The sequence below is a fragment of the Acomys minous genome (assembly GCF_964271855.1).
Source record: "Acomys minous genome assembly, chromosome: 9".
Classification (NCBI taxonomy): Eukaryota; Metazoa; Chordata; class Mammalia; order Rodentia; family Muridae; genus Acomys; species Acomys minous.
Genome location: NC_140490.1, coordinates 85,311,855 through 85,374,352, shown reverse-complemented (window position 1 = coordinate 85,374,352; position 62,498 = coordinate 85,311,855). Strand labels below are relative to the sequence as shown.

The 62,498-nt window shown below is 40.0% G+C and overlaps 1 protein-coding gene across 1 annotated transcript; it reads right to left on the bottom strand.

Annotated features, from left to right (window-relative positions):
• Positions 1-10,797: 10,797 nt before the first annotated feature.
• Positions 10,798-34,134, bottom strand: LOC311605915 (vomeronasal type-2 receptor 116-like; the record flags this gene model as incomplete). The annotated part of the gene is made up of 7 exons (XM_084796752.1): positions 10,798-11,702; positions 15,492-15,615; positions 19,814-20,038; positions 29,605-30,411; positions 30,811-31,087; positions 31,771-31,859; positions 34,072-34,134. The coding sequence occupies 7 exons, from the start codon at positions 34,132-34,134 to the stop codon at positions 10,798-10,800; spliced, it is 2,490 nt and encodes an 829-aa protein (XP_084652878.1).
• Between the last annotated feature and the right edge of the window lie 28,364 nt (positions 34,135-62,498).

Here is a 62,498-nt window from a genome sequence, read left to right as displayed (position 1 = left end):
AGGGTCCTTTATTTTACTTTTAAATGTGTATATTTATGTATCTGTAAGAGTATGATATGGTCTTCAGAGTCGAGGGTGTCTGAAAGCTCAGAGCTGAGGATACAGATGGTTGTGAAGCCACCTAATATAGGTTCAGAGAATCAAACTCTGGCCTGTGATACTTGTGTTTAACTACTGAACCATCTCTTCAGTCACCTCCTTATTTTTTTAAGCAATTCTCTCATTGAACCTGTAACTTACTGATTAGGTGGACTGACTGAACTGAGCACATGATGGTCCTGTCTCTGTTAGTGTCTGGAACACGCTGGAGAAAAAATTCCAGATGCAAGGAGTATGTAAAAAAAAAGAGCACTTATTCTGTAGGATCCAACACGTTGGGGGTCACCATTCAGACATGATGGCGACTCCCATTGAGCTTGTAGTGGCTTTTTAAAGGCTTTTAGGGAATTCATCAGTGAGGGGGCTAGGTAATCATTAGCATGTTTGGATCACTCTCAGACAGGATGGGAACCCAAGGTGAGCTTGGAAAACACACAGGCTCTTTTTATGGGCTGTTAAAGTCCAAAGGAGGTTACTTAATCAATTAAACTGGAAAGCCTGGACCAATTAAGTAAATACATGGGGCTACTCTGGCCAGGTCATGAGTTCGTCGTGAGGCAAAAGATTTCCAGACCAGCAGTCTATCTTTCTTATCCAGTTATACCAGCAGTAAAAACAATTTCTTAGTTTTTCTTTTTCTGAGAAGGTGATGGCTGTCTCTGGTTGGCTGTTTACTCTTTGTAGCAATTCCAGTGCTACCAAACTCACCTCTGAAGAATGGAGGACCAGGCTTGCTCTAAATCAACAGAAACTGAAGCCTATTGCTAGACTTATTTAATCAGGCCTCTCATCTCCACCTTCCACCTCACCCCAGCACTAGGACTATGCCTGCATACCTCTACATGCTCTTCTTTGTACATGGAAGCTTGGCACTCCCAGGGTACCTATTCTTGCACAGCAGGTGTTTTCCCATGGCAGGTGTTTTGCCAAGTGAGCCATTTACCTGGTGTTTTCTTTGATAAGGAATCATCCTATTCTCTAAGCTGATGGTGCTATTTTTATCATTATTAGAGTATTCAAACTTGTCATCAAGAGACCATTTGACCCAGTGTACTGTTTTCCTGTAGTAAGTCTCTGTTTCCAACAATGGTGATGTAAATTACTTTTCCTGTGAAAATAAACATCTAGGGGGACTTTTTGCCTTTGCAGATTATGCAAGAGTTGAAAAGTCACAAAGTAAGCTATTGCAATTGGCCTCAAACACCTGAACCTCATCAAAAGAGGCAGGATGCCACTCTCTGGTTTTCACTGGTTGGAGTCCTCCGGTTGGTTGGTTCATTGGTTGGTAGGTTTGTTTGTTTCTTTATTTTGTTTGTTTTCTTTTAAATCTGACACCCTTACAAGACTGTCAAAAACACTGGAGCAAAAAACACAAATATTTTATGACTTTCTCTTTCTCTGGTACCCACAATGTAAAGATGTTTTTTATTATTCTAAAGATCATTTGCATTTTTAATTTTAAAAAAAGTTGCATTTGAATAGATTTTTTCCAGCCTGTTTATTTTGTAAGTGTTTGAGAGATGGTTGTTATTTATGGTTGTTATTTGTTGTAGGATAGGCTGTCTTAAAGCTCACTATGTATCCAAGGATGATTTTAAACTTATGATCCTACAGTCACTACATCCACAGTGCTAGGATGACAGGCATGTGCCACATGCCCAGTTTTTGTGGTGCTGGGATGAAAACCAGAGCTTTGTGTATGATACTCTACCTGTTTATAGACTATAGCTGTCACTGCTACACTGGCAATTGAGTCAGTCTGTACTGCAAAACCAAATTTTGACTAATGTCTACCCCAGATCCCTGCTTCTCTCACTGCAATGAGCATACAGGTCACTGAGAGATTTATTCAAAAGCAAATTCGGGGCCAGGTATGGTGGTACAAGCCTGTATTTTCAATACCACATGGATTGAGGAAGGAGGATATGAAGTTCAAAGTCATGTTTGGATACAGAGCAAGTTGGTCCATACATGTATATGCATATACATGTGAAAATGAAAAGATAGCCTAAATTGTCATTCCTTCAGCACCTCCCACTTTTATTTGAGACAGGTCTGGAACTGGGACCCATAGGTTAAGTTGTCTGGCCAGTGAGCTCCTGTCTCCATTTCCCATCTCCCTGTTGCAGCAAGGACCAACACATTAGCTCTTCACAGGAGCTGTGAGGATTCAAATTCAGGTCCTCACGTTCATGAGACAAGCTCTTTTCTTCACCACTCCACAGATTAGAAAGCAAATTCTGAGTAAGCAACTGTGGAGGGTTTCCTGAGTGATGGTGATATGGCAGCCTGAGAACTACAATGTGAGAGAGGAGAAAATAGATGAGGGCTGAGGAGATGGCTCAGTAGGTAAAGGGCTTACTACCCAAGCGTGAAGCATGAAGACCTGAGTTCTGATCCCAGCAGCAGGTAAATACTGGATAAGTGTAGCATCCTGCCTGTCATCCTGACTCCTGGTAAGTGGAGACAAGGACTTCAAGAGCTAGCTGTATAGATTGATTGAATCAGAGAACTGTAAATTCGAGTAAGAAAGCTAGTTCCAGATATAAGGTGCAGAATGATCAAGGAATACATCAGACTTCAACCTCTAGCATTTGCAGAGGCACACAAGGAGACACACTACACAAACACATACACTCTTACACGTGAAACAACATACACATGTGAAAATTTCACATGTGTTACACCAGGGTGTGTCTGAGAAATCTTATAGTCAAAATTGAGGGGTGTGGCAATATCTTCATAGTTAGCCCTGGAGGCTATCAGCTGATGCAGGTAGAAATTCTCTATGTTGTATTGGTTGAGCGTATATAAACTGGATACATCTGAAGCAAAAAGGAAATTTTATTCATAAGTCCCTGAAAATTTCTTGTGGAATAGAAGTAAAGTAATACACATTCACATGATATCCTAAAATTATTCCCTAAAGGTATCATGAAACTGACACTACACCAAGAGTTACCTGGGTACCTCAATGTGTTCATCCACATATCTTGAAAAGGGTCTGAACATAGATAGGAGTTTCTTCTTTCCACAAACTCTAAGTCTAGTTGACCCTCTTGCAAGTTTTTTTGTGGCACCATAAAAGGAATGCAAAAAGATAATTGTTATGAACGTATATCTGGTGAATGAGTAGTTTCTATTCAGTTCTAGAGACATTATATGTAAACAGAATTGTTAAAAAGAAAAAAGTACAAGGAAAGCCATGATGAAAGGAAGTCAATTTGAATAAGAGCACAGGTCCTCCAAACAGAGACTCAGGAAATGAAAGACTTTTCTACACAGGAAGGACAAAAAACAAGAGGTAACATTTGGACGTTAAGTGAGTTTAAACTGTGCTAGCTGGTGCATGGCTAGACTAACAAACCAGACAGCCCTGCTTGAGCTATGTATATAACGAGTGAGGTTTGGTTCTTATACTATCTAAAATACTTTGTGTGTACTTGGTAGAGGAGGAAACAAAGTCTTCCAAGAATACTCCAAGCAGAATGTGGGAAAAAAATGGAGCACCATTTCCAGGGTACAGTCAGGTTAGTACATTCTTGAAGTCCACAAGGAGGATGCCTCATAGGTACTGCAACACTTGAATTTTCCATTCCCCTTTGTATATGGGGAAATCAGGTGGTCGAGTGTTGTTGTCTTATACAAAGACCTCTACGCTCCCTCAGGAAACAGGTTAAAGAAAAGAAGGATCGGGCATATATGTCCAATAAACCTTGCTTCCAACTTCAGGATCATAAGCAGACTCATCCATGCCAAAATCCACTTGACACACAAGCCTGTTGCATAGCCAGCGTGCAGCATCATGCTACTGTGAGAAAACACAGACAGAGCCTCTACTCCATATTAATAGAGGATCAGGTCCATTCCAATCTCCAATTAAAGGGTCCTTCCATGTCACTCTAGCAAAGGATGGCTGAGTATTAGTATATCTGAACTCAGCAGCAGCAGAATCCCCTTGGCATCAAGCAATAAAACATTCAGAATAGGGAGCTGGAGAGGTGGCACAGAGGTTAAGAGCACTGCCTGCTCTTCCAAAGGTCCTGAGATCAATTCCCAGCTGACAACCATCTATAACATGATCTGGTGAGAACAGAGTGCTGTATAAAATAAATAAGTCTTTAAAATTTTTCAGAATAAAGAGAACATGACTCAAAGCATTTTTAGGTGATTGGGGATACAGCTCCCCATTCTTTATTTTTTCTGAGTAGGTTTTTATGGTAGAGTGAGCTCGCTCCACCATTCCTTGTCCTTGAGGATTATAAGGAATACCTGTAATATGCTTTATAGGAAAAGAATCACAAAATTTTTGAAAAGGTTGTCTAACATACCCTGAAACATTATCCATCTAATTAGCCTTAAGCACACTGATGTGAGAAAATGCAGACAAACAATGAGAAATGATATATTTTGTAGCTTCTCCCGACTGGACAGAAGCAAGTACATACAAACAGAATAAGTATATTTGGAAACATCATAATTTATTAAGAATCAAAACCTTAGGATTTATTCCATATTGAGGAATAGGATGAAATTGTAGACAAGTAAAACATTGTTTAACAATTTGCCTCTCAAGTAATATAAAACTGCTTTCTTCAACTTTGACTATTAGGTTGAAGCAAAGCAGGAGATTTTTAGCAAGTTCATCCTGAGTAAAATGTACTTGCCTAATAGCTTGATCTGCCAGGCCACTTCCTTTTGCTAAAGGACAGGGAATCCAGAATGAGATCAGTTACAGTAATATTTGGCGTATGTGAGAATGTGCTCGTCAGGGCAGAAATTTGATCTTGGTAACAAGTAAGCAGCATCAGGCTTCATATTACTTGACCAAACCCAACATTAACATATATAATGAAGAAAAATTATAACATTATCATACTCAACAACAATTTAAATGAGGATAAATTAAAAGCTAAACTCTAAATGAGAAACAAAGGTTTGTCCACTTTCTCAATACCTAGATAAAGTAGTAAAATAATTGAAACATATCTAGTGGATAAAATTAGAAAAGAAAAATTCAAAGTATCTTTATTTGAAAAAATGACTAAGAATCTTATTGGGGGAACTCCTACAACTGATAAACATTTTCAGAAAAGTAGCTACATACAAAATGAATACAAAATTATGTAACAGTTTTATATACAAATGACAAATGGACTGAGAAATAAGTCAGGAAAGCAAGAACATTTTAAATACCCATAAATACTAAAAAATATCGTGCAGTTAATTCAATTAAACAACACAAAGTTTTTTATGATAAAAATTCATGTCTGGCACTCTGTTCCTCCCTCTTCTAGAGATCGTTGCATCTTATATAGTGCAAATCTTGTCCAGGAAACACAGACTGAAGGTCATAGTGAATGAATTTGTCCTTTTGTGCACCTGGTCACCATGATGTTTTAGTTAATTTACTGGTATGAAATAATAATGTTTATTACTTGGTCTAAGCTAATTATTGCAGCAGTATTTCCTAACCTGCTAGCAATCAATCAAGACACAGACACCAGTTATATTTTAAAATAGCCTTAACCTGTGGCAGGGCACATAATAATCCCCTAAACTACTTCCCATAGTGGGGCAGGTATACCACACCTGCCCCAATCCCATGCCATCTGCTTCAATAATTTCTATCAAGCTACATCCCATTCACCATCCCAAATACTTGCTAATGTGCTTTATCAGGACAAAATCTCCATCCGTGCCACCCATGTGCTTCTCCTACACCTAAACCATTACAGCACACCCTTCTTCTCCTCCCCTCTCCCCCTGATTCTCTCCCAAAATTCTCTCTGTCTCCACCAGCAATGGAACTTTATCTATGCCTATCCCATTTGTCCTGCCCAGGTGTGATGGCATTTAATTTGTCAAAGAGGGTAGGCTCTTAGGCAAGGTGGGTCACAGAGACAGCAAGCAGTAATTAGCATCAAAATACATCAAGCCAACCTCCAACACAGGGTTTCCTTAAACTCTAGCAATGTGAGTATTTTTTGCCATTAATGGCCCTTTCATTGATTCTACGACATGGTTTACGTGTCTCAGTATGACTTGACCAAAGTCAAGTTCAATACCACTGTCATAAACGAGAATGTGAAATTTGTCTTTAACAGGAGGACACCACCATCTTTTTTGAGTGAGATTTAACCAACATTAAATTGGATGAGACTAATGCTGAATAGGTTATGGAGTCTACAGTTGTTTTCAGCATCAAGGGGGAAGCTGAGTCTCATTTGAAGGTTGGACCAAAAGTGTCATCATATGTGTCACTTCTGCTACTGTTCCTATCTTTAAGATGGGCATAAGCCATAATAACTATACAACTCACTCTAAATGAAATCAATGCTCTCTGAACCATCAAGTACTTGGCACCCTTGTCCACTGTCCCTCACGACAACTTTGATACTATGGAAGGACTCGTAACCATTGACCATGCCACAACTGCCATACAGAAGACTGTAAATTGCCCTCTGTGAATCTGCGGCATGATAGTCACGGTAATTTCCAGAACATCATTCCTACATAGAAGGTACTGTCATGGATGTCAATAAGGTCATCCCAGAGCCAAACAGGAACCTCCCCAGCCATACCGTTTGTGTCGTCCTCCCAATTTGTACAGCTTGTATGTCACATAATACCTGGTGAAAGTTGTCAAGTATGATGACATTATGAATATGGCGAATCAGATATCAGAGATCACACTAAAGGGCATTCTGAGATACATTCAGTCTCAGGTTGTATCCTGGGGCTTTACAGTAAATCTTACTCTTTCATCCATGATGCTAAGGGTAGCATTGCTTATAGTAACAACTTTGTAAAGTTACTTTTCTTGTATGAAAATGTGGATTGGTACAGCAACTTGATGGAACACAGCATGGCCTACATATACTCATAGAGATAAGGAGCCCTGAACCATCACCCAAACAATAATGAGAGAACAAAAGAAGCGCTTAGCTTCTGAGAATCATCTGTTCCAATCCCCCCACCCACATCCCCGCCAAAAAAGATGAAAATCTCCCTTCACAGTTTTCATCCCAAACCCCCAGAAGGAAAATGGCTTAGGGAGCCTTCCTCTCCTCAGTATGATTAATGAAGTTCATTGCTCCCAAGAAAGTATTTCACATCTTTGAAGAAAGAAATAGAAGAGTCTGGAAAATCGAAAGCTCTCCTATGCTTGTTAATTAGTAGAACTGATACAGTAAAATGGTCAAAATCAATCTACACAGTCTATGAACTCTTCCACCAGAATCCATCATGGTACTTAAAAGGAAAATTATCAGCTTCATATGGAAACACATAAAACTCAGGATAGGTAAAACCATCCTGAACAATAAAGCAACTGCTCAATGTCTCACCATTCCTGAATTCAAATTGAGCAAAAGATCTGTACAAATAAAAATAAATTATTGGCATATAAACAAATAAATATTTCAATAGAATAAAAGTGGATGTAAAATACACACACACCTATATAAACATATATATATATGATTTTTTATTTTTTTTAAATGCCAGAAATATACATTTGAAAAAAGAGAATCTTCTAAATGTGTTGCTGTTCAAATCCACGTCTGAATGTGGAAAAATTAAAAACAGATCCAGAGGAATGGAATTGAGAATGTGCCAGAAGAGGGTGTGAAGGAGGAGGAAAGAAAAAATGTTATCACATTATCTTGTACAATATTTTTAAAAGAGGTCACTCTACTACTTTGCAATTTTATTTTCTGTTAATATAAATATTTCTTTATCCTGAAATAGATTTTATGTGAGTTGCCACAAACACTGTTTCTGAGTTTCTTTCACAAAATGTATGGCTGCCATGTCTCTCACATGTGAGAGGGGCATTCTAATTCTACAGGATACGTGCAGGCTTAAACATAATTTTTATAACACCCAGTTTTGTCCATAGGCATTGAAAAACCATTCCAAGAGTAAGCATTTGTTTTCCTGCCAGAGGAAAAACAGGGTGGGCATCTTTATGAGGCTGTTTGTGCTCAATTCTGTAGCTTCCATCGAATGTCATTCATCTGATTAAAGAACTTCAGTTGTAATTCCAGTCATGTCCAATTCATGTCTGGACCCCTGTCCATAAAGCAGCAGGGGTCAGTATCCAGGTTCATGACTCATGTTATCACTAGAGACCATGGGGACATCGCTGGCCTAGACAGCTGCCTAGGATCACATGGATATCCAGGAGCTGTGCAGAACTGGCCCTGCCCCTCACAGGCTTCCATATTCTGGACAGCTGGCCCAACCTCTTACCTGTGGCAGCACTCAGGAGACCAGGCCATGCACATTCTCAGAGCAGCACAGTGATGGCCCTGGTGGCTGGGGCTCAAGTGAGCCAGCCCAGTGGGTATGAATTTCGGCTTACCATGAAGAGTGGGTACATGGGTGATATCCTAACCCTCTCACTTTTCATCACCTGTGGCAGCTAAGATGCCCTTACATCTCCTGGGAACCACAGTGAAGCTGACCCTGATGGAGGGGACTCAGCTGAGCCAGCTCAGTGATATGAGAACAGGATAATTGGCCCTATCATGTGAAAGCTCAGGGGTGGCATGAACATGGGTGTGGCACTCTTCTCCCATGCAAACACTACCTATGATAGTTAGGAGAGCTGGCATTGTCCACGGCAGGCAGAAGAGTGGACCCTGTACCTTGCCTGGGTACCACAGTGGAGTTGGCCTTGGTGGCAAAGTCATGAGTGAGCCAGCCCCTAGAGTGTGAGAGCAGGAGAGCTGTTCAAGCCCCTCAGCAGCTGCACACATTGAGAGTGGGGCCTAAGCCTTGACTGGGTGGGACAATCCTCAAGAGCTTGCCCTGATGGTGCTAATAAAATAGAGCCAGTATGCTGACCAGCTCATCTAACTCCCAGGCACAAATCCAGGGCTTTGGGTTGCTCACTCCCAAATTTACATCATCTGTGGATTGTTGAAGTACATACAAGGGCTGGTCCCTCTAACTTAAAGCTATAGGATCTCTATGACACAGGGAAATGACAGGATAATCAGAAGAACTCCTGATGAGGAGTCAATATTCATAACGTCACAGCACCCAGAGAGACTGAACCAGGCCAGTGACTCACTGCAATAAATATTTACAAGTGTTGATGTGTGGACAGAGGGCCAAATTCTGTGAAAACACCTGCCACAATATATAATTTCCATGCTTTGGTGGTGGTGGTGGTGGTTGTGGGGATGGTGGTGTGTGTGTGTGTGCATGCACGTGCGTGCGTGCATGTGTGTTATTTTGAAGGGCAGTGGGCAAATGTGTGAGGACAGGAAGATGACTGAAACTCTGATGTAGAATGTAAAACACAGAAGCAACTATTTAGTAATTTCATGATACAAGTCTTAGAGAGACTTAAGGTATGGGGAGCAAATCTCAATATAATATATGTTACATATAGCAAATCTAAAGCCAATACTGTCCCAAATTGAAAAAATCTCAAAGCAATCCTAGTAAATCAGATAGAGACTATCTATTCTCCTCGTTACTTTTCACCACAGTACTCAAAGTACTAGTGCAGCAAAAAGAAAAGAAAATGAAAATAAATAGAATAAAAAAATTAAATATCTTCATATATGATATATTCATTAGAGATTCCACAAATTTCAACAAAACCAATTAGCACATCCATTAACCACAAACACCCTGGGATTGAGATCATGATTATTGCCCTTTGTATAATAGTATTTTTTTAATGGAAGAATTGAATGATCTCTACAATGCAAACTTCACACCTCAGAAGAAACAGGGACAGGAAGACAGTAAATGACTGAAAAGCATCCCATACGCATGAATTGTCAGATGTAATATTGTGAAAACAACCATCCAACCAAAAAGTATTTACAAATTTGATAAACTCTCAATCGATTTTCCACATTTTCCAAAGAAACAATCATAAAATTCATATCAACCTATGAAATACCCAGATAACAAACTAATAAAAAAAAAATGCCAGAAAGCCTTATTTGTTTGTTTATACCATTATCTGATACTTTTAAAAGGATATAAGAAATGCTTTCTTTTTTATTTTCTAGGTTAATTTAAGTACTATAGTTGTTCATTACTTTTCAGTGTTCTGCCATAAAATTTTCTAGTGGTTCAATTTGGTTCTGGGCTGTTATTTCTGTGAAACTAGACAACTGCATCAACTTAATTTCTGCTTATACATCTTTTTGAATATTTACTTCATCTTGGTTTACTTTATTCTAACAAATGCATCTAGAAATTTACCAGTTTCTTTGAAAAGTTCCATCTTTCTCACACTTTATATACAGTTACTGTATTTATATACCTTTTATTTCTTGTCCCCAACTCTTCTAGTGACACCAATATTTTTCAAAATTAATGACTGTTAATAAAACCCTCACATACCTAATTTTCAGAAAATATAGAAGAAGGATGAATGATCTTGAGAGCCAAAAACTGAGGGAGCTGGCTGTGATAATATTTCTTCTAGGAATAGTAGATGATATACCATAACTTCTCACCCACATGAACCAAAAAAAATGTGACATAATCAAAGAAGCTACCAACTAACTTGGTAAAGCAGACAGGAGAACCTGTGACAGCCTCAAGCTTCTATAAAGAACCACAGGCACCTGATTAAATCTGAAAATGGAAAAGATGCTCTTCCCCAGGGAAAGGAACAAAAATATTGTAAGTATAATCTAAAATGTAAAAAACTACCAAATTTCAATTAAGGGATTTTTCCCTATACTTTTGACAAGAATATGAATCTGGTCTTATCAAAATAACATAACACTTGGGGAAAAAGATGCACCCTAAGAGCCCTGCACTGGAAGCCAAGATGGAGAAGACCTCCACAGCCACCATGACCTTCCCCTTAGTGCTATGGTAGACAGGAAGAAAGGTGACCCAGACACTGCAGAACACCAGCATGCTGAAGGTCAGGAATTTGGCTTCATTGAACCTGTCAGGCAGATTTCTGGCCATGAAAGCCACAGTGAAGCTACTCAGAGCCAAGAAGCCCAAGTATCCCAGGACAAGGTGGAATGCAATGGCTGAGCCTTTGTTGCACACAATGATGATCAGCCCATGTTCAGAGTGTGTATCTGTTTCAATGAAGGGTGGTGACATCACCATCCAGATTCCACAGAGAACAAGTTGGACAAAGGTACAGATGGGAATGACAAAGTTAGGTGCCCCTGATACCAGCATCCATCTCATTCTTCTTCCTGGAGTAGTCAGCTTGAAGGCCAGGATCACAGTAATTGTCTTGGCCAACACAGTGGACAAGGCCACTGTGAAAAAGACTCCAAATGTGATTTGCTCTAGGATACAGGTGCCCATGTTGGGATGCCCAATGAAGAGCAAGGAGCAGAGGAAACAGAATGTGATAGAGATCAATAGGATGTAGCTTAGAATGCAGTTATTGGCTTTCACAATGGGCATGTCATTATGTTTCACAAAAGTACCAAGTACAAGGGATGTGAGGATAGAGAAACACAGGGACATGCAGGCCAGAGCCATCCCCAGTGGGTCCTCAAAAGCCAGAAAGGACACATGTCTTTGCAGGCAGTGTGTGTGCTCTGTGTTGGCATACTGGTCATCTGGACAGCTCACGCACTGCTCCACATCTGCAGAGATCATTAACAACAAACCATAATAAATTTTCATCATTATATACATAATAATTTAGTATCTGCATTAATCAGAGGAATCCACAGTAAACAATTTGTTGTTAAGCAACAGTTTTTATCTTGTCTATTAGAGGAAGCAGGGACATCAGGATGCTCTACAGCAATGCATCCCTGCGGGTGGAACATACCACCTTCATGATAAAGGGAGAAGAAAAGTTACTTATTGTTATGTATAACTTTCACATTATTTAACGTTTATAAAAATAAGAAAAATACTTTGTCAGTGCCTTACACATAGTAATATAAAATATCTAATATTAATTAATTACTCAAAACTTAAATTTACTATGTACAAATCTATGGACTCTGTTTGTGGCAGTTTGAGTGAAAATGGCCGAGTATATCAGAGATCTGACTGCTCGGTTACGAGGGAGCAGCACTATTTGAAATGATTAGGTTATGTGTTCTTGCTGGAGTTAGTTTGACCCAGTTGGAGTAGGTATGTTGAGCTAGAGAAACTATGTCTGATGGTGGGCTTAGGGATTTTAAAAGCTCCAGCACCCCCAGTGTCTCTCTCTTCCTCTTGTCTGAGGATCTGTATGGAGGATACTCCATCACTTTTCTGGAACCATGCATGACTTCACACTGCAGTACTCCCTCACACTATGATATGAGACAGTGTCTGAAAATGTATTCAAGCCCCATTAAATGCTTTCTATCATAATGGCTGTCATAGTCAATATATTGCTATGACAAGCCTGACCCTGCTGCTTGTTGGGAAAATGTGAATTTTGGAACTTTAGATTAGGAAAACAGTTGAATGTTTTAAGGGAGAATTAATAGGCAATACTAAGGGAAGCATAGAAGATCATACTTAGGAATATTTTAACTATGTAGGCCAAACTCAAAAAGTTTTAGAGGGGAAAATATTAGTGGATGGCCTAGAGACTTTTAATATTTTGATTTTTACCCTTTCTATAAAAAATCTGCCTGCGTTTAAATTGAATAGTTTTTGATGAAATGTTTTGCCTGAGAAAATGCTAAGATAGTCTAGTTTTGACTATCTCATAAGGTTGTTAGTGATCACTCATATAGAACAATAGAGAAAAGGAGCTAGGACAGCAAGGAAAAATTCAAAATCTACAGTTTAAGGAGAAAAAGAGCACTCGGTGTGTAGAGGAGCAAATTCCAGAGCGCAAGGCAATGAAAAGTTTAAAGAAAATCCTGAGCTAAGTGAAATCAATGGACTGGCAAGCTCAGAGCAAGACCCACTGAGCTAAGCTTCCAGTGTGTGAAAGGAATGGGATGAGAAACTTAACCCATGGAAGATGTCATCCAAAATAGAAAGTTGTTGAAAATGTCTTTAAACAATGGACCAAGTTTTATTTCCAATCAACAGAAAGCCTTGGAAGCTTTAGCCACATGGTTCTGGCTTTAGAATAAGAGATAGAAGTAAGGGATTGTGAAATCTCCCTCCATAACTATGGAAAGCCACTAAACCAGGTATTTGTCAGATATCTCAGTGTGTACAGGCTACCAGGTAAAGCTATGGATGTAAATATTGGGTTTTATTAGAGTTCCCAGAATTTTTGGAAATTTCAGAGTCATGAGTGACCTGCCAAGGAAAGCTGAAGACAGGGCTTCAAACTAGCCCAAGACAGAAGTTTGTTGCAGTCAACAAAAATGGAAGAAGTAGGGGATGTGAAGAGTGCCTTGACATCCCACATGGAGATGCAGAATTTGGAGTTCTCTCGGCTGAATTTGGGTCTGTCTTTGGATTCCACAATTTGTCTTGACTTTGCTTTGGCTCATCCTTTTTGAAATGGTAGTAATGTGTTCATTGTCCTAGTATCTTGGCAGTATGGAAGTAATAATATGCTTTATTATTTTGCTTTACAAGGGGTTACAGTTAAGAGATTGCCATGAGTCTCAAAAAAGACTGTAAACTTTTGAAATTTAAGCAGTGTTGAAAGTGTGAGAGATCATGAGTAGTTTTGAAGTTGGACTAACTGTTTCTGTGTTAAGATGTGGCTTCAGGCTTGTGGGACCAAAAAGGTGGTATATGGTGATTTGAAAAATTATAGCTCTTGTTGGCTTAAGATTTCTCTGCTTGATCAATAGTGAGTAGCACTATTGGAAATGATTACTAGATGTTGCCTTGTGGTAGTAGATGCAGCCTTGTTTCAGATAGTGTGTCACTGAGAGTGGGGCTTTTTGATGTTAAGATCTCAAGCAGGCCCAGTGCCTGGCCCTCTGTTCCTGCTGTCTAAGTATCTGGTTATAGAACGTTCTCCAGAACCATATCTGCCTGTGTGCGGCCATGTTCCCTGCTATCATAATAATAGACTAAGCATCTGAAAGTGTAAGCAAGCCCCAATTCAATGCTTTCTTTTAAAGGAATTATCATGTTCATTGTGTCTCTTCACAGCAATAAATCACTGACTAAGGAAGACACCATGTCTAGATTAAAAAGCCAGCCAATACAACGCATTGTGCACATTGCCTCATACCCTTGGCCTGTATCTCCATATAGCAAAAGGATATATAATGTCTAATGCACATACCGTTTGCATAAAGCAATATTTCCAATAAAGAAGCCTTACATCTCATGTAACAAAGTCCACTTCGGCTTAAGTTCATCACTTCAACAATTAACATACGGATTTGGAAAACCGACATTTGCTTTTCAAACCAATATCTATTCCTATGATGTCTGATATATGGACTTCTCTATGTTAATATATACTTTTGTTCTTGTCACTACTCATATATTAGGAGCAAAAATCCAAACTACTCATTTATTTTGTATATCACAGCATAAAAATATAAATTGTTATTAAACATTTTATTTAACATTGCTGCATATCTGTCTATATAATGTATCTTGCTTTACTCTACCTCTCTAGGACATTTGCTACCAACTCGCGGATAGAGGGGATATATAGTATTGATTCAAGTGATGGTATTGGGAGGTGCTGAAGGATGAAATTGAAGGGGAAGTAATAATCTTTCAATTAAAAGATATTTAAATAGGATAAAATCATGTGTGTATGAGGTACACATAAATGTGTATCCATGGTTGCGTGTGTAATTTTTGCATGTCAATCAGAGAACACATGTCTCTTTGCATGTATTTGCTGTTCAGAAGACAGTCATCATCCATGTTTCTTTACTGTCTATTCACTGTGGTAAAGTCCTTTTTATTCCCAACTATACGTTCCAAGCTAAATATCATGCAATGTTATGCATATTTTGGATCCTTCCTTCATTTCTCAGCAGCACTGATTACTGAGGAAATCTACCACATCTTTGTGTGCATCTGGGAATGTGCCCTCCTGTCCTAATTCTTGCAAAGCAACTGCTTCATCCTATGAGCTGTGCCCTAAGATCTTAAATACATTTTATTGCACAACAACAAGATTATGAGCTGGGTGCTAGGACAACAAGACGACATGGACCAGTCATGTAAATTTAATTCATACAAAAAAATCAAAGACTATTAGACATATGCAAAGCAGTACTGTGTGCAAATTTTTCTGGTAGAATACTAGTTACAAACCTTTTATTAAACACTTTCTGGAAAATATATAAGACATGTAGCCATCATAATGTGTGGTTTAAGGAAGGCAGTTCATGCTCATTCCATGATGCATAACATGCTTGATATCAGTACAATGATAACACATATTTTATGTCTTCAGTTTCCTTTCATGCCCTGTCAAAGTCTTAGTTTGGATAAAAGAAGATATTCAATTTCAGCAATTTCTTCTGCACACAATTACATACCTGTCTCATTAGACACTTCATTCTCTAGGCACTGGACACAATCAAAGCAGCATTCCACTGTTTGTTCCTGATGTAATTTCCTGAATCCAGGAGTGCATGTCACACTGCATGTAGAAGTGGGAACCTAAGGCAGATGGGATAAGAATTGGTAACAGAGGTGGGTTATATATATATTCTCCTGTTATCCTGTATTATCTTACTCAAGCATTTGAGCATGTCGTCTAAGCCTCTAATGAAATTGAAGGCCATAAAATAGGCCATTAGGTAGCATTCTATGTGTCAATGTATGGGTAAGAAATTAAGATTTCTTTCTTCCAAAATGTAGGAAAGAGCCTAGGTCTCATTGGCACAGGAGACAACATACTGAATGGAAAGCCAACAGACCAGGCTCTAAGATCAAAAATTAATAAATGGGACATAATGAAACGGAAAAGTTTATGTAAGGCAAAGATACTGTGAGCAGAACAAAGTGACAGACCACATATTAGGAAAAGATCTTTACCAATCCTGCAACCAACAAAGGGCCAATATATAAAATATATAAAGAACTCAAGAAAGCAAACACCACCAAGCCAAATAATCCAAGTAAAAATGGGGGAGAGAACTAAACAGAGAAGGCCCAACAGAAGAATATCGAATGGCTGAGAAACATTTAAAGACATGCTTAATGTTCCTAGTCATCAGGGAAATGCAAATCAAAACGACTTGGAAATTCCATCTTACACCTGTCTGAAGGTGAAGATCAATAACTCAAGTGACAACACATGCTGGTTAAGATGTGGAGAAAGTGGAACACTCCTCCACTGATGATGTGAGTGCAAACTTGTGCAGCGACTCTGGAAATGAATATTGTGCTTTCTCAGAAAATTGCGAATAGTTCTACTCCAAGATCCAGCTATACCATTGCTGGGCATATACACCAAATGATGCTCCACCATACAACAAGGACATTTGCTCAACTATGTTCATAGCAGCTTTATTTGTAATAGCAAGAATCTAGAAACAACCTAGGTGTCACTCAACTGAAGAATGGATAAAGAAACTGTGGTTCATCTACACAATGGAATACTACTCATCTTAAAAACATGGACATCTTGAAGTTTGCAAGCAAAATGATGGAACTAGAAATGATCATCCTAAATGAGATAACTGAGACCCGAAAAGACACTATATATAATCCTCTGAGAGACTCCACCAGGTGGAAGATAGGGACAGTTACTAAGAATTGAAGTTGGACACTGGGCAGAGTGCTGAGAGTGTAGCTAAGAGTGGGGGGATGTAAAGCCTTGGAGGGAGCAACAGCTCCAAAGGGAGACCAACCAGCCTGTGCATGGAGGCACAGGGGGTTCTCCACAAACTGATGATCCAGTCAGTGACAACATATGCAAAGAACCAAGAACCCTTTTTCAAATGTAGCCAATAAGATCCTTCACATGGGAAGATGGGGAAACTGCTGCTAAACCTCTCCTATACACTCAGTGGCCCACTACTTTGCCTCTGCCCCTTAGCAAGATTTCATAGTGGGCACACAGTGGAAGGGGATGCAGATTACTCTCATGATACGCTCTAGTCCCCAGAGGTCTAGAACAGGAGAATGAGCAGAAGATGGAGGTAGAGTGCCAGTGGGAAGACAAGAAGGAGAGGATAACAAGTGGGAGGTATAATGAATAAATTATAATAAATAAAATATACACTTAAAATCTGAACAGAGAAGATGGTTACTGCAGAGACAGAGAAACAAATCAAGAACCATGAATGGTGAGGATCTACACACTCTGCTCAATTGTAGTACATAGACAGCACAGTCTCCTTCTGGGTCCCACAATATGGGTATTATGAAACACCTCTGATATGGACTGGGACCTTGTAATGCTGGTCACTTCTGCCCTGACAGCATGGCCTTGGCAAGCCACAGAGGAAAATGTTACGTGTTAGCACAGGGAACACTGGATAAACTGAGTTCCGACTTTAGGAGAAGGGAGCTCCTCTTTCTAAGGACTAGGAGAGGGATGGTAAGCGGGACAGGATTGGGAAGCGTTAAGGGAGGGGGCTGCAATCTGGATGTAAAGGATTCAAAGGAATTCAAACTTCTAATCCCACTACATGGGAATAGCTCTGAGACTGGCTGAGATATGAATGCAAATGCATAGACAAGGCTTCATGTTGGTCACAGATCCTCTGAGACATTTTACTAGAGGCCACTCTTTGTAGACCATGAAGGAAGATTGTCAGATGTCTTACTTCTGCTCATACAATGAGCAGAGAATCAGCCTTAATAGATCTGTGCATCCTACACACCTCATACTATTACAGTGTTAGAACTGTGTAATGCCTGTGATAAATTATGTTTTCAGAAAAAAAGTACCGGACACTGATACTGGATCAAACCTGACAAAATTCATGTCTCATAGCAGGCTGCATGCTGACATCCTGCATGCCCCTTGTTCCAGCCCCAGGCGCCTCAGTTGCTGTTACCCATCAGAACTGGACAGTGAGTTAGAACACTTCTGAAGCCAATTCATCCAGCATTTCAGTCTGTCCCTTACAGGATTTCTACTAAGCCTGGAATCTCTCAACATTTAGAAACTGGACCACAAATGCAATCCCTGGCTTGCTTAACTATTTTCACTGATTTTTTTTATGCCGCTTCTAAGGTATTATTTGCCCCAAATCAGCCTGAAGAAACCGTAAGAGAATGACATCTCATTTCCTCACCGGGGGGGGGGGGTGCGGGGTGGGGTAGGTTTCTGTTTGTCCTTTTGGTCTTCAAACGCTTATTTTCATTGGGGTTTGGTTATAAGTTATTATTGGTCTTATACGGAAAGAAAACTATTTTGGATTTAGGGAGATCTCTCCTTTCTTCTTTCTTTCACAGGTAAAGAGATAGGAGCTGAAGAGAAAGAAAGGGGGTATAGAACTAGAGAGGGAGGATAGAAGGAAAGGTAGATGATTGAACCTACTCCTTACCTCAAGGCCTTAATTGTTACTCACAAAGAAGGTTATTTTTAATTCACAAATATAGAATTTTGTATATTGATGCAAATCATAACTGTGTCAAATACTAACCTAATTTTATCACACAAATATATATCCTAGTGCTAACAGATAGATATGATTCTATAGATATATTTTAAAATGGTTAAAGAAGGTCTTCAAAAGTCTCAATGACCTACAGAATATGACATTAGTTTTTTGTTTTTTTTTTTTGTTGTTGTTTTTTGGGGGTCTTTTTTTTTCTTTTTTGTTTTCCAGACTGGGTGTTTCGGTGTAGCCTTGGCTGCCCTGGACTCACTTTGTAGACTACATTGGCCTCAAACTCACAGCAATCCACCTGCATCTGCTTCCCAAGTGCTGAGATTAAAGGCATGTGCAACCATGCCTGGTCAGAATATGGCATTTAAAGATGTTTTTATTCTTCTAAAGATTCTTTGACAAGACAAATTAACTCATGACAACACCAACCTGAATTCAAAGAAGATGATCAACACCAAAGATTCTCTTTATGGAGTTTGCTTCAAAGGCAGCAAACAAGCCTCTGGGCAAAATGCCCTTGTTTTTGTCACAGACAGAATTCAGCCAAAAAAATGGGCAAGCTTAGATGCAGGCAGATTAGAGGACTGAACTGTGCCATAACAGGTAAGCAAGTCCTCAATAGTTTCTGCTTTGCAAAGATGTCTGGCAGAAATATTGAGCTAGAAGGCCAAAGATGATGCTCCAATGTTATAAAGAGGGTTGAGTGATTGTTCAGGCAGTAAATTGTCTCATTCACTTTTTCATTTTGGATGTTGCTAACATGTACTTTTGGTTCTCTCAGACATTTAAATTTTATTCCTTCTCAAGCATGACGGAGCAGTGAAAAGTTATAGGATGAACACGAGCACAGCACATTGTTAGAGCACCCTCATAGACCTGAAAGTTTTTAAACCTATAATGAAATGATACAGTACAGAGAAATGTTTCTGTAAATAGTTACATGACAGTGTTGATTACGCTATAAGAGCGTACATGTATAATCACAAAACTTCATGGTTTATACCTCATCACATAATTTTAACGGTTTAAATATTTCTCATTCTTCTAATTTTGTATATATGTTTCTACAGTATAGGTGAAGTGGAATGTCATATTAGGTGTCCACGGAAACCAGAGGCAAATGGCCCCATGACCCGCATTTATAGAAAATTGTGAGTCATCAACTTGGATGTTGAAACTGTGCTTGAGTCCTATGCAAGAAGAGCAATTGTGCTTAACTCGGCCATCATTCCAATGACACAATACTTTATAACATAAAAGTATGGATAAGTAAAGGTATGTGTACATACCAGTGTTCTTCCCATGGACCACTCCAAGTCTTCAGATATATGCAACTGTTGGCTTTGTGGGAAATAAGGGGAATAGTCTCCTATTTTCACTTTTAATCCAAACCCTTGTGGAAAATTCCAAATGTTGAAAATGTCATAATCTGTGCACAGTTTTTTTCTCCAATTCATGTTCACTAGCTCTCCAACAGGGTTAGTAAATACAATGTTCTTCAGAAAAGAAGCTACCTAAAGGAGATGCATCATTAAGTAGTTACATATACCTACCCAGGAAGGCCAAGTGACGTTGTGAATATTCAGCAATTTCCAATATAGGCCAGAAAAGACATTTATGTTGATGGTTACCTATCCAGTGAAAAGCAAGATATCTCATAGGTAATTACATTATATTATACTTCATTTCTATGTTTTATGGTGCAAAATGTCAGAAAAATGCTTACCAAATATTGAGTAACATAGTACAAGAGATCTTTACATTCATTACTTGTGTGAAAACTGTCAACACACCAACTAACTAAGTCTGGATGTTAAGTATGTGTGTGTGTGTGTGTGTTGTGTTACTGTGTGTCTGTGTGTGTGTGGAGCAAAACATTTTAAAGTAGAAGCCAAAAAAACCCTGAGAGACTAAGAGGCCTGAAATCTGTTGAATGGAAGACAGGTAGCGTGTAAATCATGTAAATATTGTATACATATATAAAATACAAATAAATTTAATAAAAATTTGTAGTCATTATATGTCTACATAAGTAATTGATGTTTTATAAAAATAATTATCCATGGCATTGGTCGATACATGTTTTTTCTTGAGAAATAAATTATGTTCTAATTGTCATTTGTCTACTTTATGATAGATATTTTAGTTATTATTTCTCATATCAAACTCATTTGGTGAAATGTTCAGATGCATTCTCACAAAACTGACTATCTTCATACAAAAATGTTGTCATCCATTTAATGTTAATCTTGTGTTGGGGGGATGGTCTAATGTATTTTGTTGCTAATTACTACTTGCTGTCTCTGTGACCCACATTTTGATGAATAAAAAGCCATCCCACCTGGGCAAGGCAGAGGAGATGAAGGTGTGGCTAAGATTCCTGGGCTTAGGAGAGATACAGGAATCCTGGGAAGAAGAAGAGAGAGAGACCCGAAGAGGGTCCCAGGAAAGGGAGAAAAAGGCTGCCATGGGTTAGATGGAAGAGAAACACATGACCGGTGTGGAGGGAGACTTGTCCTAGATGCAGAACATTAACCAGTATTTGGGATAATGGATAGGAGGTAGCTTGATAGAAATATTTAGAAGCAGATGGCATGGTAGTGGGGCAGGTATGTGATATCTGCCCCACTCCCTGTTTCCCCTATGGGAAATAGTTTAGAGAATTGATGTCTGCCCTGCCCCAGGATAACTAAGGCTATTTTAAAATATAACAAGTATCCATGTCTTAATTGATTGCTAGCCAGGCATACTAATATTACAGATAATTTAATAACAACAAACTTGTGTAGTATATTTATTCACTTAAAATTTTTAGGAGCCGGGTGGACCTTGTTTAGAAACCGGAGTAATCGAGTAAGAGATTTGGACAATTTTCTTAACCAGAAACACCAAGCTTCTGACTCCATCACAGCGGGAGAATTCCAATGTTCAACAGAAGTAAACTACAGAAATCCTGTACACCCCGGAATGCTCGGTGAGCATGGACCAACTGGCAAGGAGCCGCTGCAGTAGCCGCAGCCGCACAAACAGGTAGCCGGGGATACAGGCAAGATCCTGCCTGCAGAGGGGTTTGGCGCAGTGTCTGGAAGACCTGGACAGTAACAGGTCCGTGGGATCAGAGAGCATGGTTCTGGTGGTCCACAGTGAGACCCTAAACATGCACAGAGCACGGACCCCCTCCCTAGAGAGCAGCCTCTGTGCCTGCAGATACTCAAACAGGTAGCTCAGATCGCTGGCAAGGCCCCGCCTACTGAGGCAATTGCCAGGTAGTTCTGAAGAGCTGCACAGAAATAGGTCTAGGGGGAACAGAGAGCGTGCTTCGTGGGGTCCACAGTGAGACCCTAACCCGCCCGGAGCACAGATCCCCTAGAGAACAGCCGCCGTGCTTGCAGACACTCAAACAGGTAGTGCAGGTCGCTGGCAAGGCCCTGCCTAATGAGGTGATTACCAGGGATTTTGGAAGACCTGGACAGAAATAGGTTCAGGGGGAACAGAGAGAGAACTTCTGAGGGTCCACGGTGAGACCTTGAACCCGCTCAGAGCACAGACCCCCCTAAAGAACAGCCTCCTTGTCTGCAGATACTCAAACAGGCAGGGAAAATCGCTGGCAAGGCCCGGCCTACTGAGGCGATTACCGGGGATTCCGGAAGATCTGGACAGAAATAGGTCTAGGGGGGAACAGCGAGCGTGCTTCCAGGGGTCCACAGTGAGACCCTAACCCGCGTGGAGCACAGATCCCCTAGAGAGCAGCCGCCGAGCCTGCAGACACTCAAATGTGTAACAGATTGCTGGCAAGGCCCTGCCTTCTGAGGGGCTTACCTCGGAGTCCTGAAGATCTGGACAGTAACAGATCCAGGGGTAACAAAGAGTGTGCTTCTGGGGGTCCACTGTGAGACCCAGAACCAGCAAGCAGCTGCTGCGGCTGCAGACTCTCAAGTGGGTAGCCTGGAGCAGGCAAGGTCCTGCTGGCTGAGGTGATTGGCATGGTGCCTGGAAATCTGGACAACACTAGGCCCAGTGGGAACAGAGCGTTTTTCTGGGAACCCACAGAAAGTTTCAGAGCCCATGCAGAGAGCACAGACCGCCCTCAAGAGCAGCCACCAGGCCTGCAGCCATCCAAGTGGGTAAACAGAAGCAAAGACAAGGCCCCACCTACTGAGGTGATTAGCGTGGTGATCCACCTGCAGGTGTGATTGGCACGGTGTCTGGAAGATCTGGACCATACTAAGTCCAGGGGGATTAGAGAGAGTGTTTCTGGGCTCACCAGTCTGCAAAGAGTCCCAGAGCTCGACAGGAGAGCAGGCAGGTGGGGATACACCTGCCAGCTGCAGTGCTAAAGCTGTGCCTACAGCTTGTCTATTCTGTGCTAAGAATTTAGAGGAAGGGTGAACTCTTCCCAGCAGTGAGACAGGTGCCTGCCATCGTTAACCTCGAGCTTTGTATCTGAGACTGAACTGTGGGCGGTGTATCTCCAGGCTGGAACTACTGGCCCAGGAAAAGCATAAGACAACGGATGGCTCTGACACCAGACTTACCCGCCAGTCCGGAGAAAGCCCCAGAGGCCAGGGGCCAGGTGAGCAGGAGTGCAAAACCTAACACCAGAGCCGAGGGTATTAGCCTCACCTGCACCCCCTGTCTTCCTCTCAGACCATTCGTGGGCCTGTTGCCTCAGAGGGAACAGGGAACGTGGATCTGAGCCTACCAGTCCACAGAGAAACCCAAGGCCATCACAGGGGACCAAGAAGCTATGGATACCCCCCCCCAGACACAGAGCTAAAATGGTACACCCAGATGGTCTAATCTAAGAACCTGGAGGAACGGTGCACACTGGCCAACAAGCTCAACAGGTTCCCGCCAGTGATAACCAGGAACTTGGTATCTGAGACTGAACTGTGGGCAGTGTAACTCCAGATTGGAGTTACTAGCCCAGGAAAAACACAGGAAAACAGTTGGTTCTAATCTTGGAAAAACCTGCAAGTCCTGAGAAAGCCTCAGGGTCTGGAAACCACTGCAATGCGAGCACAAAACCAAACTCTGAGCCAAGGGTGTTTGCATCAACTGTGCCCCTTGTCTTCCTTCCTGACCACCTGCAGGCACGCTGCCCCAGGAGGAATGGAGAGTGTATATCAAGCACACCAACCCTTAGAGAGACCCAGGGCCCACACAAGGTCTCAGGCAGCTGCAGTCACACCACCAGCCACAGCTTTAAGGCTTACCACTGATGAGCAGACATGCTTGAGGGCATGTCACACCTGCCCACCCTCTGTCTCCCTCTCTGGATGCTTGGTGGGCCTGTTGGCCCAGGCAGAACAGAGAGGGTGGATCAGGGCCCCAACTTCAGAGACAGCAAAATGACTAGAGGTCAATGCAAAATCTTAAACAACAAAAGCCAGAAAAATATGGCATCTCCAGATCCCAATTATCCCAATGAAAACAACCCTAAGAACTCAAACACAATTGAAATACAAGAAAATGACCTCCATTCCATTGTAATGAAGATGATAACTGAGCAAACAAATAATAACCAAAAACAAATGCAAGAAGACGCAGCCAAACAAATCGAAGACATTAAAAAAGACCTATAGAGAGGAACTGGAAAAAATCCAGGAAAAAGCAAACAGCCAGATGATTGAAGTTAATAAAACAATTCAAGAGTTGAAGACCCATAGAAAGTCACTGGAAGAAACTAAAAAAAACCAAAAAAACAAAACAAAACAAAAAAAACCCAAAAAACCAAAAAACCACAAACAGCCAGATGAAGGAAATTAATAAAATGCTTCAAGATCTGAAGATGAAAATGGAAACAATGATAAAAACACAGACAGAAGAAAGACAGGAACAAACGAACTCAGAGAAGAATGCAGGTAATACAGACCTAAGTTTCTCTAGCAGAATTCAAGAGATGGAGGAACAAATCTCGGCAGTATAAGAATCTATGGTAGAACTTGAAACAAGCATTAAAGAAAATGCTAAATCTGAAAAGTTCCCAACTCAAAACATCCAAGAAATAAAGGACACCATGAAAAGACAAAATCTGAGGATAATAGGAGTTGAGGAAAGAGAAGATGCTGGGCACCAAGGACCTGAAAATATCTTCAACAAAATCATAGAAGAAAATTTTCCCAATCTAAGGAAGGAGGTGAAGATAAATGTACAAGAGGCCTATAGAACACCAAATAGAATAGACCAGAAAAGAAAACCTCCTGCCACATAGTAATCAAGACACAAAATGTACAGAATAAAGAAAAATATTAAAAGCAGCAAGGGAAAAGAGCCAATTAACATTTAATGGCAAACCTATCAGAATTACACCCAACTTCTCAACAGAGACCATAAAAGACAGAAGGGCCTGTACAGAGGTCCTGCAAACCCTAAGAGACCATAGGTTCCAGGCAAGACTACTCTACCCAGCAAAACTCTCAATAAATATTGATGGAGAAAACAAGATTTTCCATGATAAAAACAAATTCAAACAGTTTCTGTTCTTACAGAAGTTAATAGAAGGAAAACTCCAAACCAAGGTGACAAACTACAACCTAAACTATAGGGATTTAGATAACTATACTGTTGCAAAAACAACCACATAAGTACTCTACTGCAACCAACGTCAAAATCATGGGACGTAACAGTCACTGGTCACTAATATCTCTCAACATTAATGGTCTCAATTCTCCAATAAAAAGACACAGACTAATCAAATGGATGCGTAAGCAAGATCCAACATTCTTCTGCATCCAAGAAACACATCTTGCCCATAATGATAGACATTATCTCAGGGTAAAAGGCTGGGAAAAAGTGTTCTAAGTAAATAGACACAAGAAACAAGCTGGTGTAGCCATTTTAATATATAATAAATTAGACTTTACAAAAAATAAATCAAAAGAGATGAGGAAGGACACTTTATACTCATCAAAGGTAAAGTCAACCAAGATGACATCACAATTCTGAACATCTATGCCCCAATACAAGGGCACCCACATTTGTAAAAGATGTATTAACAAAGCTCAAACCACACATCGATCCCCACACACTAATACTGGGAGACTTCAGTACCCCACTTTCACTGAAGGATAGGTCATTGAAACAAAAACTAAACCAAGAAGTAATATCATTAACCAATGTCATGAATCAAATGGATCTAACAGATATCTACAGAAATTTTCACCCAACCACAAAGGATTATACCTTCTTCTCAGCACCCCGTGGAACCTTCTCCAAAATTGACCTCATTATAGGTCACAAAGCAAGCCTCAACAGATTCAAGAAGATTGAAATAATACCTTTTATCCTATCAGATCACCATGGTCTGAGACTGGACTTCAACAACAACAGAAACAATAAAAAGCCTACACACCTAAATAACTCTCTACTTGATGACACCTGGGTCAGGGAAACAATAAAGAAAGAAATAGAAGACTTCCTGCAATTCAATGAAAATGAAGGAACAACATATCCAAATTTGTGGGACACATTGAAGGCAGTGCTAAGAGGAAAATTCATAGCACTAAGTGCCTTTAAGAAGAAAGTGGAAACATCCCACATACGCAACTTAACAACACAGCTAGATGCACTAGGAAAAAAGAAGCAGAAAAACCAAAGAGGAGTAGACATCTGGAAATAATCAAACTCAGGGCTGGAATCAATAAATTAGAAACAAAGAGAGCAATTCAAAGAATCAACAAAAACAGGCGCTGGTTTTTTGAGAAAATCAACAAAATAGACAAACCATTAGCCAAACTAACTAAAAGGCAGAGAGACACTATCCAAATCAACAAAATCAGAAATGAAAAGGGAGACATAACAACAGACACTGAGGAAACAAAAATAATCATAAGATCCTATTTTCAAAGCATACGTGCCACAAAATTTGAAAATCTATAGGAAATGGACAATTTCTTGATTGCTTTCACTTGCCAAAACTGAACCAAGAACGGATAAACCAATTAAACAGTCCTATCTCTCCTTATAGAAATAGAAGCAATTATTGATAGTCTCCCACCACCCCCTCAAAAAAGCCCAGGGCCAGATGGTTTCAGCACAGAATTCTACCACACCTTCAAAGAACAGCTAATACCAATACTCTTCAAGCTACTCCAAAAGATAGAAATGGATGGAACTCTACCTAATTCATTCTATGAGGCCACAGTCACGTTGATACCTAAGCCCAGCAAAGATCCAACAAAAAAGAGAACTTCAGACCAATTTCTCTTATGAACATTGATGCAAAAATACTCAATAAAATACTCCCAAAAGGAATACAACAACATATCAAAGATTTCATTCACCATGACCAGGTAGGCTTCATTCCTGGCATGCAGGGTTGGTTTAATGTTCAAATATCCATCAATGTAATCTACCATATAACAAACTGAAAGAAAAAAAACCCACATGATCATCTCCTTAGATGCAGAAAAAGCATTTGACAAAATCCAACACCCTTTCATGTTTAAAGTTTTGTAGAAATTGGGAATACAAGGCACATGTCTAAACATAATAAAGGCTATATACAGCAAGCCAATAGCCAACTCAAGGAAATTCCTCTAAAATCGGGGACCAGACAAGGCTGCCCACTTTCTCCATATCTCTTCAATATATTTCTTGAGGTTCTAGCCAGAGCAATAAGACAACAAAAGGAGATCAAGGATATGGGAAAGGAGGAAGTCAAACTATCCCTATTTGCTTATGATATGATAGTGTACATACGTCACCCCCGAAATTCCACCGGAGAACTCCTACAACTGAAAAACACCTTCAGCAAATTGGCTGGATACAAAATTAACTCAAAAAAGTCAGTAGCCTTTCTATATACAAAAGACAAACATGCAGAGGAAGAAATTAAGAAAGCTACACCCTTCACGATAGCCACAAGCAATATAAAATATCTAGGAGTAATTCTAACCAAGCAAGTGAAGGACTTATTTGAAAAAAAAACTTTAAGTCTCTGAAAGAAGTGATTGAAAATGACATCAGGAGATGGAAGGATGTCCCTTGTTCATGGATCGGGAGAATTAATATAGTAAAAATGGCCATCTTACCAAAAGCAATTTACAGATTCTATGCAATCTCTATAAAAATACTTACACAATATTTTAAAGACATTGAAAGGTCAATTCTCAACTTCATATGGAAAAACAAAAAACCCAGAATAGCAAAAACAATCCTATGCAATAAGAGATCTCCTGGAGGAATCTCCATTCCTGATCTCAAGCTGTACTATAGAGCAACAGTAATTAAAACAGGATGGTACTGGCACAGCAATAGGCCGGTGGATCAATGGAATCAAATTGAAGACCCAGAAATGAATCCACACACATATGGTCACTTGATTTATGACAAAGAAGCCAAATCTATACAATGGAAAAAGGATAGCATCTTCAACAAATGGTGCTGGTCTAACTGGATGTCCACATGTAGAAAAATACAGTTGGACACATATTTGTCATCATGTACAAAATTCAAGTCCAAGTAGATTAAAGACCTCAACATAAAACCAGAGACACTAAATCAGGTGGAAGAAAAAGTGGGGAAGAGCCTAGAACACAATGGCACAGGAAACAACTTCCTGAACAGAACACCAACAGCCCAGGCCTTAATGTCAACAATTAATAAATGGGACCTCATGAGGCTGAGAAGATTCTGTAAGGCAGGAGACACTGTCAAGAGAACAAAGCAACAGCCTACAGACTGGGGAAGATCTTCATCAACCCTACATCTGATGAAGGTCTGATATCCTAAATATGTAAAGAACTCAGGAATTAAACACCACCAAACCAAATAACTCAATTGAGAAATGGGGCTTGGAACTAAACAAAGAATTCCTCAACAGAGGAATATCAAATGGCTGAGAAACACTTAAAGAAATGCTCAACCTCCTTAATCATCAGGGAAATGCAAATCAAAACAACTCTGAGATTCCATCTTACTCCCATCAGAATGGCCAAGATCAAAAGTTCAAGTGATACTACACGCTGGCGAGGATGTGGAGAAAGAAGAACACTACTTCATTGCTGGTGGGAATGCAGTCCAGTGCAACCACTTTGGAAAGCTATCTGGCACTATCACAGAAAACTGGAAATAGGGCTTCCTCAAGACTCAGCTATTCCTCTCCTTGGAATATACCCAGAAGATGCTCCAACATACACTAGGGACATATGCTCAATCATATTCATAGCAGTCTTATTCATAATAGCCAGAACATGGAAACAGCCTAAATGTCCCTCAGTAGAAGAATGGATAAAGAAACTGTGGTACATTTACACTATGGAATACTACTCAGCTATTAAAAACAAGGAATTCCCAAAATTTGTGGACAAATGGATTGAACTAGAAATGATCATAATGAGTTAGCTAACCCAGAAGCAGAGAGACTCAAATAATATATACTCACTTATATCTGAACACTAGGCCAAGGGGCATGTCTCATGAAAGTCTTCACTTACCAGAAAAATGAGATAGTGGTAAGGACATCATAAGGTAGGAGAAATGTGGGAGATAGGGAAGTAGATGGATCCAGAGCGTCCTAGAAACCTACAAGAAAAACACTATGATTGGCAGATTTGGGCCCAGGGGTTCTGCTCAATCTATGAAGGACAATATGTGCAGTAAACTTCAAACCCCTACCCAGACCTAGCCAAGGGACAAAATATTCTCCACAGTTAAGTGGAGACTAGGGACTGACTTTCACACGAACTGGTGCCCCTTATTTGGCCATATCCCCTTGATGGGGAGGCCTGATGGCACTCGAAGGAAGGATAGCAGACTATGAAGAAGAAATTTGATAAACTAGCATCATATTCAAGGGGAGGAGGTCCCAAGAGTCACAAACATAAGGAAGGGGAATGGGGTGAAAGTGAGGGTGAGGGAGGAATGGGAGGATGCATGGGATGGAATAGCAATTGAGATGTAATGTGAATGATTTTATTTTTCAATAAAAAAATATTTGGGACAACAGGCAAAAAAAAAGTTAATATTAAAGTGTTTTGAAGTCCAGAAATCCTTCTATTCAGAGAATAATTCATATGATCGTTTGTGGGGTATTTTAAAATATCATAACAAGCATAATCTATGTACAATAATTTACCTGATGACAGTCATTGAATATTCCTATGAGTTCTGCTATTTGCTGAGACTCTACTTGTTGAAGAATGACTTCATGGTAGGTGTGGGCCACAGCATAAACAGCATTGTATAAATTGTAACCTTCTTCACTCAAAGCCATCATAAATTTATGCTGCGATAACCATTCCAAAGAAGTGTTGAATGAACAATGATTCATTGTGCTGTAGTTGGTACAGGAAATTGAACAGTTAAAATGATTCCACTTTTGTCTCATCTGTGAAATGTCTACTGGGTATTTGGAAGTGTTCATTGATTCCATAAAATTTCTAAATTTAGAAATATCACCATGGTGATGTGCAAAAGTGACAGCCCCATGGAAGGGGTCAAGGCAGAAGTCTTCCTTATATGTGATGACATCCCATTGTGAGGTGGTGACCCAAATTCTCCGTACACCTAAATATACCCATCTTCTGAAGCTGGCTTCTAGGGTAGAGTTCATTTCACCATAAATGATAACAACCTTTGCTGTGGATGTCAGGATTTGTTTCTCATATATTACACCCCTTGTCACATATAACTGCATATTATCTGGGATCACATTCTCAAAAGCTAAACAGACTCCATTAATTTGCATCTCTTCTTTCAAATCTGAGAGAAACTGAATACCCTTGCCATCCTCCATGATTACCAAACCTATCCAGGACCATGAAAAATAAAGCATCAAAGAGACCATGGCATTGGTCAAACAGGTATCCTTGTGTGCTATCTGGTAGACATGGGGAAACTGGACATTGTCATTCAGAATAGAAAGAAATGGTCCAATGAAAATCTGAAGGATGAAGAACAGAAGAAGCTATGTGAGAAATATGCTTGGTTGGAAGTTCTTTCTTAGATATGTTGTGTTACTCACTATCCAAAACTCCTATAAAGGACAATAAGATCACTTTCTAAAGGCCCTATATTATTCCAATAGAATTCTTTAATGTTTCTGACATGCTTGTATGTTCAGCCAAAGTTTTGTGTTTGTCCATTTCAATCATTCTTTGTAATACAAGGTAATATTAGTGAAATATTTAATTCTAGAGATACTTTAAAGTATCTAGAGATACTTTAATTCTTTAGAATATACAGATCAGCACATACAAACCCATGCTGCCATTATTCTCTGTCATAATTTAGGGTTAGCACAGATAAACTTTACCTCTCCTCTTTAATCACACAGCCTCACCTTTGGACTTCTAGAAAAAATTGCCAGTTTTAAAGATGTAGTCCATGATGGTCCTGTAAGTTCTATATAACATACAGTTATTCCACAGATATAATTAGGAATTAATTCAGTATTTTTTTGTAGTAAAATTTCATCAATTATTTCCAATGTTTTTAAACACATGTCATCAATAAAGGAAAATACCAAAGACATGTTGGGTAAAATGTAGGAGTTCTTGTTGATCTCATCAGTAGCAAAAAGCAGTACAAGAAAGAACTCATATTTCCATGTTGGTATTCTAAGAGGAGACAGAAGATCATTATGGAGTATGTTATAAAAATGAAAATTTCAAATCAATTTAAGTCAATCTTTTAATATACTCACTCTAAATTTCTGTATAAAGTATATCTTACCAAATATAAGGGAATGGAAAAAGAAATCTTTAAAGACTAAAACATTTTTAGACTTCATCAAAATAGATCATTCTTATATGAGACTATCTGGGCAAAATACATAAAGAGTTGACTTTTTTATATCTGAATCCCACCATGAACTAGAACATGGACCTGGACATTTAATCTGCTATATATTTGTCTTGGAATTCTCAATCTAGAGAAACATTAAAAAAATCATGACTTCAACAATATATCTAAACCATGGCACCTTATCCTGTAATGATTAAAATATATATAAAAAGGCATTACCGAAGATAGACTTGTGCATTTTGGGCCATGTCTTGGGATCAGGAGATCACAGGCTGCCAAACCATCTATAGGGAAGGAGGTGGGGGAAAATTGGAACCAACCCTGCCCCACTGTCCATCATGGCTGATGTCCCGCTAGTTTGGGAGTCAAAAGCTGTGGGAACCCTGCATTCTTCCAAATACTTGAGTAGACAGCAGGCCCTCTGTGGAACAGAGGATCTGTGCAGTGAAACTGAGTTTGAAGAGCTGAGTCCAACACAAACCACAAACCACATTACCTGCTATCTGAATAAGACCTGTGGGACATGTAAGAAGCTCTCAGCTTGGGTCTGTTTCCACCAACACAATGCTTATTGGTGTGGCCAACCTGGGACACAGAAAACTAACAAGAAAATGTGAGGTGGGCACTGGCCACAACCCACATTAGCAGCCAGCTCAAGATGGTCTGTGAGTCACCCAAGCATCTTTGGGCTTGGACTTCTCTCTGCCCACCCAATAATTACCAGCCTGGCCCATCACACAAAGTAAACCAACAAAGGTGAGTTGGGCTTCAGACACACCACACAGTATCCACTATACCATAGTAGCCTGAGGGGTAACAGAGTGGATATCAGCTTGAAGCTCTCTCAACCTGCTCCTCTTCTGCCTGGGCCAGCTGAGACAAAGACAGGGAACCCAGTAGAGCTGAGGTGCATACAGGCTCCAACATTCATTGTCCCCCATCCTGAGAAGACATCAGGGGAGCTCTAGAAATTAGCCTTCAGCTTAGGATTCTCTCTACACACTCCTAACCTGCCTGGTCAATGTAGGGCACACATATAGGGTGACCCCATTGGAGTACCCTCCAGTCCCACTCACAACAGAGATAACCAGATGACTAGAGAACAGGAGAAAAAGAAAAGAATCCCCACCTAATCAATTAAACCAATAGAAATGTGAATTAGAACTAAACAGAGAATTCTCAACAGAGGAATATCGATTGGCTGAGAAACACTTAAAGCAATGCTCAACATCCATAGTCATCAGAGAAGTGCAAATCAAAATGACTCTGAGATTCCATCTTACACCCATCAGAATGGCTAACTTCAAAAACTCAATTGACAGCACATGCTGGCGAGGCTGTGGAGAAAGGGGCACACTCCTTCTATGCTGATGGGAATGGAAACTGTACAATCACTTTGGAATTCCATCTGGCACTTTATCAGAAAACTCAGAATAGAGCTACCTCAAGACCCAGCTATTCCACTCCTTGGAATATACCCAGAAGATGTTCCACCACAAAACCAGGACCTATGTTCAACCATGTTCATAGCAGCTTACTTGTAATAGGCAGAACCTGTTACTCAGTCAAGAATGTATAAACAAACTGTGGTACATTTATAGTATTGAATATTACTCATCTATTAAAAAAAAAGGAAATCCTGATATTTGTGGACGAATGGATGGAACTAGAAATGATCATCCTGAGTGAGTTAACTGAGACCCAGAAGACTCACATGGTATATACACACTTATAATTGGATACTAGCCCCATAGGGATGTCCCATGAAAGTCTTCACTTACCAGGAGATTGGGATAGATGTGTGAACTTGCTTGGGACTCTAGGTGAGAGAAGTATGGGAGAATAGGGAAATAGAAGGATCCAGAGGGTCCTAGAAACCTACAAGAACAACATCTTGATGGACAGATCTGGACTCAGGAGTGCCTGCTCAAACTACTGCATAAATCAAGGACAATACATGCAGTAAACATTGAACCACTCAGATCTAGTCAATGGACAGGACATTCTCCACAGTTGTGTGGGGAGCAGGGACTGACTCTGGCATGAATCTGGTACCCATATTTGAACATTTCTGCTTGGTGAGGAGGCCTGGTGGTGCTCAGAGAAAGGATAAGCAGGCTACCAAGATAAGATTTGACAGGATGTGACCATACAGTGGGGGAGAATGTCCCCTTCTGTCACAGACCTAGGGGAGGGGAATAGGAAGAAAGAGGACAGGAGAGAAGAATGGGAGGATAGAAGTGAGGGGATAACAATTGAGTTGTAGTCTGTATAAATTAATTAAATAAAAAAGCATTAAAAAAGAAATTGGAGAGTTCCCATACTGTCCAATTTAAAAGCACACCTGAAAGCTCTAGAACAAAGAGAGGCCAACACAGCCAATAGGAGTAGAAAACTGGAAATCATCAAACTCAGGCCTGGAATCAAAAGATTAGAAGCAAAGAGGACACTACAAAGCATCAATGAAATCAAGAGCTGTTGGAGACAATAGGCCATATGGCCAATGTTCAGCCATCTTGTCCAAGTCTTCACCTTTAAGCCTCTGTTTTTCCCAGAGCTTTCCTTTCACCAGACACTAGCTGACCCTGTTGTGAGTCAGCAGTTAGACTAAAGCTAGATGAGGACAGAGCAAGATACCCTGTGTGGCAGGACATTATGAGCCTGCCTGGAATTCCATGTGTTTTGAGAAAAGCCTGCAGCTGGGTTGCTATAGCAATATCCTTCTTTGCTGTCTGACTTATAAAAGATGCTGCCTGACTAATAAAGTTTGAGATCTTGATCAATCAGACTTGCTCACCTTCTTTGTGTCTTTCATTTTGAACAGCTGAACTTCCTCCTGACTTTTAGTCCAACCCTGCATGCTGGGGCAAAGAGCTGGTTCTCTGAGAAAATCAACAGATAGACAAACCCTTGGCGGTCTAAGTATACCACAGAGAGACCATATCTAAATTAACAAAATCAGAAACGAAAAGGGGACATAACAAGAGACACTGTGGAAATCCAAAGAATCTGTAGGTCTTACATCAAAAGCTTATATACCACAGAACTAGAAGGAAATGCACAATTTTCTTCATAGATTTCACTTACCAAAGTTATAACAAGGTCAGGAAAAGTTTAAAAAGTCCAATATTCCCCAAAGTATGTAGAAGCAGGCATCAAAAGCCTCTAAACCACAAAAGCCCCAGGGCCAAATGATTTTAGAACAGAATTCTACCAGACATTCAAAGAATATCTAAAACCAATACTCCTCAAGCATTTCAGCAAAATAGGAACAGAAGAAACTTTTCCCACTCATTCTGTAAAGCCACAGTCACCCAGACCTGATGTATAAACGATACAAAGACTCAACAAAGAAAGAAAGCCTGAAACCAATTTCACTCATGAATATTAATGCAGAATATTCTCAACATCATATGCTGGGGGAAAGCCTAAATTAGCTTAAGCGATCCTACCTAAAAGATAGTCTGGAGATATCTCCATCCATGACTTCAGCTAAACTAAAGAGCTATAGTAATAGAAACTGCATGGTATTGACACAGAAACAGACTGCTTGATCAACTGAATTGAATCAAAGACCCAGAAATAAGCCCACACACCTATGGACACTTGATTTTTATTACAAAGAAACCAAACCATACAGTGAAAAAAGGAAAGCATTTTCAACAAATGGTACTGGCCTAATAGGAGTTTACATGTATAAAAATGCAAATAGATCTTTATTTGTCACCCTTCACAAAACTCAAGTGCAATGGGATCAACAACCTCAACATAAAACCAGGAAGACTAAATCTACTAGTAAGAAAGTTAGAACCAACCTTGAACTCATTGACACAGGAGATAATTTTCTGAACAAGACACCAAAACACCAGGTTCTAAGACCAACACTTCAACATCAACAGTCTCAAATCTTCAATAAAGAGACACAGACTAAGAGAACAGATGAATAAACAGCACCCAACATGCTGCTGCATACAAGAAGCACACCTCAGCCACAAAATAGATATTACCTGAGAGTAAAGGGATAGAAGAAAGTCTTCCAAGCAAACAAACACAAGAAGCAAGCTGGAGTACCCATTTTAATATCTAATGAAATAGACTTTAAACCATAATTAAATAAAAGAGATAAGGAAGGACACTTCATACTCATCAAAGGGAAATTCAATCATGATAACATCACACTTCTGAACATCTATGCCCCGACCAAGGGCACTCTTGTTTGTATAAGAAACTTTAATAAAGTTTAAACCCCACATTGATTCCCCACACATTAATAATGGGAGACTTCAAGAACCTGCACTCAACAAAGGATATGTCAAGGAAACAGAAGTTGAAGTGAGAAATAATGACACTAACTGAAGTCATAAGTAAAATGAACCTAACAGATATCTATTCAACGTTTCAACCAAACACAAAAGATTTTACCTTCTTTTCAACACTTCATGGAACCTTATCCTAAATTGATCTTCTAATGGGTCACAAAGCAAGCCTCAACAGATGCACGAAGATTAAAATAATACCTTGAATCGTATCATACCACCATGGAATGACACACTTGGAAACTGAAAAATCTCTACCCAGTGATGACTGGGTCAGAAAACATAGCACTAAGAGCCTTCAAGAAGAGATTGTAAACATCTCATACAAGCAACGTAATGGCACATCTGGAAGCCCTAGGAATAAAGAAACATTGGTCTGGGTTAGGTCCTCTGCAACATTCTGTGGTTAACTTGGAATGTTTATAGGATTCCTGCAAGTAGGAGCAGGGGTATCTCTGCTTACTCTTGACAACCTTTTTCTTATACTTGGATGCCTCATCCACCCTTGGTGTCAAGGTTTGCACCTAGTTTTGTTGCATCTTGTTCTGCCATGTTCAGTTGATATCGCTGGGAGGTCTGTTCTTTTCTAAAGGAAATAGAGGAGCAGTGGATCTATGGGGAAATGGGAGGTGGAGGAAAGCTGGTAGGAATTGAGGAGGGAGTGGAGGCTGTAATCAGAATGTATTGTATGGCAGAATAATGTTTAAAACTCAGTAAACACAAAGCCGCAGAAAGTTCTGTGGAAATCAAAGAAACAAGCAGAAAACAAAAATAAAACAAAAGAAAAAATATGAAGACACCCTACTAAAATTTTACTAATTACCATTTCTGTAGGATGAGACTCCACAGTTTTCACTTGTTCTTTTGGTTTCTACATATGTCCTAATTCACAATAGCCATAGAAGGACTATGATCAGTCCCCAAGGTATTTACAGCACTTTCTTTCTTTTTTTAAAAATTAATTTATTCTTGTTACATCTCAATGGTTATCCCATCCCTTGTATCCTCCCATTCTTCCCTCCCTCCCATTTTCCCCTTATTCTCCTCCCCTATGACTGTTCCTGAGGGGGATTACCTCTTCCTGTATATGCTCATAGGGTATCAAGTCTCTTCTTGGTAACCTGCTGTCCTACCTCTGAGTGCCACCAGGTCTCCCCATCCAGGGGCCGTGGTCAAAGGTCTATCAGTAGAAGAATGGATAAAGAAACTGTGGTACATATACACTATGGAATGCTACTCAGCTATTAAAAACAAGGAATTCCCGATATTTGTGGATAAATGGATTGAGCTAGAAATGAACATAATGTGTGAGTTAACCCAGAAGCAGAAAGACTCAAATGGTATATACTCACTTATATCTGCATATTAGCCCAAAGGTCATGTCCCACGAAAGCCTTCACTTACCAGGAAACTGAGAAGAGGGGAGGACATTCTATTGGGACTCTAGATGAGAGAAGCATGGGAGAATGGCAAAGCAGAAGGACCCAGAGGGTCCTAGAAACCTACAAGTAGAACATTATGATAGGCAGATTTGGGCTCAGGATTCTCGCTCAAACTAAGGCACCAGCCAAGGACAATACAGGCCGTAAACTTTAAACCCCTACCCAGATCTAGACAATGGGCAGAACACTCTCCACAGTAGAGTGGAGAGTGGGATATGAATTTACACCCCTTTCTAATGAGTAATTATCTTTCTAGTAAACCCTCAAGTACTTCATGGAGAAAATAAGTTCTGAGAAATGCATCTTTAGGCAATTCCATCATTATCCATGTAGATTATGCTGAAACAAACCTAAATGTTCTTTCTTACTGCACATTCAGGCTATTCTACAGAGATTATCACATCACTCATCTGCATTAAACAACATGGTATATGTCCCATGATAATAAATCTGTGTCCTGAGTAGTTTCAAGTCTGTCTTGTCTTTATATTCCCTTAAGTCTGCTGTAACTAAACCACCACATATCTTGTATAGTAACTTTGACTGAAACTACTTTAATTAGGCTAATGGTTACAATAATGTTTATTTTTGTATAGATTTTTTACATGTCAAAGAGCAATAAATGAGCTACTTTGAGAAATCTTTATATCTGACTTTTATCCTTTAGACACTGGAAACAATTTGACCATGAAATTGGTAAAGCATAATTCTATCCATCTCTATGATTACTACTGGAATTCAACTTGAGGCTCCACTTGTTAGGAAGCCTGATAAATTTTCACACAAAAATATTTATAGTAATTTTGAGATTTCTGATAGTTTTGAGAAGCTGATAACAAAGGGCATAAAAGGCAAGAGGAACCTGAAAAATGAGTACATGCTTTCAGTCCAACTTCTTAGCAAGGCTGAAGCAAGATGTCTTGGGCCCAGTAGACTGTGGCCATCCTAAGAACTGTGGTTGTGCTGGCTAATTTTGTGTTAATGTGACACAAGGTATGGAAGAAGGAGTCTTAATCAAGAAAATGTCTTCATGAAATAGGTTGTAGGCAAATCTAGAGAAATTTTTCTTGATTGATGAATGATGTCAGAGCCCAGCTCAAACTATGCAGTGTCACCTCTGGGCAGGTAGTTGTAGGTTAGTACAAGAGAGCTAGCTAAGCAATCTGAAACAACAGAAATGCAAACCCTGATGGCTTAAGCTGAAAAATAATAATGTGAAGCAACCATCAGAGTTACAGTGGACACAGTGCATTGTGGCTAACAGCTGTAAAACACATTCTACAAAATCCACATGAGATGCAATTCAAATGATATGTGGCATGAGAATCAGAGACTAAAGAAAGCACAGAAAAGGTCAGTATGCAGATAAATAAAGCCCAGGTACATTTTATGTGCAAAGTTGATGAATGTCAATACTTTTTCTCTTCTCTCTATGCTATGCAGTCACCACTGTTAAGTTCTTACACTTGGCATATTCAGAACTTCATAAAGAAACTGAGAATACCTCCTTTTCAATGAGGAGTACATTAAATCTCCTAAAATTTCCTTAATGTTACATGTTCTCACTAATTAATATGAATATTAATCATATTAATCATGCCATAAATCTGTAACTGAGCATATGCAAAAGTGAAACAAAGTAAAATTGTGGAGACATTGAATCTTTTTTTTACATACTTATTGTCAGTTCCAGAATGACATTAGGAATTGGTATAGATTTTTAAATCAATGTATATGTATGGTCATATATATGTATGTAATACTGCATATATAATCATGAATATTAGTCACACACTTTTCTATGTGTGAAAATGAACCTTATTGTTAAAGGCCAATATTAAGTACCTCTTTGTGTAGACCTTTAGGAATACATGCTGATGGAAGAAGTCTTTCCCCTTGACACTTGAAGAGACACAGTGGTGCAGTCTCTTCACACTGAACTCATACCTGTGGTGTAGATTGTGTTTTCCTCTCAGATTTTGAGAACCTGTGCAATAACAACTTTCAACATAAGGAGATCCATGAGGCAGAAAAGTGAAACCTGAATCTCTCACCTCATAGCTTAGTCAATTAGAATATAAGATATCCACACTACAATAAAATGCACATGAAAATATTAAAAATAATGAGCAAGGAAGAAATGTTTCTGTAGTTCTCCCAATATTACATAGAGAAGTACAGGACAGAAACCTTCATAGTTTCTCTACACAGGAAAAATTTATAATTCATGGCATTCATGAGGGAATAAAGAATTTAATCACTTTAATGACTTACTTAAAATTAATGATAGTGTTATAAAAATCTTCCTCTATAGACTGCGGATATGTGAAAAGAACAAAATTACAGTCTGTCTGTAAATCTCCATCATCATCTTCACTGTGTTTTAATCTCCAAAAGCAGGTGGGTTCTGTCAAACTGCACAAGATGAGATAAAATTTCAGAAGCAAGAAAGAAATAATAAAAACATGCAGCTTTCTCATGTCTTCCAAAAGCTAAGACTTAGCAGAGGTGAACACAGCTTCTCATGCAGACAAACATCACACACACACGCATAGCTCTATGTATCTCTGTTATTACTGTCACAGACTGCAGGGGGCATGTTTATATCTCCTAGTTTCTTTCTGCCTACTCTGTGCCATGCTCCCTAGTACACCTGGAAAATCTTGGCCTCAGGATCTGGATCTGAGACCTGAAATATTTTCATCAAAATAGGTCAGAAAACATGTTATGAAGGGCATGCTCTCCAGCCTCAGGTGCCATGATTTCATTCACATTCATGCCATAAATGCTCTTGGGACAATAGTCTCTTGGGCAGCTTTGGTTCCCAGGCTTTGTCAACAGCCACATGCATGAAGAAATTAACAATCATTTCAGTAGATTTCATATGAACTTTCATAAAAGTTCATGAGAGGTGAGGTCATAAAGGGCCCATCCTATTGAGAAGTATTATTGAATTATGCTACAACATGTCCTGTTTTCCATGATAGGGAATGGTACCCTTAAATATAGCATCCAGCCTGAATCATATCTCCCTAGTGTGATGCTTATGTGCTAATGTATTCTAGTCACATGTGCAAAAATCACAAAACTATCTCTGTTCACTTTCCACTGGAAGACTTATTATCATGTCAGTAGCAAAAAATTTATGAAATATAGTGACTTAACACCAGCTGAGTCCAATATCCATACAAATATAGATCTTCACCATCAAACTGAGTTCTAAAACATGACCTCTCTTATTCATTCCCCCTGTTTAGTATCTGGTAGTGAAACATTACTTTATCTAGCACAGTAGTTTCCTCCATACTTGCTCCTATTGCTGAGTAAAAGATAGGTATCATATATAATTTCCTTATGCAGTCCTTTCTTTTAAGGCTTTTGCTATAGAAAGAACCTTTGTCTTTGTTTACAGACTCTGGTGCCCTCTGTTTCATCACTTCCCTTGTGTGAAAGCCTGGCAGCACACACAGGAAGGGGAAGCAGGTTATCCAGATGAGACTCGATAGGATGTGGTATTATGGTGGGGGAAGTGTTCTCCTTCTGTCAGAGGTCTTGAGGAGAGGAATAGAGTGGGATAGTGGAAACAGGAAGATACAAGTAAGGGGATAAGAGTTTGAGTGTAATCTGAATAAATTATAATGAATAAAATTTTTTTAATTTAAAATAACATTTGTTTGGTTAGAATATAAAAAACACATTCCTGATAGAGAGTCTCAATGTGTGTAACTTAATTATTTTCATGCATCTTTATTGATGACAAAGAAAACCTTCATATATTATATTAAAAGCCTAAACTCTGCTGTTATTTATAGGTATTCCATTTTCATTCATCTAATGATAACATTTATGTCATTTCCATATCTTGATTATCCTAGGTTTTATGGCAATAAGTATGGATGTGTCTATAGGATGTTGAGTTATACACGTTTGTTACATTCTCGGGAGTGGTAGAAAGGGACAGATTATTTTGAATTATTATTTTTGATTCATCTTTGTCCTATTTTCATAGTAGCCACTGTAGGTAGATTCCATTACCACTTGAATAGAGGGAATTCTTTCTCCCTAAGTCCTAACCTACTTTGTTGGATTTATTTTGTGCATGTTTGCCTTCCATAGCTCATTGTCATAGAATCTTGTGTGGATTTAGGTTGTGCTTTGTCTGTCATTATGTTTGAAATCTTCATAAACTATCTGAATTATGTGTGTTATGCATCATATCTTCTGCTCAATACTTTAGAAGGCTTACTGATTGGGGGAATTGAGCATTTGGGCTTCTGAAACTTTTCTTTCTTTATGTGTTTTAGATGTTAATCCCTTGTGAAATGGAAGGGGATCAGACATTTTTCACACAATGGAGGCCTCACTGTTTCCTTGCCGTGTACTTTCTGACTACATCATTCCATCTAGAAACTCTGAAATGCTTTTCTGAGCTGTTGTCAGACATCCCAGATGCCAGATGCCATGGTCTGCACATGTTCATTGGAATGAAATTTATATAATATACTCAAGCTATTTCAAACCTGCAGGTCACATATTCAATTTGAATTTTTCCATAGATTGAGAGATAACATGCTGTTTTGGAACACAGGAATTTAAGTTGTACTTTATTTGTCTTTCGCCTTGATGCTTCACTATTTGAGTCATATGGTGAATGAGAGTCTCAAGAATGCAGAACTGACATGCTAGGTTTGAAGGGAGGAAGGAAGACATAGCTATCAAGGATTAGACCAGGAAATATGAGTCATCTAAATATTGCTGGCACAATTCCTGGACAGGAAGTTCATTCTTCAGTGAAAGGTCCTAAGAAGGCAAGACCAGGTGATCAGAGATAAAAAAAGATAGGACATGTGATCTCAAGAGGTGTTGCATGCTCTAGTTTTTATCCCAAGAAAGCTTACTATGAAGTACATCATCTTATATTTTATTTATTTATTTACTTTATATCACAGCCACAGTGTCCATTCCCTTGTCTTCTCCCAGTCCCTCCATCTCAATTCCCCCTCTCCCCGCTAGTCCCTCTCTCTCTCCTCAGAGAAGGGTAGGCCTCCCGTGCATATTAAACAGCCTCAGCATATCAAGTTATAGATTGATCTTCTTCGATTGAGGCTACAGGAGGCAGCTCACTAAGGGAAAGTATCCCAAGGACAGACGACAGATTCAGAGACAACCCCTGCTCCAGCTTTTAGAAGTCCCATAGGAAGACCAAGCTACAAAACTGTAACATATGTGCAGGGGGCCTAGGTTCATTTCATGAACTCTCTGTATTTGGCAGTTCAGTCTATGGGCAATCCTACAATTGGGCTTAGTTGATTCTGTGGGTTTTCTTGTGGTGACCTTGACAATTCTGGCTACTACAAATCTTCCTTCCCGTATATGCTGGATACTCATAGCTCTCCTACTGTTTATCTGTGCATCTCTGTATCTGTTTCCACCAATTACCTTAGTTTAGCCTTTATGGTGACAACTGGGCTAGAATCTAATCTATAGATAAAGCAGAATATCATTAAAAATTACTTCATTGAAGGAGTATTCCTCTCTCCCCACATCCTCGCCAGCGAAAGCCTTCACTTACTGGGAAAGTGGGACAGAGGGGAGGACATTCTATTGGACTCTAGATGAGAGAAGCATGGGAGAATGGCAAAGTAGAAGGATCCAGAGGGTACTAGAAACCTACAAGTAGAATATTATGATAGGCAGATTTGGGCCCAGGGGTCCTGTTCAAACTAAGGCACCAGCCAAGGACAATACAGGCCGTAAAACTTTAAACCCTTACCCAGATCTAGCCAATGGTCAGAACATTCTCCACAGTAGAGTGGAGAGTGGGATATGACTTTTTCACATACTCTTGTGCCTCACCTTTGACCATGTCCCCTGGAGGGGGAGACCTGGTGGCACTCAGAGAAAGGACAGCAGGTTACCAAGAAGAGACTTGATACCCTATGAGCATATACAGACGGAGGTAATCCCCTCAGGAACAGTCATAGGGGAGGGGAATAAGGGGAAAATGGGAGGGAGGGAAGAATGGGAGGATACAAGGGATGGGATAACCATTGAGATGTAACAAGAATACATTAATAAAAAAAGGGGAAAAAAGGAAAAAAATAAAAAATAAAAAAAATCACTTCCTTGACTCTCTTTGGCCAGTCATGTTTGGTTCCATATTTGTCTCTGGGCTATATAGCTCTTGGCTCCTGGCCATCTAGCTAGTGTAAGGACTTAGTTCCTTTTCATGGCATGGGTCTCCAGCTGGGCCAGTCACCAGTTTACCACTTCCATAATTTCTATGCCTCCTTTGGAGATCTAAGTTTTTCTGGCTGGGTTGGTGTCCCAGCCCCTCCGTTCATACTCTTTCCTGGTTAAAGGAAATGACTGGTTCAATCTCAGAATATCCCAGTACTATATTTCTTAGCTAGGCTCATACTCATAGGTTCTTGAGAGTTTCCATTTCCCTAGGATTCTAGCTTTTTATAGAGATCCTCCTGCATGCCTGATTCCAGTTGTCTTTCCAAGAGAAAGCTCCATCAGTGCTTCCCCCCTAAAAACATCCCTCCTGTTAACTTCCCAATCCCCATATTCATGTGCATTCAGTTTCCTGCTCCCCACTCCCTACTCTTTATCCACCTATGATGTCTATTCTATTTTCTATGTCAGTAATATTTATGTGTCTTTGTTTTGAGGCCTGCTTGTTAATTAGCATCTTTGAGTCTGTGGATTTTAGTATGGTTATCAAATATCTACTTATAAGTAAGGATACACTATGATTGTATATCTGTCCCTTGGGTACCTCACTCGGGGTGAATTTTTCTAGTTCCATCCATATGCCTGCAAATTTCACCATGTCATTTTAACAGATGAGTAATACTCCATTCTGTAAAGGTACCACATTCTCTTTATCCATACTTTGATTGAGGGACATCTAGGTTGTTTCCGGTTTCTAGCTCTAAGAAATGAATTTGCAATTAATATAGTTAAGCAAAGGTCCTTATGGTATGGCCAAGCATAATTCGGGAATGACTAAATCTATTCCCAATTTTCTGAGACACACACAAATTGACTTCCAAAGTGGCTGTACACATTTTTACTCCTGCCAGTAGTAGAGTAGTGTTCCGCTTGTTCCTGATCCTTGCAAGGATGAGCTGTAGCTTCAGTTTCTGATCTTAGCCTTTCTAATGGGTGTAAGATTATATCTCAGAGTCAGGTTTATCTGAATTTCCCTCATGGCTGAAGATGTTGAACCTATAAGTACTTCTTGTCCCTTAAAGATCCCTTAGTTGAGAATTATTTGTTTAGATGTGTACCTCATTTTTAACTGGGTTATTTGGTTTGTTCACACCTAGTTTTTTGAGTTGTTTATAAATTTTGGATATCAGCTCTCTGTCTGATGTGAGGCTCATGGAGATCTTTTTCTATTCTGGGGGATGCCATTCTGTCCTTTTGACAGTGTCTTTGCCTTATGGAAGCTGTTCAATATCATGAGGTCCTGTCTTTTAATTAATTAGTTAGTGCTGGAGCTATTGGTTTTCTGTTCAGAAAGTTGTCTCTGGCACCACTGCATAAATGTTATTTCACACTTTCTCCACTCTCAAATTTAGTGGATCTGGCTTTATCTTGAAGTCTTTGATCTACTTTAACTTGGATTGTGTGCAGGGTAATAGATCTAAGTCTAGTTTTACTCTTCAACATGTAACCATCCAAGTAGACTAGCAAAATCTGTCGAAGATGCTTTCTTTTATTTCATTGTACAATTTGGGGTTCTTTGTCAAATATGAAATGGCCATGGGTGTCTGGATTTACTTCTGGCTCACAGTGATTAGAAACCCACAGCAAAATTCCCTACCTTTAGGTCCAGGTGGGACACAACTCACAGAGCAGAGCTATAGGCTACAGAAAGAGATTCAGCACCTAACCCATGATTTAGAGCTCAGCACACACCCCAAAGAAACTCAGCAGGTTCTGGGAACTACTTACCAACTAACTAGCCAAGGACAATCAAATGGATAAAGGCCAGAATAAGAACACAGTCAGCAAAAGGGGGCTATATGGATCCACAAGAACCCCCCAGTAAACACTGGATATTCTAATCCAGCTGAAATGATGGGAAGTGACCTTAAATCTACACTTAGGATGATGTTAGAGGAATTTAAACCGGAAACAATAAATCCCTCAAAGAAATGCAGTAAAATACAATCAAACAGGGGCCTTCAAAGACATACAGGAAAAGAGAATCAAACAGGTGAAGGAAATGAATAAACTGCTTCAAGACATGAACATTGAAAGTGAATCAATAAAGAGAACACAAACGTGATGAAACCCTAGAAATTAAAAACTTAGAGAAGAGACAGGGACCACACAGGTAAGCATCACCAACCAAATTCAATACATGAAGGAGAGAAACTCAGGCACAGAAGATACAGTTGAAGAAATTGATACATCTACCTGAATACCAGGGTTTGAACCTCTAAACTCAAACCAACTGTTACCCAGGATCCACATAGACAGCCCCAGATGCTTCTGCAAAAAGCAGCACACCTCCCAGAAGATAACAACCAGACCCCTGAGCTCACAGATTCTGCAAGATGGTTGTGCTCATGGAGCACAGCGTCTTAGCACAGAGTGTGGGCATTGAAAACTCATCAATCTCACAGGAAAGAGAGCCAGTGGCAGGACAACTGTCTCCTGGAATTCCTCTGATGAGAGAAGGATCCCACTGGTTCCTGAGGAAATCTTTAATTCTTCAGGAAAATGTGTAGTACTAGAAATAATCATCCTAAGTGAGATAACACAGACCCAAAAATACATGCATGGTCTATACTCACTTATGTCAAGACCCATCCTGTTAAATAGCTCACTAGGCATGTGGGCTGTTTAGGAGGTGAGCTGGTATTTTCAAGGTCTTGTACCATGTTATACCCCGAAAAGTGCTTCCAGCCTCTGACATGCTGTCAGATGCCGTTGATTTTAGGAAGTTCAGTAGGCATGAGAGATCTCTGGAAAGATCTGATATTTTCCAAGGTCTGTACCATAATGCACCCCAGAACTGCTTCCAACCTCTGACTACCCTGTCAGTTGTACACTGCTGCATCTCTCTAAAATGTGGAATTACAACAAGGCATGGTGGCACATGCCTTTAATCTCAGCACCCAGGTAGGAAGAAGACAGTGGATCACTGAGTCTATGGCCAATTTTGTCTCCAAAGTAACTCCATGACAGCAAAGGCTACATACAGGCGAGCCTGGTCTACAAACTAGTCCAAAACAGCCATGTTTAAACAGAGAAAACGTGTCTGGAAAAAAACAAAAAAAAAATCTGGCATTGATGTGAACTGTTACTTTTTGGGTATTCATCAGCTCTGATTCAGCTAACTTCCTAAAAATCTTGTTGAAAATGTCTTGTTTGCTGTTCACATGAATTAGTCACTGATTATGTAATTCCTGCTTTGATTCAAAAAGTTTAATAAGATAAATTGTTTTAGATCTTCTAAAACAATTTTAGAGAGTTTATGGCTGCAGTAAATACCTCTGTGGACCTCTATAAGCCTCACTAGGGAGAGCCTCCTAGCAGATTTGTGGCTTCATATAAGCCTCCACTCCAGATGGCACCAGGAATCCCGGTATTTCACCATAAATATAGGCAAGTGGATTTAAACTTTCCATGAACCCAAGATAGAATGGGGCTACCTAAGCCGGGTGTGGTGCACGCCTTTAATCCCAGCACTCCGGAGGCAGAGGCAGGCAGATCGATGTGAGTTCAAGGCCAGCCTGGTCTACAAAAGTGAGTCCAGGACAGCCAAAGCTACAAAGAGAGACCCTGTCTTGGAAAAAAAAGAATGGGGCTACCTAGAGATGTCTAAGTTTATTCTGTTGCTTAGAATGAAAGGCAGATAAAATTATTGTCCTGAACTCATTATGAACTAAGAAACATCTGGATAATATATAGTTAGAGCAGTCCTAATTGAGAAGTCATATATTACCTTTGACACTCGGAACTCACTATGAACTTATGTAATAGGTACCTAGATAATAAATGTTTAGATTTAAAACATATAACCTGTTGTATTTCAGAATTCATATATTTGTGTGATTAATTCCCTTTTCTCAGAAGTATAAGGACATTGACCAACAATAAATGGTATGGAAATTGGGAAGCTTAACTTCTGTTGAAGTTGATTTGCCTAACTTCATCCACCTTTTCTCTTTAATGAATGTGCTGAAAGCAGGAAGCCTCTGTGATATCCAGGTTGGTTGATTTCATAGGTTTTCTTCTGGTGTCCCTGACCTCGCTAGCTCTTTCAATTCTTCCTCCCCCTCTTCCATAAGATTCCAGGAGGTCAGCCTGGAAAGGGGATCATGGGTTTCTGGTAGACATAGTAACTTGGTTTCTTTTCCTGCAGCTGTGATAAAAATTCTCTCACAAAAGCAAATTAAGGAAAAAGGATTTGTTTTGTCTGACAGCTCAAGGTACTTGAAGCAGCTGGTCACATCACCTCATCACAGTCAGGAGACTAGGAAATACATGTAACCTGCTGCTTAGCCCTCCTTCTCCATTGTACACAGTTTAGCATCGCCTGCAGGAAATGGCTCTGCCCATGTCAACAATGTCATCAGTATCCTCCCCTATAGGTATGCACAGAGGCCCTTCTCCCACCTGATTCTATGTTCTGTCAAGTTGAGGACTAGCACTCCCTGTTGCAGGATGATTGTATCCTGTTAATTTTATGTGAGAATACATGATATCTTCAGTTTGGAGATGAAGCATGGCTTCAAAAGATATATCTCTTATTTGCCTGCAGTTTTAAAAATGTCCTTGTTTTTCATTGCCGAGTGGTATTCCATTGTGTAATGTACCACATTTTCTTATCGATTCTTTGGTTGGCAGACATCTATCTTGTTTCCAGTTTCTAATTATTACCAAAAATCTGACATGAACATAGTTGAGCAAGTGTCCTTGTGGTAGAGTGGAGAGGTTTTTTTGGGTTTCTACCCAGGAGTGGTATAGCTGGGTCTTGGGGTAGAACTATTCCCTCAAGAGGTCAACTTGAGAAGATGTGGATGTGTGCTGATGAGCTTCATGCATTAGTTGGCTGGCTCACATTACCCAGACATTAGATCAAATACTGGATGTTTCTCTAGAGATAATTTTAGGAATGAGTAAGCTTCAGATCAATTTGGCTAAATAATATAGATAATCACCCATAACTGAACCATCCTCACCTAATCAGGTGAGTGCTTTAATACAAAGGGTCTCAGGTGCAGGCAGAACTCTCTGCTTCTCTACAAAGTCCTTAGTATTCAGGCAAGAGGAGGAAAAAATGGAGATGGACAAAGTAGAGGCAAAGGAGGAATGGGGAAATTAAGGAAGAAAAGGAACAGAGAGCAAAGGATTTGTCCTATACTTGAAGAAAATTATCGCCCTCCTCCTGTTTATCCTCCTTCCCAACCTCCTCCTCCTCTTTTCCTCCTCCTTTTCCTCCTCTTTTCTCTCCTCTTCCTCCTATTATAGCCATAAACTGTTCATAAATCCTCATGAAAGCTTGGGTTCCTTATGAGTTCCTCCCACCTCTATAACAACATGTCAAATATAAGTTTTTTTGGTCTTACACGCAGGTAATCACAGATGCTGAGTTGAGTACACCAACACGTCATGCCCGGAAGATAGTGTCCTCTCCTTCCTCCTGCTTTTTCATTGTTACCCACACCCATGATGTTTCCTGAACCTTGAGGAAGATGGGACAATAAATTGTCATATTTAGGGACTCAATACTCACTTATTCTCAGCACTCTGACTATTTATGAGTCTCTATAGTTACTGCTGAAAAAAGAGCTTTCTCTTAGCAAAGCTGTGTGCAGCAATGATATCTATGTCCAGGTGTGAGAGTTCCTAAGTCGGTGTCTTCGCCCCACAACCCTGGGAGAGGTAGCAGTAACGCTGCTGTATCAGTCCTACAGAGAGAGAAACGAAAGGCCAGCAATTGAAACAGAGCAAGCCTGAGCCTGTCCTCCACTGTGTGGGGGACCTTAACCAAGGTCAGAGTTCATTGCCTTCCTCTCTCCTCCTCAGGTCCATTACAAAAAGATGATGGTCTGGAAGCCTGGTAGGGAGGGGAAAGGACAAACCACTGAAAAGGAGTCACCATGTGGTTTCTGGGAATTGAAGTCAGGGTTTTTTATTTTACTTTTAAATGTGTATATTTATGTATCTGTAAGAGTATGATATCGTCTTCAGAGTCGAGGGTGTCTGAAAGCTCAGAGTTGAGGATACAGATGGTTGTGAAGCCAACTAATATAGGTCCAGAGAAGTACTGAACCGTCTCTCCAGCTACCTCCTCATTTTTTTTAAGCAATTCTCTCATTGAAGCTGTAACTTACTGATTAGGTGGACTGGCTGAACTGAGCACATGGTGGTCCTGTCTCTATTAGTGTCTGGAACACGATGAAGAAAAAAAGTCCAGATGCAAGTAGTATGCAAAAAAAAAAAAAGAGCATTAATTCTGTAGGATCCAACACGTTGGGGGTCACCATTCAGACATGATGGTGACTCCCATTGAGCTTGTAGTGGCTTTTTAAAGGCTTTTAGGGAATTCATTAGTGATGGGGGCTAGGTAATCATTAGCATGTTTGGATCACTCTCAGACGGGATGGCAACCCAAGGTGAGCTTGGAGAACACACAGGCTCTTCTAATGGGCTGTTGAAGTCCAAAGGGGGTTACTTAATCATTTCAACTAGAAAGCCTGGAGAAATGAAGTAAATACATGGGGCTACTCAGGCCAGGTCATGAGTTCATCATGAGGCAAAAGATTTCCAGACCAACAGTCTATCTTTCTTACCCAGTTATACCAGCAATAAAAACAAAATCTTAGTTTATCTTTATCTGAGAAGGTAATGGCTGTCTCTGGTTGGCTGTTTACTCTTTGTAGCAATTCCAGTGCTACCAAACTCACCTCTGAAGAATGGAGGACCAGGCTTGCTCTAAATCAACAGAAACTGAAGCCTATTGCTAGACTTATTTAATCAGGCCTCTCATCTCCACCTTCCACCTCACCCCAGCACTAGGACTATGGATGCATGCCTCTACATGCCTTCTTTGTACATGGAAGCTTGGCACTCACAGGGTACCTATTCCTGCACAGCAGGTGTTTTACCATGGGAGGTGTTTTGCCAAGTGAGCCATTTACCTGCCTTTTTCATTGATAAGGAATCATCCTATTCTCTAAGCTGATTGTGCTATTTTTATCATTATTAGAGTATTCAAACTTGTCATCAAGAGACCATTTGACCCAGTGTACTGTTTTCCTGTAGTAGGTCTCTGTCTCCAACAATGGTGATGTAAATTACTTTTCCTGTGAAAAAGAACATCTAGGGGGACTTTTTGCCTTTGCAGTTTATGCAAGAGTTGAAAAGTCACGAAGTAAGCTATTGCAATTGGCCTCAAACACCTGAACCTCATCAAAAGAGGCAGGATGCCACTCTCTGGTTTTCATTGGTTGGAGTCCCTTGGTTGGTTGGTTGGTTGGTTGGTAGGTTTGTTTGTTTCTTTATTTTGTTTGTTTTCTTTTAAATCTGACACCCTTACAAGACTGTCAAAAACACTGGAGCAAAAAACACAAATATTTTATGGCTTTCTCTTTCTCTGGTGCCCACAATGTAAAGATGTTTTTTATTATTCTAAAGATCATTTGCATTTTTAATTTTAAAAAAAGTTGCATTTGAATAGATTTTTTCCAGCCTGTTTATTTTGTAAGTGTTTGAGAGATGGTTGTTATTTATGGTTGTTATTTGTTGTAGGATAGGCTGGCTTAAACTTCACTATGTATCTAAGGATGATTTTAAATTTATGATCCTACAGTCACTACATCCACACTGCTAGGATGACAGGCATGTGCCACATGCCCAGTTTTTGTGGTGCTGGGATGAAAACCAGAGCTTTGCGTATGATACTCTATCTGTTTATAGACTATAGTTGTCATTGCTACACTGGCAGTTGAGTCAGTCTGTACTGCAAATCCAAATTTTGACGAATGTCTACCCCAGATCCCTGCTTCTTTCACTGTAATGAGCATACAGGTCACCGAGAGTTTTATTCAAAAGCAAATTCTGGGCCAGGTATGGTGGTACAAGCCTGTATTTTCAATACCACATGGATTGAGGAAGGAGGATATGAAGTTCAAAGTCATGTTTGGATACAGAGCAAGTTGGTCCATACATGTATATGCATATACACGTGAAAGTGAAAAGATAACCTAAATTGTCATTCCTTCAGCACCTCCCACTTTTATTTGAGACAGGTCTGGAACTGGGACACATAGGTTAAGTTATCTGGCCAGTGAGCTCCAGGTATTTGCCTATCTCCATTTCCCATCTCCCTGTCACAGCAAGGACCAACACATTAGCTTTTCACATGAGCTGTGAGGATTCAAATTCAGGTCCTCATGTTCATGAGACAAGCTCTTTTCTTCACCACTCCACAGATTAGAAAGCAAATTCTGATTAAGCAACTGTGGAGGGTTTCCTGAGTGATGGTGATATGGCAGCCTGAGAACTACAATGTGAGAGAGGAGAAACCAGATGAGGGCTGAGGAGATGGCTCAGTAGGTAAAGGGCTTACTACCCAAGCACGAAGAATGAAGACCCGAGTTCTGATCCCAGCAGCAGGTAAGTACTGGATAGGTGTAGCATCCTGCCTGTCATCCTGACTCCTGGTAAGTGGAGACAAGGACTTCAAGAGCTAGCTGTATAGATTGACTGAATCAGAGAACTGTAAATTCGAGTAAGAAAGCTAGTTCCAGATATAAGTTGCAGAATGATCAAGGAATATATCAGACTTCAACCTCTAGCCTTTGCAGAGGCACACATGGAGACAGACTACACACACACACATATACACACTTACACATGAAACAACATACACATGTGAAAATTCACATGTGTTCTGCCAGGGTGTGTCTGAGAAATCTTATAGTAAAAATGGAAGGATGTGGCAATATCTTCATAGTTAGCCCTGGAGGCTACCAGCTGATGCAGGTAGAAATTCTCTATGTTGTATTGGTTGAGCATATGTAAACTGGATACATCTGAAGCAAGAAGGAAATTTTATTCATAAGTCCCTGAAAATTCTTGTGGAATAGAAGTAAAATAATACACATTCACATGATATCCTAAAATTATTCCCTAAAGGTATCATGAAACTGACACTACACCAAGAGTTACCTGGGTACCTCAATGTGTTCATCCACATATCTTGAAAGGGTTCTGAACATAGATAGGAGTTTCTTCTTTCCATAAACTCTAAGTCTAGTTGACCCTCTTGCAAGTTTTTTTGTGGCACCATAAAAGGAATGCAAAAAGATAATTGTTATGAACATATATCTGGTGAATGAGTAGTTTCTATTCAGTTCTAGAGACATTATATGTAAACAGAATTGTTAAAAAGAAAAAAGTACAAGGAAAGCCATGATGAAAGGAAGTCAATTTGAATGAGAGGACATGTCCTCAAAACAGAGACTCAGGAAATGAAAGACTTTTCTGCACAGGAAGGACAAAAAACAAGAGGTAACATTTGGATGTTAAGTGAGTAAAAACTGTGCTAGCTGGTGTATGGCTAGACTAACAAACCAGACAGCCATGCTTGAGCTATGTATATAACGAGTGAAGTTTGGTCCTTATAATATCTAAAATACTTTGTGTGTACTTGGTAGAGGAGGAAACAAAGTCTTCCAAGAATACTCCAAGAGGAATGTGGGAAAAGAGATGGAGGTATGGACTGTAAGTTTATTAGACACAGGTCTGAGCTCAAAAGAATGAATCACTGAAGTTGATTTAAAGGCAGCGAGCCCTCCAGGCCCAGAAGTATGGAAGTAGAAACCGATAACCACTCACCTATAGACTCTAGGAGCCCCTCCCTTGTGGAACTGTTCTGATCTTCAGATTTTATGAATGTAAGGTAGATGCTAGACACTACTTTTCCCAGACCTACTCAACCTCTTCTAGTGACAGGCATTGGCTGACTCTGACTGCTCATTCCAGGAAGATGTCCTTCCATCCTTTCCAGGAAAGTCAATCAGGGTCCCTGAAAGAAGGAGTAGGGATTGAGGTGACAGAGACACAAAGAATAGAGCTAAGACAAGTCCTGATCAAGGCTCAACTTTATTTAAGCAAGCACGGCTCATATAGCAAAACACCACAAGCTCTTGCACAATCTCACTTCCCCCTAGCCCACTAGACAGGTTGAAAAGAATACATTCCTCTGAGTACTTCTTTATCAAATTTTCCTTGTTCCTTGTACTTGTGTAAACAACGCAAAGGTCAACTGCTTAAAGGTCACAGCATGGAAAATGCAGCATTAATACAGTGATTTCTTCTAGCAAAGGTCAACAGCTCAAAGATCACAACATGCAGCTTAAGTGCAATGATTTCTTTTAGCCTGTCTCTACATATTTCACCCTTTTTTATTTTTTATCAAGTATTTGTCTTGGTTGGTGAACTAAAAACCCTTCTTACACATCGTCAAGTTTCTAGATACAATTTTCATGAGCCTCTGTCTTATGTTCATAGGGATTTAGAGTCACCCTTACCTGTCTTTGACTACGTTCATATCACCCAAGATTAGGGGAGTACTTCAGATCCATACTAAGCAATTGTGCTTATATCAGCAGCAATCGCTGAAGCATGAACTGTGTTAGGCAACGAAGGAAGGCACAGGCTATAATTTTAAGCCCTGCCATCCCCGCCAAGGATAATTGCAGAATACTGCTAATTCCAAAAAGATGATGTTGAATTTGAATCCAATTAAATATAGTCACATTATACTCATAAGGAGTAACGCAAATCCAAGGAAATCCAGCATGACATTGTAACATGCTCAATTGTCTCAAACCACTAACCTCTTCCTAAAAAACTTGAGACATACTTAGTTAAGGCATTGACATACTAACCAGTCTTTACACTTTCAGTCAAAGAAATACAAGGAACCGTAGTAGAGGCAAGAAATATAATCAAGGCAGCTATATCAGCCACTACTAATCCCACAGCAACTCTCTTGGTTCCCAGTAACCCTCTAAGTTCCTCAAATACTTTCAACCCCTTATCTGGAATACCAGTCATTGGAGACATAACAAAAGGGTCATTGCATAAGACCCAATACTGCAGGTCCCATGCCTTTAGATATGCAATTGCTCAAATTACAGGCTAGGCAGCTAACACCAAAACATCCATTACTGGAATGAATAATAACAGAGATTTTACCACTCAACAGCACAACACCACTCAAGACCACAGAATCTGTTTATGATTGTACAACCAAGACCACATGGCAGCTCTAAGCTTCCAAACATAAGATTGGTAATTTTCCTTTTCCGTCCTCCACAGTCCTGCAGATAAGGCTGACTCCAACAATTACTATGGAAAAGGACTTGTACTGGAATAACCACTGGTACTCGCAGCACTCCTCCTATATGAGGACCAATAATAAAACCTAAAATCTGAGCTTCCTGAGGGGAAATATTTCAAAGGAGTCTTTGCAAAGCACCATTTCCAGGGTACACTCCGGTTAGTACATTCTTGAAGTCCACAAGGAGGATGCCTCATAGGTACTGCAATACTTGAATTTTCCATTCCCCTTCGTATATGGGGAAATCAGGCAGTCGAGTGTTGTTGTCTTATACCAAGACCTCTATGCTATCCAAGGAAATAGGTTGAGGAAAAGAAGGATCAGGCATATATGTCCAATAAACCTTGATTCCAAATTCAGGATCATAAGCAGACTCATCCATGCCAAAATCCACTTGACGAACAAGCCTGTTGCATAGCCAGCATGCAGCAGCATGTTACTGTGAGAAAACACAGACAGAGCATCTACCCCATATTAATAGAGGGCTGGGTCCATTCCCATCTCCAGTTAAAGGGTCTTTCCATGTCACTCTAGCAAAGGATAGCTGAGTATTAGTATATCAGGACTCATCAGCAGCAGAATCCCCTTGGCATCAAGCAATAAAACATTCAGAATAGGGAGCTGGAGAGATGGCACAGAGGTTAAGAGCACTGCCTGCTCTTCCAAAGGTTCTGAGTTCAATACTCATCTGGCAACCTTCTATAATGTGATCTGGTGCCCTCTTTTCATGTCAGAACAGAATGCTGTATAAAAAAATAAGTAAGTCTTTTAAATTCTTCAGAATAAGGAGAACATAACTCAAAGCATTTTTAGGTGATTGAGGATACAGCTCCCTATTCTTTACTTTTTCTGAGTAGGTTTTTAGGCTAGAGTGAGCTCGCTCCACCATTCCTTGTCTTTGAGGATTATAAAGAATACCTGTAATACGCTTTACAGGAAAAGAATCACAAAATTTTTGAAAAGCTTTGCTAACATACCTTGAAACATTATCCATCTAAGGAGCCTTAGGCATACCAATGTGAGAAAATGCAGACAAACAATGAGAAATAATATTTTTGTAGCTTCTCCAGACTGGACAGAAGCAAGTATATACACAGAATAGATATCTTTGGAAACATCATAACTGATTAAGAATCAAAACCTTAGATCCAAGATGGCGGCGAGCAATGTGGACCGTGTTTGAAAGCTCCAGTGAACAATTCAGGGAATTGCACAGATTTCTGAGCCAGGAACACCAAGGTACCCACACCACGGCAGCAGAAGTGCTCCACGGTTCGGAGAGACCAGGGTGCGGAGGACCTGCTTGCCCCTGCACACGGGAGGAGCTCGGGCTTTCTCGGATCAGAGCAGCAGCGGCAGAGACAGCAGTGTCACCAGCGGCACCAGCGGCACCAGCGGATCCACTGGAACCAGCGGCAGTGGCTGAGGTTTGCAGCTCAGAGCCTTCCAGTGGAGGCGATTGGTGTGGTGGACGGTGGGAGTTGCTGTAGGAGAGGGGAGTCTGGACAGGATTTGGGTCATGTGGTGCCTTGAGACCCAAACTGGACTCAGCAGACAGTTCAGCCCCAGAGTCTTGGGTTTGCTCAGTGAGCTGTGCCGTGGAGAAGCTGGCTCAGCTCAGCAAGCAGTTCTGCCCGAGGCACAGCTCCCCTGCTGTGACACAGGCTGAGCCGAGTGCTCACTTCCACCCCAGGCTCCACCTCAGCGCAGTCGCAGTTCTCCTGCTGTGACACAGGCTGGGTGGAGGGCTCACTTCCACCCTAGGCACTAGCTCAGTGCAGCCGCAGTTTTCCTGCTGTGACACAAGGTGGGCGGAGCGCTCAGTTCCACCCTAGGCACTTGCTCAGTGCAGTCGCAGTTCTGCTGTGACGCAGGCTGGGTGGAGCGCTCACTTTCATCCTGGGTGCTTGCTTAGCACAGTCGCAGTTCTACTGCTGTGACGCAGGCTGGGTGGAGCGCTCACTTCCACCCTAGGCACCAACTCAGTGCAGCCGCAGTTTTCCTGTTGTGATGCAAGCTGGGTGGAGCGCTCAGTTCCACCCTAGGCACTTGCTTAGTGCAGTCGCAGTTCTCCTGCTGTGGCAGACGGTTCAGGCCCTGAGAAACTAGCTGAGCTCGACACTTGGTTCGGGCCCAGTAACCCTGGCTGGACATGGCAGGGGACCCAAAAGGCTGTGGATACCTTGGCTTGATCGAACGCTCGTTCAGCAACCCAGAACGATTGCAGGACTCACAGCAAAGGGGAGCTGAGGATCACTGGCTGTGAGAGCCCAAAACAACAGGGCTAACCTCCTGCCATCCACACCAGTGAAGTATGAGGGTTTCCAGCCTACGGAAATCGTAAAAAAACAAGTGAATCTATCATCAGACTCCCTCCACCCAACTCTGGAAGTTAACCAAAAAAAAACAGAGACGGCAAGATGTCTAAAGGACAGCGTAAAAGCATACACAAAAAACCCCAAAACAACATGGCGTCTCCAGTTTCCAGCTATCCCAAAGAAAACAACCCAGAGAACTCAAATACAACGGAAACACAAGAAAATGACCTCAAATCCTTGGTAATGAGGATGATAACGGAGGAAACAAATAAAATACAAAATCAGATGCAGAAAGACACAGCCAAGCAGGTGCGAGACATCAAAGAGGCACATAGAGTGGAACTGGAAAATTTTCAGGAAAATATAAACAACCAGATGAAAGAAATCAAAAAAATCTATTCAAGATATGAAGATGAAAATAGATTCAATGATAAACACACAGACAGAAGAAAAATGAGAACGTGAGACCTCAGAGAAGAAGGCGAATGACACAGTGCTGAGCTTTTCTAACAGAATCCGAGAGATGGAAGAACGAATCTCAAGTCTAGAAGATACAATCACAGATCTTGAAGCAACCATTCAAGAAAATGCCAAATCTGGAAAACTCCTGACACAAAACATCCAAGAAATTAAGGACACCATGAAAAGAAGAAATCTGAGGATAATAGGCATTGAAGAAAGAGAAGATATCAGACTCCAAGGCCCAGAAACTCTTCTCAGCAAAATCATAGAAGAAAATTTCCCCAATCTAAAGAAAGAGATGCCTATAAACATACAAGAGGCATACAGAACACCAAATAGAATGGACCAGAAAAAAAAAACTGCCCGTCACATAATAATCAAAACACAAAACATACAGAACAAAGAAAAAATATTAAAAGCTGCAAGGGAAAAGGGCCAAATAACATTTAATGGCAAACCTATCAGAATTACACCCAACTTCTCAGCAGAGACCATGATAGCCAGAAGGGCCTGGACAGAGATCCTGCAAACCCTAAGAGACCACAGATGCCAGGCCAGACTACTTTACCCAGCAAAACTATCAATGACCATTGATGGAGAAAACAAAATATTCCATGACAAAACCAAATTCAAACAGTACCTATCCACAAATCCAGCTTTACAGAAGGTACTAGAAGGAAAACTCCATCCCAAAGGGTCAAGCTACAACCAAAACTACTCAGGAAATATATAATTATACCATGGCAAAAACACAACTACACAAACGCTCGACTGGAACCAACATCAAAATTAAGACTCTTAATAGTAACTGCTCATTAATATCTCTCAACATCAATGGTCTCAATTCTCCAATAAAAAGACACTGACTAACTGAATGGATGCATAAACAGGATCCAACATTCTTCTGCATTCAAGAAACACATCTCACCCCTAATGATAGGCATTACCTCAGGATAAAAGATTGGAAAAAATATTCCAAGCAAATGGTCACAAGAAGAAAGCAGGCGTAGCCATTTTAATATCAAACAAAATAGACTTTCAACCAAAAATAATCAAAAGGGATGAGGACAGACACTTCATACTCATCAAAGGTAAAGTCAAACAAGATGACATCATAATTCTGAACATCTATGCTCCCAATACAAGGGCACCCACATTTGTAAAAGATCTGCTAAAAAGGCTTAAACCACACATAGATCCCCACACAATAATAGTGGGAGACTTCAACACCCCACTCTCACTGAAGGAGAAATCATTGAAACAGAAACTAAACCAAGAAATAACGTCATTAACCAATGCCATGGGTCAAATGGATCTAACAGATATCTATAGAACCTTTCACACAAACAAGAAAGAATATACCTTCTTCTCTGCACCGCATGGAACCTTCTCCAAATTGATCACATCGTAGGTCACAGAGCAAGCCTCAACAGATACAAGAGGATTGAAGGTATCCTATCAGATAACCATGCTCTTAAGCTGCAAGTCAACAACAACAGAAATAACAAAAAGCCTACACTTATGTGGAAACTAAACAACTCTCTGCTAAATGACACCTGGGTCAGGGAAGAAATAAAGAAAGAAATCAAGAAGTTTCTGAAATTCAATGAAATGAAATTGAAATGAAATGAAAATGAAGGAACAACATACCCAAATTTGTGGGATACATTGAAAGCAGTGCTAAGAGGAAAATTCATAGCAATAAGTGCCATTAAAAAGAAACTGGAAGCATCGCACATAAGCAACTTAATGACACTACTGGAAGCACTAGGAAAAAAAGAAGCAGAAACACCCAAAAGGAGTAGACGTCTGGAAATAATCAAACTCAGGGCTGAAATTAACAAATTAGAAACTAAGAAAACAGTCCAAAGAATCAACAAAACCAAGAGCTGGTTCTTCAAGAAAATCAACAAGATAGACAGACCATTAGCCAAACTAACTAAAGGGCAGAGAGACAGTATTGAAATCAACAAAATCAGAAATGAAAAGGGAGACATAACAACAGACACTGAAGAAATACAAAGAATCATAAGATCCTCCTTTAAAGGCATATATGCCACAAAATTTGAAAATCTAAGGGAAATGGATGATTTTCTTCATCAATTTCACTTGCCAAAGTTGAGTGAAGAACAGATAAACAAGCTAAATAGTCCCATTTCCCCTACAGAAATTGAAGCAATCATTTATAGCCTCCCAACCAAAAAAAGCCCAGGGCCAGATGGTTTCAGTGCAGAATTATATCAGACCTTAAAGGGCGAGCTAATACCGATACTCTTCATGTTACTCCAAAAGATAGAAATGGATGGAACATTACCAAATTCATTCTATGAGGCCATATTCTCATTGATACCTAAACCTCACAAAGACTCAACAAAGAAAGAGAATTTCAGACCAATTTCTCTTATGAACATCGATGCAAAAATACTAAATAAAATACTTGCAAAACGAATACAAGAACACATCAAAGATATCATTCATCATGACCAAGTAGGCTTCATTCCAGGCATGCAGGGATGGTTTAATATACTGAAATCCATCAATGTAATCCACCATATAAACAAACTGAAAATAAAAAACCACATGATCATCTCTTTAGATGCAGAGAAAGCATTTGATAAAATCCAACACCCATTCATATTTAAAGTTTTAGCGTGATCGGGGATACAAGGAACTTTCCTCAACATAATAAAGGCTATATATACGAAGCCAATAGCCAAAATCAAAGTAAATGGTGAGATACTCAAGGAAATTCCTCTAAAATCTGGAACAAGGCAAGGCTGCCCACTCTCTGCATATCTCTTCAATATAGTACTCAAAGTTCTAGCCAGAGCAATAAGACAACAAAAGGAGATCAAGGGTATTCAAATGGGAAAGGAGGAAGTCAAATTATCCTTATTTGCAGATGATATGATAGTCTACATAAGCGACTCTCAAAATTCCACCAGAGAACTCCTACAGCTGAGAAACACCTTCAGCAAATTGGCTGGATACAAAAGTAACTCAAAAAAGTCTGTAGCCTTCCTATACAAAAATGACAAGCTTGCAGACGAAGAAATTAGGAAAACTACACCCTTCACATTAGCCACAAGCAATATTAAATATTTAGGAGTTACTCTAACTAAGCAAGTGAAGGACTTGTTTGAAAAAAATTTCAAAACTCTGAAGAAAGAGATTGAAGATGACATGAGAAGATGGAATGATCTTCCTTGCTCATGGATTGGGAGAATTAACATAGTAAAAATGGCCATCCTACCAAAAGCAATCTACAGATTCAATGCAATCCCTATCAAAATACCTACACAATTTCTTAAAGACATTGAAAGGTCAATTCTGAACTTCATTTGGAAAAACAAAAAACCCAGGATAGCTAAAACAATCTTGTACAATAAAAGGTGCTCCGGAGGAGTCTCCATACCTGATCTCAAACTACACTATAAAGCAATAGTAATTAAAACAGTATGGTACTGGCAGAGCAACAGGCTGGTTGATCAGTGGAATCGAATCCAAGACCCAGATATGAATCCACACACATATGGTCACTTGATTTTCGACAAAGAAGCCAAATCCATTCGATGGAAAAAGGATAGCATCTTCAACAAATGGTGATGGTCTAACTGGAGGTCTATGTGTAAAAAAATGCAACTGGACCCATATTTGTCACCTTGTACAAAACTCAAATCCCAGTGGACTAAAGACCTCAACATAAAACCAGAGACACTAAGTCACTTAGAAGAAAAAATAGAGAAGAGCCTGGAACATATTGGCACAGTAGACAACTTCCTGAATAGAACACCAACAGCCCAGACATTAATGTCAACAATTAATAAATGGGACCTCATGAGACTGAGAAGCTTCTGTAAGTTAGGAGACACTGTCAAGAGAACAAAACGACAGCCTACAGACTGGGAAAAGATCTTCACCAACCCTACATCTGACAAAGGTCTAATATCCAAAATATATAAAGAACTCAAGAAATTAAACACCACCAAACCAAATAACCCAATTGAGAAATGGGGCTTGGAACTAAACAGAGAATTCTCAACAGAGGAATATCAAATGGCTGAGAAACACTTAAAGAAATGCTCAACCTCCTTAATAATCAGGGAAATGCAAATCAAAACAACTCTGAGATTCCATCTTACACCCATCAGAATGGCTAAGATCAAAAATTCAGGTGACGCCACATGCTGACGAGGATGTGGGGAGAGAGGAACACTCCTTCATTGCTGGTGGGAATGCAAAATAGTACAACCACTTTGGAAATCTATGTGGTGCTATCTCAGAAAAATGGTAATAGGGCTTCCTCAAGACCCAGCTATTCCACTCCTTGGAACATACTCTGAAGATGCTCCAGCACACAATAAAATTTGCTCAACCATGTTCATAGCAGCCTTATTCATAATAGCCAGAACATGGAAACAGCCTAAGTGTCCCTCAATAGAAGAATGGATAAAGAAACTGTGGTACATATACACTATGGAATACTACTCAGCTATTAAAAAGAAGGAATTCCCAAAATTTGTGGATAAATGGATTGAGCTAGAAATGATCATAATGAGTGAGTTCACCCAGAAGCAGAAAGACTCAAATGGTATATACTCACTTATATCTGCATACTAGCCCAAGGGGCATGTCCCACGAAAGCCTTCACTTACCAGGAAACTGAGACAGAGGGGAGGACATTCTATTGGGACTTTAGATGAGAGAAGCATGGGAGAATGGCAAAGTAGAAGGATCCAGATGGTCCTAGAAACCTAACATTAGGATAGGTAGATCTGGGCCCAGGGGTCCCGCTCAAACTAAGGCACCAGTGAAGGACAATTCAGGTGGGAAACTTTAAATACGTACCCAGATCTAGCCAATGGACAGAACATTCTCCATAGTTGACTGGAGAGTGGGGTGTGACTTTCACACGTACACTGGTGCCTCATATTTGACATTGTCCCCTGGAGTGGGAGACCTGGTGGCACTCAGAGGAAGGACAACAGGTTACCAAGAAGAGACTTGATACCCTATGAGCATATACAGGGGGAGCAAATCCCCCTCGGGAACAGTCATAGGGGAGGGGAATAAAGGGAAAATGGGAGGGAGGGAAGAATGGGAGGATATAAGGGATGGGTTAACCATTGAGATGTAACAAGAATAAATTAATAAAGGATAAAAAAAGCAGTGGCAGTTGAGCTGCGTACAGAGCAAAAATATATCCCAAATACAAACTTCCTGATTAGCTCACTAGGGTTTGTCTAATTCATGATGTTGCCTGAAACAGATCAACAACTGTAATAGGCCCTCTAAAATAAGGA